The sequence below is a fragment of the Thamnophis elegans genome, chromosome 1, assembly GCF_009769535.1.
Source record: "Thamnophis elegans isolate rThaEle1 chromosome 1, rThaEle1.pri, whole genome shotgun sequence".
In the NCBI taxonomy this organism is placed as follows: domain Eukaryota; kingdom Metazoa; phylum Chordata; class Lepidosauria; order Squamata; family Colubridae; genus Thamnophis; species Thamnophis elegans.
In genome coordinates, this window is record NC_045541.1 from 7,669,717 (window position 1) to 7,741,805 (window position 72,089).

At 41.9% G+C, this 72,089-nt stretch overlaps 1 protein-coding gene across 1 annotated transcript; it reads right to left on the bottom strand.

Moving 5' to 3' along the window:
• Positions 1 to 3,209: 3,209 nt before the first annotated feature.
• Positions 3,210 to 8,259, bottom strand: FZD7 (frizzled class receptor 7). Its single transcript, XM_032222810.1, has one exon. It carries the CDS (start codon positions 7,255 to 7,257, stop codon positions 5,551 to 5,553), a length of 1,707 nt encoding a protein of 568 aa, XP_032078701.1. The 5' UTR covers positions 7,258 to 8,259; the 3' UTR covers positions 3,210 to 5,550.
• Between the last annotated feature and the right edge of the window lie 63,830 nt (positions 8,260 to 72,089).

Below are 72,089 nucleotides of genomic sequence, written 5' to 3' on the forward strand. Positions count from 1 at the left end.
GTCAAAACCGGGTAAGGAGTGCGGGCGGGCGGGTGGGCCAGTCGCCGTTCCCGGAAGTTACTTACTTCCGGGTTCGCCGACCAACCGGTTCGCAGGGACCGCCGCGAGCCGGTTGAAACCCACCCCTGGGCTGTGGTTTCCGTCATCCCGATTTGTGCATCTTGTTCCATCTTTGATGATAGGGGGAGAGATTTTAGCCCCCTCAGAGGGGGCCCGCAATCTGGGCGTCCTCCTGGATACGCGGCTTAGTTTACAAGGGGGGCGTTTTACCAGGTTCGCCTGGTACGTCAGTTGCGCCCCCTTCCTGGATCAGGATGCTCTGTGCACAGTCACTCATGCCCTCGTCCTTTCTCGCCTGGACTACTGTAACGCTCTCTACATGGGGCTGCCCTTGAAGAGCACCCGGAGGCTTCCAGAATGCGGCCGCGCGGGTTATCATGGGGGCACAAAGGTGGTCCCATGTTGTGCCCCTTTTAGGCGGCCTGCACTGGTTGCCGGTTGTCTTCCGGGTACGATTCAAGGTACTAATTATGACCTTTAAAGCGCTCCATGGCTTAGGCCCAGGGTACCTGCGAGACCACCTACTGCCACCGGTAGCCTCCCACCGTCCAGTGCGATCCCACAGAGTTGGCCTCCTCAGGGTGCCGTCGGCCAGACAGTGTCGGCTAGCGACCCCCAGGGGGAGAGCCTTCTCTGTGGGAGCGCCTTCCCTCTGGAATGAGCTGCCCCGGAGCTTCGTATAATCCCCGACCTCCGGTCCTTCCGACGCGCCCTAAAAAGTTGGCTTTTCCAGCAAGCCGGCCTGGCCTGAACAGAATAAAATAAATGATTGATTATTGTTAATTTTAATCAATTTTTTTAATGTTATTGTTAATCTCAATTGGGTTTGTTTTTTGGATACTCTATCTAATTTTTTTTAACTCTTGTAATATGTGTGTTTTTTTTAATGTTGTACGCCGCCCTGAGTCCTTGGGAGAAGGGCAGCATATAAATCCAATAAACCAAACCAAACCAAACCAATCATAGCTATTATATGGCCGTAATAGTAATATGCCACTGTCTCCTTAATGTGCCTTGTAACTCTGAGAAAGGCTGACCTTTCTAATTCCAACATAGCAATCTCATCTTCCAATCTTCTATTGATATGAAGCTGCCTCATCTCCCACCTCTCCAAGTTCCCTTCACTTTCCTTCATTTTTACTCCTAAATCTTGAATTTGGCCCTCCTGTTTCTCCATTTAGGCCCAGATTTCCTTTTGCTGTGAATACAGATGTTTCATTTCTCCCCTCGTGTCTCCCATTTCATTTTTAATGGATTCCTTCCTGTGTATAAAAAAACTCAGGCTATCTGCAGAAGTCCTCTTTCAGGCCAACCGTTCTACAGGGTTGTTGTTATGGGAAAATAGGAGGTGGAAGGAATATTATGGATGCTTGCTGGCTTGTGTTACTTATAAAGTAATAAAGGTGGGATAAAAACCCAAGAAATTAAGATGAATAATATTGTGTCTAAATTGTTTTTGTATCTTCAAGTCAGTGTTGACTCTTGGGATATTTTTTCTCAAAGAGAAAACCACACTTCCCGACACTGGCATGGAAAGCTACTGTATATAAACAGGGAGCAAACCACACATTCACAAGCACTGATATTAGCAATAGCAATAGCAGTTAGACTTATATACCGCTTCATAGGGCTTTCAGCCCCCTCTAAGCGGTTTACAGAGTCAGCATATCGCCCCCACAGTCTGGGTCCTCATTTTACCCACCTCGGAAGGATGGAAGGCTGAGTCAACCTTGAGCCGGTGAGATTAGAACCGCTGAACTGCAGATAGCAGTCAGCTGAAGTGGCCTGCAGTACTGCACCCTAACCACTGCGCCACCTCGGCTCTTACCTAGTCAGGTAATGAAATGTTTGCAAGGAATCAACCAAGAGAGTACCACGGATTCCATAGTTCGACCCTGAGCTACATATATTCTTTTCTATCGGGACAAATAAGGAATAACCATGAAGAGGATAGAAAGCCACTCTGTCATCCAGTTGTGAAGGCCCTTGGATTGATTACAAGCGCAAATGTTTTATTGTGTAACAGAAAATCCCAACAACAGTGAGGAAACCATGCATGTGGTTTCACACGTACAGAGAATGGCAGAGGGGCCTCTGCAGGAGCAAAGTCAAGTCTTATTTTCTGTTATCTTCAACTGTAAGCTGAAACAGGGCCTTTGGGGGGGGGGGAATGAACCACCTAAAATAGGGATCTCCAATGTTGGACACTTTTAAGACTTGCGGACTTCAACTCCCAGAATTCCCCAGCCAGTGTTAGGAAGGCCTCGCCAAGCAGTACCTAAAAGATTTGGGTCTTCCCAAATTCCGAATATAGACTTCCTCCTCGCCCATCCTGGTTTGCCTTGGGAGATGTTGGTCTTGAAAGTCCTTCTTACTTCCAACACCGAAGTCTTTCTGTCTACCTGTTTTGAGGATGGGGCTCAGATAGGACATCTTGTGGTGGGGGGGGGGGTTGAGATGAGAAATGCTATGAATAGTGGCTACTAATTACAATGGTTCTACATTATCCCTATTGCAAGAGGGTGGAATGCTTTTGACTATCAGTTACTGGGAGCAAACCACAAGTAAGAAAAGGCTTTTGTTCTTCTTACTCGCCTGTGGGCTTCTGAGAGGCATTCAATTGGCTGCTTTGGGAACAGGAGACTGGTTAAGATAGGACTTTTTTTAAGAGAGGAGAGCAAAGACACTAAATAAATACTACTAGGACTCCAGAAAATGTTATCTTCGAAGACAATCCTTATTGATTTCATAAGAGCTATTTCTACTTTGCAGTAACAACTATTGCTTAAAACAAATATATTGTAATCCAGCTGTTTAGAATCTGGAATCTTTCCCATCATCTCATGCCATTGGACGAGGCTGCCTAACCATACCGGATCACAGCAGGAGTCCCATCTTGGGAATCCCTTTGGAATCCCTTCAAGTAGACACTTGCAATCAAGCCTGAACATGCTGTGTTGCACTGCCCAGCCTGAGACACATTCATTTAAAAGACTCAATTCAGTCCAGAAAGATTTATTTACAATAAATATGTCTAGGAACGGCTCCTTCACCAAGATTTTTTCCCCTTCAGTGTGATAAAGATTTAACACTTTTTTTTAATGAAATGCAGGGGGGAAACGTCAAATTAAAACACAACTTTTCACAAATTATATTAAAAATCCATTTATTTTTGTATCTTGTACATATACAAGAAATGCGTCTTACACGGGAATTTTGAAAACAAAAAAAAGTTAAGTAAAAACATAAATACATATATATTTTCTTACGAAATGTCAAGATTTACAAAATGTACATTATGCATTTCTAGCTTGTCTTATGCTCATTTTTAAAAATTCCCAAACAAACCAGAATATCAGAACCAGGAAGATCAGATATTACAAATGAATCAATGGAACATTTTTCTTGCTGTTTATTCCCCAGTATTGTACCTGAAATTCTTTTCTCCCTTCCTTGCCAATTCTACATTTCTTAATAGTGGTAATATTTTGTAAAGGTATCCATTCATTAAAAAATATATATTGATGCATTCTGGAGAAGGAAGGGGAAATCCAAGTATGACTTCTTAAAAGCCCCCAGTTCTCCAATTAGTATATTGGGTAAAATTAAATAGAACCCCCTTACATTTCCAAAAAAGCTAGCTTGTGAAATGTAGCATTTCAGAAAGGCTTCTGAAATCAATTTATTTCCAACAGTGGGCTCTTCGAGGAAATGTTATATATAATGATGTTTAACTTCAGACGTATTTAATATAGGCCGGATCATTCAAGAAAGGAATGCGGGGAACCTTGAAAAAATAAACACATAGTTTATGAACAAGACACATTAATTCCAGCATTTCCTTAAGCTGAAAAAGCCTATCTTTATCGGAAAGCAGATTCCACTGAATTCCACAGGACCTTTTCTAGACAGACGTGTTGTAGCACTTTCAACAGAGTGATTGTGTGCTGCCAGGGGCCTAAATGGGTGGCAAGTCGCAATCCTTGAAATCTGAACTGGATGCAGGATAGAATGGGGTCTTTTCCCAGGTACATCAGCATAGGACTTCAGCCTTAATCAAGGCAATCTTTTGTTGAAGAGTTAAGGCTGTATTCCTAAATGCCTCCACTAATGAAGTAGTAGCACTTCCAAGTCCATGTAAACATCTGCAAGAAACTGATTCCCAACGAAGGCCACAATTTTAATAATCTACTGGTTTCAAGGGAATCTAGGAGCATATTGAGGGGGAGCACTGAGATGCCTCCCTGATTGGACCAGGACTGCAAAATATATTTTCCTCCTTTTTCTCTGTTTCTAGGTCCTTCTCTCTGCCCCTTTTACAAATCAAAGGGGGATACAAATGATCAGCCAGGGAAACCAACTCTTAACTTTGTGACTATAAAACCTTACAGATGCTTTAAACGGCTTGTTTGATTATTGGCTGTTTTGTTAGTTGTTCTGAAAAAAAAAAGAGTTGGGGAGGGGAAAGAGAGGCAACCTCAGCTTTTCTCCAGTTACGCTGGGACTCCCTGAAAACCCTTTCCCTTGTGTTCACAAAAAGATGATAAAGAACTGCAGCTCTAGCTGAACCTCAACAAATTCTTTGTTAAGTTTCCCCATAAAAACCAAACCCCTGGCTTGCACTTTGCTGCAGAGAAACCCACTTTTGTTTCTCCTTTGTCTCCTCTAACAAAAGGCAAGGGAGTTAAAGCCATTCTATCAAAAATCAACATGTCACTTCTTTTTCAGACCCGTTTCTTTCCTCCCTTCCCCCCCCCCCCCTGCTCCTCCCTAAAATCTCAGCAAGACTCTCTTGCCAAAGCCCGAATCAGACAGGAAGAAAACTTTTAAAAACTGGAAGCAGAATTTTCCTTACAGCCTAGCCAAGCCCATGCACCAAGGATTCCGAAGTTAAGCTCAACTAAGTGTGAGGTTAACTTGCTCCCAAGGCAAGTTTGCATAGCTGGAAACCATTACGCCTTTACTTGGGAGTAAGTCCCATTGAATCCTGTGGAGTTTAAAACTTCCAAATAGGTTTACAGTTGACTGCACTGCTACAATGTGGAGGAACCCCCCAATTTCCTGTTTTTAAAGGAATGAACATGCACACACAGGCACGAGGGTGCACTCACACCCAGACACACTCTATCCCTTCTCAGAGCTTTCCTGGATAACTTTGGAAAGGCTGTAAACTAAGATTCTGATTTGGGGGAGGGGGGTCTGATTTGGCACCAATCACGCGGTAAAAAAAGGTAGCTTGCTTTTCTGTTTGCCCCAAACTTCCCTTCTCGGCACTATGCCAGATACTCTAAACAGATACTGCAGAACCATTTAGAAAGTGAGAAGGCCAGAGTGAGGGAATAAGCAAATTCTCCTAGGATATTTACTGCCCCGAAACACAGCCTGGAGGCGGAGGAGTCTCTCGGTGAGAAGCAAAGTTAGTCTGAAGGAACAACGGTCCAAGCCCTTGTTCCTTGCCATACAAGGGGAGAGAAGAGGCCAAGGGGAGCCTCATACGGCAGTCTCTCCTTTGCTTCCTGTGCTGAGTCTGTGGTAAAAGCGCCTCCAAGATTGGAGAGTTTTGCCAGTCCAAATCCAGAAGCCAGTTGTGATGCCCACAATCATGGTCATGAGATATTTGATCAAAAAGACAGTGAAGTCGGGGCTCATCGGGGCAACGTTGGTGGGGCAAGCGATGGCATAGCTTTTGCAGTTCTGCAGGAGCCAGGTTTTCTCCCACGTGTCCCGGAAGGCCTGCTCGTAGAAGTAGCAAGCCAACACAATAGTGGCAGGCACAGTGTAGAGGACGCTGAAAATGCCAATCCTCACCATCAGCTTCTCCAGCTTCTCGGTTTTGGTGCCATCGTGTTTCATGATGGTCCGTATACGGAAGAGGGACACGAAGCCAGCCAGGAGGAAGGAGGTGCCAATGAAGAGGTAGACAAAGAGTGGGGCCAAGACAAAGCCCCGCAATGCGTCGACGCTGTAGATGCCCACGTAACAGACTCCACTGAGCACATCCCCATCGACCTGCCCCATGGCTAAGATGGTGATGGTCTTGATGGCAGGCACGGCCCAGGCAGCCAGGTGGAAATACTGGGAATTGGCTTCAATGGCCTCGTGGCCCCACTTCATGCCAGCCGCAAGGAACCAGGTGAGGGAGAGGATCACCCACCAGATGGAGCTGGCCATGCCGAAGAAGTAGAGGATCATGAAGAGGATGGTGCACCCTTCTTTCTTGGTGCCCTGAACCACAGTGCGGTAGCCGTCTTCCGAGAAGCCTTCCACGCAGACCACTTTGTCCTCCAGCAGGAAGCCAGCCACGTAAGCCACGGCCACCATGAAATAGCAGCCGGAGAGGAAGATGATGGGCCGCTCAGGGTAGCTGAAACGTCTCATGTCCACCAGGTAGGTCAGGACCGTGAAGAGGGTGGAAGCACAGCACAGGATTGACCAGATGCCCACCAAGAGGCGGGCAAAGTGAACCTCGGCTTCCTTGAAGTACATCAACCCGTTGGGGAGTTCTGGTTCGCAAGGGGCACCGCAGTCTCTCTCGCCCAAAAAGCGGTAGCCCAGGTACGGGGGGACTTTGAGCTGGCGCGGGCAGGAGAAGCCGGAGTTGGTGGGGCGCTGCGGGTGATAAGTAGGATGGGGCAGGTACGGGGTGGGGAAGACGGTGGCGCTTTCGGGGCTCCCTCCTCCTCCTCCCGAAGTGTCCGAAGTATTCTGGCCCACGCAGATCTCACCTGCGCCGTGCATGGGGAAATTCTCGCAGCGGAGCCGCTCGGGCCACTGGAAGCCGAACTTGTTCATCAGGGCCTCGCAGCCCTGGCGGGCTCGCTCGCAGAGGGATCGGCAGGGCGGGATGGCCTGCTCCAAGACGGTGCAGACGGGCGCGTACATGGAGCAAAGGAAGAAGCGGAGCTCCGGCGAGCACTGGACTTTGACCAGCGGGTAGAACTGGTGGACTTCCAGCCCGGCGTCTTCTTGGTTGGTGTGGCCCAGGAGGTTAGGCAGGATGGTCTGGTTGTAGGCGATGTCCGTGCAGAGAGGGATGGAAATGGGCTGGCAGAAGCCGTGATCCGGGACAGAAATCCCTTTCTCCCCGTGGTAAGACTGAGCGGCGGAGCCCCGGGGAATCCCGCACAGGACGCCCAGGAAAACAGCCAGGCCCAAGGAAGCAGCGGCCGTCCTCGGCGCTCCGGCTCCGCGATCCATGATCGGCGAGGAAAGGAACGACTGGAGAGCAAGCGGAGAGCAAGCGGCTCTCTTTCACAGCCCAGAGCCGCTGGAGTCTCGACGCATCGGCGGCGCCCAGCCCAGAGCCCCCGAGAGGGCCAGCGGCCAAAAAAGCTTGACGCGGCGGCACAAGGCTCTTCCCAAGCAAGGCTTCTCTCGGGTGGAGGAGGTGAAAGAGGCGGGATCGCTCGCCAAACCGGCTCCCTTCGTTGATCGCTCGCCAAGGGCTGAATGGTAATTCCTTGCTAGGCTTGCAAGGCGCAACGCTACTCCCGAGGTTCTCTTCTTCCACCGAGGAGAGAAAGGTCTTTGCAACGGCGTCGGTCGGCCGCCAAGGAATCTTGGGACGGAGGAGGGGTAGGTAGGTTGGGTAGGTGGGTGGGAGGATCGTTCCCAAGTTCGAGCGCAGGAACTGGCTCCACTCCCCAGCTGGCTTGTGTTCAACCCCTCCAAAGTTCGGGAATTCCAGAATTCGGCTTACTGTGGCTTCTCCGTTTTCAGACGGTCTTTAATTGAGGAGTGGGGTGTTGTTGTTGTTTTGTTGTTTCGTTGTTAAATAAATCCAATCACTCCTTTATCTCCTTGACCAGCAATGGGGCTAAATCCTTTGAACAGCAGCGCGGCTAGTCCCAGATCCCGTCGGCGCCCTTAAGCAAGCCAGATGAAATCTCTCTCTCTCTCTCCAGCAGCAACAGGAGAGATTCGATGCCGTTGCAACAAGCAACATCCACCCTGGAAGCAAAAAAAAAAAAAAAAACCGAATAAAAATAAAGGAGAGGAAAAAAAAGACGTTGAATATATAGCTATATATCTATATCTATTCGTGTATGTGTAAATCTGGTATTCCATGGAACTCCACCCCTTCGCCCCATTCACAAACCAAGCAGTGGGCGGGGCCATAGAACTCGAGCTTCTAACCAATCGCACAATCGGTTGCTTCCCTACCTCGCTTGAGGATTGGACAGAAAGATGAAAGGCTCTAAAGGGGAGGGGTGGGGAGGGATGCGGGGCGGGGGGATCCCGTAATGGTGGATTTCTCCTGCAGAAAAAGTTGAAAGAAACTTTCAGGCTCTTGAATGGGAGGCAGAGACACGTAGGCGCGCGGGGAGCGCAGGAGGAGAACCGTGTTAATCTGTGGCAGGCGAGCATTCAGAAGGAATCTGGTGTTTAAAAAAAGAAGAAGAAAAAAGCCGAGAGAGCCAGATCTGGATGCCTGGAATTGCATACAGCTGTGCTGGAAATTAACTTTTTTTTCCTTTTTTACAAAGGGACTTTCCGCAGATGCAACTGCTGTGGCCCCTCCTGAAATAATTTTTTGAAAGCCCGAAAGTTAAAAAAAAAAAAAAAGTCTTTTATTCTGAGTTTTATGCAGTTCTTCTACCTCAACTAACTGAATAAGACCCCCCCCCTCCATGATAAATACTTAAGAGACGGCATTCAAAATAATAGCAAATACTATGAAAATGTAAAAAAAAAAACAGTCATTGAGGTTGTGGAAGATAAACCTGAAAGCACAAAAGAAATATACTTGAGGCTTATCTTTTAAAATATTGTTGATACCAGGTTCAATCCAGCTCTTTTAAATTCAGTTGTTTACTTTTGAGAATATATCTTTTTTGAAATGGTGCAAAAAGATTGACGGTGCTGTACCTGTTGTTTCACCATGAAAACCTCACCACCACCACCACCAGTTATGTGTACAAAAATTGGATTATATACCTTCCATACAGCAGGAAATATTTAAATCCAAATTCACAATCCAAACTGGTTTACGGCTTGGTCTCAATTTCTTTAGCAGGACACCCCAAAAAATTAAAGAAACGGTTTTGAGGAATGCAGCTTGAATTAGAAACATCTATTGAAATTCATTTACGCTGAAGATTTTCCTTTGCTTATAGTAAAGAATATGGAACACTTTTGTTCGTCATTATTTAAATCTGCTGGGGATCTGGAGGTGGAAATTACTTGGAAGGTAGACTTGATTAAGAACTGGCTTCATGGAGCTTGGTCAAATATGCAGTGTAAATGTGAGCAAATTGCCTTGTGAAACATACCGGTATCCCAAGGATTAATCTCTCAGCCCAAGGATTTGGGTTTGCAGCTTTTAGCTTCCCGATCATATGCATGTTTTAGAATAGAATAGAATACAGGCCTCAGGGGATCTTGGAGATCATTTACTCCAACCCCCTGCTCAGGCAGGAAACCCTATACGATTTCTGACAAATGGTTGTCCAAGCTCTTCTTAAGAACCTCCAGTGTTGGAACACCCACAACTTCTGGAGGCAACTAATTCTATTGATTAATTGTTCTGCCAGGAAATTTCTCCTTAGTTTTAGGTTGCTTCTCTCCTGGATTAGTTTCCATCCATTGCTTCTTGTCCTGCCCCCTCAGGTCCTTTGGAGCAAGGGTCTCCAACCTTGGCAACTTTAAGACTTGTAAAGCTAGCTGAGGAATTCTGGGAGTTGAAGTCCACAAGTCTTAAAAGTTGCCACGGTTGGAGACCCCTGTTTTGGAGAATAGTTTGACTCCTGAATTCAATAGGAAGTTCTTCCTAAATTCAGAGATGTGCCATTAATCCCAGGAATTCTGACCCAACCCCAAAATAACCAATAAACAATGAATTAGCATGGCAGAATTCCAGGGCTTCCCATCATCTTTTCCCTTGTTTCATACTATCGGTGGATGAAAAATGTACAGTATTCATTTTTTAAGGGGGAACACCCATATCCACACCACGACTGTATTTAAGTATTTAATAAATTTATAGGCCGCCCAATCCCGAAGGACTCCAGGTGGCTTACAGAAATACATCTCTAAAAGAATAAAAAATAAAAAAAAGAGAATAAACAGATTAAAAGATCACTTCATGCACTCAATCTAGGCGGGGCTGGACCTCATTCATGAGGTCAACAGCCCCAGGCCTGCCAGAATAGCCAGGTTTTGGTAGCCTTTCGGAAGGCCGTGAGAGTGGGAAGGATCCGGATCTCGGGGGGTAGATCGTTCCATAGGGTCGGAGCGGCTACAGAGAAGGCCCTCCCCCGGGGAGCCGCCAGACGACATTGTCTGGTCGACGGCACCTGGAGAAGGCCCACCCTGTGTGATCTTACCATTGGGAGGTATGTGGCAGAAGACTCGCAGATATCCGGGTCCTAGGCCATGTAGGGCTTTAAAGGTAATAACCAGCACCTTGAAGCGCATTCGGAGACCGATAGGAAGCCAGTGCAGCTCGCGGAGGATAGGTGTAACATGGGTGTATCTTGGTACACCCAATATCGCTCGCGCGGCTGCTTTATATAAGAGGCAGAGAACAAAATCTCTCAAAGTGAAGAAGATGCAGTCACTTGAGTCAGTTTTACAAACTGGTTTGGGTTTGTTGTAAAGGCCTACCCTTATTTCTCAGGGCAGAATAGAACAGGTGATCATCCTGGTTCTCTCATAGCATACTGCAAGGTATTTTGTTAAACACGCTGTGCTTCTGGAACATGGAAACAGGGAAGGGGGGGCTATTTATTGCAGCAGCTCTGGAACTGGAAAGAACCTCAGGTTGCCACTTCTATGTTGACTCCTGTTAATGAGAATTAGAAGGTCCACAGGGAGCTTACAGGAAGAACTTGTCTGAGAATAAGAAAGGCAGGGCATTTTCTGCTGAAGCCTCCAGACGAGGAATTCCCTCGCTTGGAAAGTACAGGAAGCTTGGAGTCTTGGTACTCTTTTAACAATTTTATTAAGAGAGAGTTTTTATTTTCATTGTTTTAATTTGAAAGCATTTGGCAGAATGAAAACAAATCGGAGGGTTATACTGCTAAGGACACAAATTCCAGTAGATGATGAGGGTAATGATAGGGATGGGGATGATGGTTGCTGTTTAGACAAATGGTCCTGGCTGGATTTGGTACTTTTGACTATGAAACCTTCCCAAGGACCATGGATAACATCAATATTGTATATTGTCACAATACACATTGTTGCGAGTAATGCATTTTTTTTTGTCCATGATAAATTGAGATTATGGCCATTCCTGTTATGTGCAGGGACCTTTCTAATCTTTTGGTATGGCACCAACTATTCTTGACACCACTTATGACTGCAGGACTGTCGTGACCCGACAAAAGCGCGAACGTCATAAGCGCGCCGACAACACCGCAGCGCTAAAACTGCGATGTCAAAAGCGCGCCGACAACAGCGCGCCGACAGAAGCGCGATTTAATTTAAGGTAAGGTTTAGGGTTAGATTTAGGGTTAGGTTCAGGGTTAGGTTTAGGGTTAGGTTTAGGGTTAGGTTTAGGGTTAGGTTTAGGGTTAGGGTTAGGGTTAGGTTCAGGGTTAGGGTTAGGTTTAGGTTTAGGGTTAGGTTCAGGGTTAGGTTTAGGGTGAGGTTTAGGGTTAGGTTTAGGGTTAAGTTTAGGGTTCCGTTACAGCACACTTCTGTCGGCGCGCTTTTGTCGGCATGCTTTAGGGCTAATTAGTCGCTCATTCGTCGCGCGGTTTTGTCACCGCGCTTTAGTCAGGCACGCTTTTGTTGTGCGCGCATTTGTGGTGGAACCCAGGACTGTAACTTTGTTGTTTGTATCTTTACGATTTATATTGATATTGTTTCCTGATTGCTTATTTGTACCCTATGACTATCATTAAGTGTTGTACCTTATGATTCTTGAAGAAAGTATCTTGTCTTTTTATGTACACTGAGAGCATAAGCAGCAAAGACAAATTTCCTTGTGTGTCCAATCACACTTGGCCAATAAAGAATTCTATCCTATTCATTACTTTCTTTTTTCCACTCTGAAGAACATTATATTTCCTTATTTCTTCGTAGGTTTTCTTACTGACTGTTCTGTCTTCAGCTGCTGCATTATGAATTGTCCATATATCTATTTATTTATTTTTTATAATCAGTCATATTTAGGTTAGTGTTCTGACCCCCCCCCCCCCCGATTGCCATCCAGGAACAAAAGCCAAAAACAAACGTAAATAAGAATACTTTGAATCAGTCCAGACTCTCGTTGGCTGCAAGCCCAAAATAAACAAAGAGATAAGCACTCTGGCAGCAAGTCCTACAAACTTAGGCTAATGCAAAACAAGCTCTCACAGCAAACCAATTCTCCAAGTTGGCTTCTCCTAATCGTGAACGTTGACTTCTGCAAAAGGGCGTGGCACAAGCAGTCTCTTTTATAATCAGGAGAGGATCTTAATAAGCATCAGCTGAGCGTAATCATCTCCTACAATTACACAGTTGTTCTTGCCGCCGAGTAGCCCTTCGATGGCGTGCATCCCGAAACAACTCACAAGTGTTTTCCGGATCACTCCCTCTGATCCAAGGCTCCGGCACCACCTGGTGGCCAACCAGTCTCTCCTCGCCCTGCTCGGAGTCGGCACCCTGTCCAGAGTCCTCCACCTCCTCCAGGGCCGACTCATAAGACCCCTCACTGTCGAAGTCTGGTGGCAGCTCCAACGGCTCCTGCCGGGCCACAACAGGTTACTATGGGCTAAATGTTTATCAGTTTATATTTGGAATATCCATAGAGTTTTTTTGGTTCTCAACTACTTTTCATTATTGTGATTCTGACATTTTGTTGTTGCCAGTGGTTTTTTAAAGATTCAAGTGAATCAAGCGGCCACTTTATTTATCAAAAATTTTGCCTGCACAGTCTTCTTACAATCACATACAAGGTGTTCAACAATCTTCAGTTCTTTGGGAAGAAGGCGGGGCTTAGCAGTGAGAAGATGGAGTTTCAGGCTACTCCTGAAATTCCTCTATACCGAAGGATTTTTGGACGGGTTCTTTGAACTCTAGCTGTCCCGGAGACGACAGTGAAGGTGAGGAGAGACCCAGGACCTCAGAGATACCCGCAAATCTCGGGGGGGGGGGTATTAACTCCTCGTGCCAATTCCTTTCTGGATTAGCTGCGTGCTAACTGAAACTGCAGGTTGCCCCTAAGAATGGTTGAAGTGATGTCATCTGGTAAGCTGACTTTATTATTCAAGAGAGAATGTTCGCGTTAAAAACTTAAGATAACTGAAACCAAAGAACAGGGAAATTCAGCGGCGAATTGGCTTCTTTTAATGGATTTATGGCTGGTGGTTACTTTACTTTTAAAATGCTTCAAGAAACTCCTCGACATCCTCCCCCCTCTGAATCTCCCTAAGTGGATCGTAAAATTTATTTGCTACTAACTAGCCCATCACGATTCGACACTTTTATTACTTTACTACTTGACTTTGTTTACGATTAGATAAGATTGCCAGCCTGTAAGAGACTAAGAAATCTGTGGGGGGGGAAAATTCTGCAATTTTTAACTACGACACATCATGGCGTCCCAAAATACCTCCAAGATTTCATTTCAGACTCTTTTTTCCGCATGCAAAGGACTTTTTGACTCTTATCAAACGCTGGAAAGAAAACTGGATCATCTGATTTCAAAATATGAAGAAAAAACTGAGATCATTGAATGTTTAAATGCTCCTGAAATACAAACGGAAAATGTGAGAAATGGTGTCTGGTCTATCTCAGAGGAAGAAAGGAGGGAGGGAGCTATAAAGAAGACTTATTTAAAAAGACAGAGTGCAGGAGGAATGGAAAATCCACCCTTGAGAATTAAAATTAATTTGGAAAATTTTACAAGCCCAGGACAACATTATTATTTCATCGTTGGCATTCAGAGTCCAAAGGTGCCAAAATATCTTTGTCTGGATTTGATTATGAAAACACTTGGTAAATTTATCCAACGCGTGGCAATTGGCTGGAGAAGATCTTGCTATTGGAGAGACACTGGCTGATAGATGGTAGAATGTAATTTAAAATCTAGCTAAATCTGATTACCTTAATGTGTAATAGATATAGCTGAATAATGACTGATATGGATAGTAATATATATAATTTGGAACTGGCTGATAGACTGAAGAATACAATTGAAAACTAGTTAAACCTAATTGCTTTTTCTTGTAACAGATATAGTTGAATAATAATTGATATTGATAGTAATGTATATAATGTGGAGTTGATATGATAACTAACAATTGGAAGATTATACATAAAGAGTATTAACTATAATGATTACCACTATTAAAAAACTAAATAAAATACATACAATCAAATCTTAATCAACACGGGGAAAATGTTATGATATATGATATAATTAAATATCATGGATGTCCAGCTAAAATAGGATATGAGGATTTGATGATAATAGAGGATTTTACAAATAAGTAAATGAAATGTCAGCATGTGTTATGGATTAATTATGTAATGCATAGCTAAGGATGAGGGATGTTTAAATAATCATAGGTAATTAAAACTGGAGGTATAATGATGTTGATATGGTAAATATTCGAGTTAAGATACTTGAATCAATATGAGTTAATGGAAGAGAAGCACCAAAGCACGTTGTAACCAGTTGATATACTTCTTTTTTTTTTACTCTCATGATAGACACCTGTGTTCTGTTTTGTTTTCCTGATTTGTTTCTTGTCGTTTTCGTCTATTTTTGTATTATTTTTATTTTTTATTTTAATTTTTATTTTTTATCTGTCCTCCTTTTTTTTTTTTTTTGATTCCTTCCTCTCCCACCGGTGTGGGCAGGGATTGTTCAAGATTATTACTTTCATCAATATTTCTAAATAATAATTACAGTTAAATTAAAATGGATATATAATAATGCTTTAGTTAATATGAGCTATGTTGGTTGACTATGGAGGAGATGTACCAAAACCTATCTGTAATTGATTGATACATTTTCTACAGATGTAAAGAAAGATGTGTACCTGTTTTAAAGTAAAATTAAAAAACATTTATTAAAAAAAAAAACAATCTTCAGTTCTTTGCATTAACAGTTTTCTTCCATTATTGTCTTTATTAAACTTTTCCTTCTCCTCCTCCATGTTTGATAGCACCTATGAAATAAATTCTCACCTAAAAGTAATAAAGAGTTATACAAAGAATTGCAGTCTTACACCTACATAATTCTATTTTTCACATGTAATCAGCTGTCATGTTGCAATATATATATATTTAATGGCAGGATTTGACTTGCTTTTAGTTTGATCCTGGAGAGAAAGCAGTCTTGTCTTTTATTTGTAATTGCAAAATGGTGAAGCTAAAGCTTTGTGGTTAAAAACATTTTGTAACCATGCACAGCTTAGTCATATGAAACTATTGAAGGGTTACACTAGTAACCTATCAGTAGCGAGGTCTTCAGTAGGAACCATTGTGTTTAACATCACTGAATCCATGATAGCATTTGTTTTAGCTTAAATAGGATTGAGAGTGTTTGTCATACATATTCAATTGTTTGTATAGAGTGCATATATTACAGATTTATATCTCTCCTAAAACATTTAAATACTTCTAATATTTAATTTTTTGCTTTGAAAGGAAGCCTTGATCGCTTTTGTTTTCTTGAAAGTTCAATAATGCCACAGTCACATAAAGTTTTCATTTAGCTTGTTAATTGTTAGAAAACTTCTGGCTTGATTTGAATATCCTGCACAATGTTAATCTGTTGCAACAAAACCAGCAGAACCTGAAAGACTGAATTAATTACAGCATATGCTTTGCTTGATAAACCCCTAATGAAGTGGACTGTAATCCCTGACAGTTTAGGCCATAAAAATGATTGGCAGTCTTTAGATTGCCACAGAACTGTTGGTTTAGAACATTCTTCCTATTTTAATTAGCTGCACTCCAATAAACGCTCATTAAATTCATATGCCATTTACACTGCGTATTTATTTATCGTAGCTACAAATGCCATTTTTCTCCAGAAATTTAAGGTGATTTATATGGGAGTCTCCCTTCAGTTTATTCCCCCCAGCGGTGTAGATTGGGGCAGCGGTGGGCTTCAAAAATTTCATCAAGGAGTTCTCTGTCTGGTTGTTGGGTGGGTGTGGCCATTGATGGGCATGGCCTAGTCGGCTTCCTGCACCACTGGGGTGGGGGAGGATTTGCCCTCCACAGGCTCCGGAGGTTTTCCTCAAGCCTCCAGTAGGGCGAAAATGGCCTTCCCAGGTTCTGGAGGTCCTCTGGACTTCCCAGGCCCATTTTTCGCCCTCCCCGAAGCACACGCACCCTGCACTTTTGCTGCACTTACCTGCAGCCAAAACAGGTCGCATGGAGGCTCCTGGAAGGGGCAGGGGAGGGTGGGTGGGGCCAGCCAGGATTGGGATTTAGGTGGTTCTCCGAACTACACGGAATCTTAGCTAGAGGTTCTCCTGAACCCCTGCAAACCCTCAGCCCTGGTTTGGGCTGAGACATAACAGGTAACCCAATGCACTTTCAAGATCAAAGGTTGATTTAAGTCTGATGTCCCAGGGGAAGTCAGCAGTCCTACTCCGTCATCAGCTGATGTTCTCACCCAGAAGATGTGTGTCGTCTCCACTCTCCTAGTATTAAGGGACAAAACCAATGAAGTCACATCACTTTTGTCACTCTTTTAAATTAGAACTGATCTTAATGATACTGGTTTCAATTTTGATATCTGTTGGGTTGGTTTGACTAACTTGTTTTCATTACTGGATTTATTGTTTTGAAGTATCTTGAGGGTTTATTAAGTATCAAACGGGGGACTATATTTAATAATAAAATTAAAATGAAATGATATAATAGATGTACTCCGTAATTTATTGTGCACTGCTTTTGTATACCACTTTGATTGCATAAAATTCTTTAAATAAATAAATAGAACCAGTGATACCTTACAACAACTCCGTAAAGTTATTGGAGTAAAAATCCCATGTGAATATGTGAGATTTGGATTTAAAACTTCTTATATTCAACCCATCTACTGTGGAATTTGAATAATTTCTTAATTTGATGCATTTGTAAGATAATGAATAGTTTTTGTATAACATAAATAACACTTCATTTATAAATACAATGCATATTTTAGTTTACCACAATCAATGATTAAAAATATGATCAGGACGCTAGAGCAGTTTCATTAAGGAAACCGAATGGTCTTCAGTTGTTTTTATTACTAGGATTTGTAAGAAATGCTTACCCGTATTGCAATTAGGAACCACGGAAGACTAATTTAAATTCAGAATTAAAACCTTGAAAGAAGGATTTACAGCTTTATTTTTTTTTTAGGAATATAAAAGTTTTTTCCCCTAAACTGGTATTTGCAATAACTGGCAGAGAACATTGTTATGTAGTCTGGTAGATAATCTGAACACATTGGATGGGCATTAAGCCTTTTACAATTCATTTCTTCGATTTTTTAATATTGGACTTCACTTTTGGTATCACCTTCTCACACTTCATTTCTGTTGCCTTCTACAGCCTGAGCGTTTACATCAGGGGTATCAAAAGTTGTGGCTTGTGAGTTAGATGCGTCACGCCCTGGCCACACCCACCCTGTTTTAGCGAAGGGGCGAAAAGTCATGATATGTCACATGACGACAATGTGACACCGCGAGTTTGACACACACACCCCCGATCTACATCCTTTCTACCATGTTTTTGGCCAGCTGCTTTTACATTTTACTTTTTTTCTTCAGTAATTTCTTCTTTCTATCTCCCACCTCACCCCAAATGCTGGAAATATTTCAAATGTGCATTAAATATCTAATGCTGTGTTTCTCAACCTTGGCAACTTGAAGATGTCCGGACTTCAACTCCCAGAATTCCCCAGCCAGCATTTGCTGGCTGGGGAATTCTGGGAGTTGAAGTCCAGACATCTTCAAGTTGCCAAGGTTGAGAAACACTGCACTAGAAACTAGAAGACTTGAGTTCTGCCTTAGGCATGATGCCAACTGGGTAACCTTGTGCCATTCCCCTCTCTCTCAGCCTTAGTAAGAAGATAAGGGCAAAGCTCTTTTGAAAAACCTTGTCCAGGCAGCCACCAAAAGTCAGCAATGACTTGAAAGCACCAAAATAACAAGTAAAATGTTATATAGGCCCTCGTAGGAGGTACATGGTGGAAGCAGTATGCGGGGGAAATAGTTCACTACGTCCAAAATTTCCTTTTTTTTGGTTTTAAACTGGACCATTTCAAATTTCCTTGGACACAGCATTCTGACTTTACAAAGATCCTTAGATGAAATCCGCTTTTGCCGAAAATGGAATGGTGAGTTGGCCAAGTTACTGTTGTCTCCAAAGCCTTGTAAACCCCTTCATGATGTTCCAGGAAGTGCACTGCACACTCAGAGGTGTTGCAACTCCAAAGGAGATAATCCGAGCAGCAGAAAATGACAGCTGGACCTGGATGTGAATTCACTGATGCCAACTAACTTGCCAACACGGCCATCTGGACTCTAGTCTCTGGAGGAATATGCCACATGTGCTTATGTGCATGTAGAAAAAGGGTGAAATAATACGGTTTCTTTTAAGAAACAGTAGGGAATTAAGTTATGTTTTGTAGAGATAGCTCAAAAATGCATGTGGACTAAGAGCATTTTTACCCTAGTAACCACAGTCTCCATAATTTCCTAATCAGCACGGCCTTGTAGATAAACTGACTTCTCTCTTACTCTTCTCAGGGGAGAGGTTAGGCCAGAATTGCAAAACATGAGTGAAGAAACACCAGGATTGAATGAAAGAACTGAACCATTGCCTGGTTCTTAGCCTAACTTACTCATTGGCTTGTGAACACAAAACGGGAAGAGAAAAATCATGTCTTCTATGTTGAACAATGTGAAAAGAAAGATAAGATATACTTCTAAAAATGTTTAAATAGGGGTGGTTTTTTTAGCGTTCCACTATCCTGAATGGCACTAAACATCTTGTAAAGTGGAATACTGTTATCTCCTGTATGTAAACTTTGAAATGATAGGTTTCTGGATATGTAGTTCTTTAATCCTATTTAAATCAAGTATCTTTCATTAGGGGAAAAGAAAGCCAGGATCCAACAGAAACTCTCGGGTGATAATTTTGGATGATCTTCCTCAGGATTTCCAGTCATGAGTGGTTTTTAAAATTATAAAGACTTTTTTTTAATTATTATTATCGTGTTTCCCTTCCATACAAAGTCTTGCAGACAATTGCTGCATTCCGTATTTATCAGTCTTTATTAGTGGTACTTAAGATGGAAACCTTTCTCCCTCCCCAGAGTTATCTGAAATTCCCCTTAGTTTACATTTAACTAAACCTCACGCTTGATATCTTGACCAACATTTATTTCATAGAGTCACGTCCTTCAGGCAAGGTGACATTAAAACAAAAGTCAAAGCAAACACTTGTGACTCTCTTAATACTCCCCTAGATTGCTTGAAACATGTCGGCTTTTGGCTCCCCTATCAGGGCCCAAGAGCACATGGGTGAAATGCTTGAGATCACACCCTTATTGTTCTTTGAGGAAAGGAGTAAACATTCTTCATTGTCTGAATACTGAAGCAAATGTGTGCCGGGCAACTTCATAGGCAAAAAAGGAGATAAGCTTGCCTTGCTCTCTCTCCAAAGGACAGGCAGGATAAACAAAAGGATAAAACACCCTGCTTTGGGGGATTCACTCGCACAGAGAGAGGGAGTTCAATAAAAACAGGCTCCTTAAGCAACAGGAGAAGCAGAATCCATAAGAATTGTCAGGAAGACAGATGGGCTAAGAAACACCTCTTTTCTTTTTCAGAATGCCAGAAACAAGGCAATTGGACATTTATTTATTCATCTACTAGCTGATAACCCGACATTGCCCGGGTATTTATTGATCCTAATCCTGCATTAGACAGGAAAAGCCCCGATTTCAGTGACAAATTAGTTAAAAATGTTATCCCTGTGCCCCAAGAAGTGTCAAGAAAAGTGATACCACCTTAATTTGTAATGTTGGGTTTTCCCCCTTACCAGATTCCGGATTCCCCTTGTGGAGTACTGTGAAGCCATTACCATGGCGACTCCACTGCGCTGCACAGTAGAAGCCATTTTATGGCAGTACGGTAGAAGCCATTATAAGGCACAACAGGCTGTATCATAGCAGAACACTCCTCCCCAAGGGATATTAGGGGTGTCTTACCCCCATAGTATTTGTTTCCAACGGGTAAGTAATCATTTTGTCATATAATATAAATCCCCATTTTCCTTCTTACTTCTGTTCCAACCTGAACTGCAACTCAGTTTTACTTCAACTTCTTCCACCACACATGCAGAATAATTTAGATGATAGCAGGGTGAACAGTGTAGGACACAAATTATCAGCTGATACCTTTCCATCAAGCATCTTTTGCTTGTTAAGGTCACCTAAGCCTGTTTCCTGGCACAGCCAGCTCCAAGAACTTGCTTATTTTTGAGCAAGAGAATTCCAGTTAGGTCTGCTTAAAAAGGGAAAGATGAACAATTGGTCCTATGTAAATGGATTTTGTGTTGCTCAGTGCACACAACAAAAGAATACAATATCCATTAAACGCAAACATCATTTCTACAGGAGTAGCTTTGGCAAAGATCTTCTAAAAGGGTTTTTTTCCCCCTTAAAATGTTAGTGTAAATCACAAGATTGCATAAACCATTACCTATTCTTTGCAGACATAGCCTAAAAAATTTGTGTGCAACCAAAAGGTTTGGTTGCCCATCTCATAAAAAGAGACTCTGGGTGCAAAGGGAAGGAAGCAGATATTAGTTGCAATGGAGATGCCAATGCAACTCAATGCAGTCCTGATGGCATAACCACATTTTCCAGGCCTTAATCTAGAAAACTAATGGAGATGGAGCCAATCTCATTTTTTCCACGACAGAAAAGATTTATCTCTTGGATCCTTTGTAGTGTAGCTCCCTGGCAGACAGGACCTGTACATGCCTCTTCTGCTGGGTCTGATGCAGTGGTGGGTTTCAAAAATTGTTCGAACCTACTCTGTGGGTGTGGCCTCCTTTGTGGGAGTGGCTTGCTGCCCATGTGACCGGATGGGAGTGGCTTGCTGCCCATGTGACCGGATGGGAGTGGCTTGCTGCCCATGTGACTGGATGGGAGTGGCTTGCTGCCCATGTGACCGGATATGAAGATGCCGACGACACTTGTCAGAACCACCTTAAATTACCTCACACACAGCACTGGCACGCATAAGAATAGGACGTAAACTTGTTTTTTAAAAGGCATCTTTGGTTTGCGTTAAAACAACTTCAACACACGCCATGTTCTGATTGCACCACAAACGCAGTAGTCATCCTTGCCTTTCACAGAGGCACTGAGTTTTATAAATAGGAGCATGATAGTGTAGAATAATCATATCCAAGGACCAGTGGTGGGTTTCAAAAAAATTTGGAAGCTCTTCTGTAGGTGTGGCCTGCTTTCCGGGTCCACTGGTGGAACCTCTTCTAACCAGTTCGGTAGATTTGACGAACCGGTTCTACCGAATAGGTGCGAACTGGTAGGAACCCACCTCTGGTCTGATGGAACGAGCAGATGAAATGAGGAGAGGCAGTCCCTCAAGTAACTTGGCTCCATGCCATGAAGGGCTTTAAAGGTCAAAACCAACACTTTGAATTGGACTTGGAAGGCAAACTGGCAACCGATGCACCTCACAGAGCAGAGATCTAGTCTTAATCAAGAGATGATCGGGACGTGAGTGACCATGAACAGAGCCTCCCAATCTTGGAACAGGGGCAACTGGCACACAACCTGAAGCTCTGCAAAGGTCCTCCTAACCACTAGGGCCATCTGCTCTTCCAGTAGGACTTGTGAGCCTAGAAGGATCCTCAAGTTGCATATCAGATCTGTTTGGCGCAGTACAAGAACCACCAAAGATTGCATAGAACCAGCAGTCCTCAAAACACAGAGCCCCTTGGTTATGCCAAGGTTCGGCTGAAGCTTTTTTTTGTTCTCTATCCAGTTCTTAGCAGCTTCCAGGCACCGGGATAAGACATCAACAGAATTGCTAAATTTGCCAGAGGCAGAGATGTATAGTTGACTATCATCAGTGTACTGATGATTCTTTACCCCATGATGATGAATGATCCAGAAGCTTCATCTAAAATGTTGACTATGAGGGGAGAGAGAAACAGTAGGGGCTGAGGGCAGAATCTCTTGCCCCAGTTAACGCTGAATGATATGAATCCCCAAGGAAAGGAATCAAACCGGCACAGCAAAGAGCCAATTTCCAGAAATCCAGAAGGATACCATTGGTTGATAGTATTGAAAGCTGCTAAGAAGTCAAACAGAGCAAGAGTTCTACATGGGGCAGCCCTTGAAGAGTATTCGGAGACTTCAACTCGTCCAGAATGCAGCCGCACGAGCGATTGTGGGTGCACCTCGGTACACCCACGTTACACCTATCCTCCGCGAGCTGCACTGGCTTCCAATCGGTCTCCGGATACGCTTCAAGGTGCTAGTTTTTACTTATAAAGCCCTTCATGGTATTGGACCTGGGTACTTGAGAGACCGCCTGCTGCCAATTACCTCCCAAAGACCCATTGGATCGCACAGGGTCGGCCTCCTCTGGGTTCCGTCCACCAGCCAATGCCACCTGGCTACTACCCGGGGGAGGGCCTTCTCTGTGGCAGCTCCGGCCCTTTGGAACGAACTCCCCGTGGAGATTCGGACCCTCACCTCTCTCCAGGCCTTCCGGAAAGCCGTCAAAACCTGGCTGTGCCGGCAGGCCTGGGGTTGATGAGTTCCCCTCCCCTCTCAACTTGTATGGTTGTATGATTCTTGTTTATTTTAATCACGTGTATTGTCTTTTATGTTCCCTTTTTCCCCCTTTGAGTTGTTCGCTGCCCTGAGTCCCTCCCGGAGAAGGGCGGCATACAAATAAACTAAATCTTAATCTTAAGAGCAAGGATAGAGGCACAACCCTTATGGAAGCCTTGCCAGAGATCATCCAAAAGTTCCCTTTTTGACTGTTTTGCATCTACGGTAGTCCTAATTTTGCTTTTATTGGGTATCACACCAATCCAAAACATCTCTCCTCTTTCTATTGTCAGAAAATTACACAGAGAACCTGTGTAGGAGGTTCCAATTGCAGAACTTCACCTGCAACATGCAGAGAATAATCAGGAGAGGACTCAAGTTTCTGGGCACTTCATTCTATGTTTCCAAACCCATTTAGAAGCCTTTTTTTTAAAAAAAAAAAAAAATTCCAAAACAAACATACAAATCCTCCTTCGTTACATACTGTAGAAAGTGTATCAGTTGGTTACAAAAGGCTTTTGTGCATCTCTTCCACCGTCATCAAATATAATTCATATTAATTCTAATATCTTAACTCGGATATTTATTATATTACCATCATCATACCTCCACTTTTATTTGACTATGATTATTTAATCATAAAATATACCAAGATTTAATACATAACCACATACTGGCATTTCATTTACTTATTTATAAAATCCTCCATTAACATTAAATCATCATATCCTGTTCTAGCTAAACATCCATAATATTTAATACCAAAATTTTCTAATCCTCCATGTATATAATTTATTATCGTTATCCTTTACTTAACTATATCCTATATCATAACATTTTCCCCCTATTGGTTAAAACTTAGCTGTGTCTTTATAAGCCATTTTTCCTGTAAATGTGTTTTTTATTTTCCATTTTCATTTTCGTACAGTCACATATATACTGTGCATAATCGGGGTCATATAACATTAAACAATAAACACAGCCATTCCTCTTGTCAACAAAACCCCCCAAAATAAAGACCCAATGTACCTCTTTGACCCTCCATACACCCTTTCTTTCGCCCCCCTCCAACTTTCCATCTTCCCTCCATCCTTCCCCTCTATCCTACTTCCCCTCCCCCTCTACGACTCCCCTCTCCCGGTACACTCCCTCCCTTCCTTCTCCCCCTCCCTCCAGTCCTCTCTCCCACCCTCGCTACCCCTCTTTCTCCTATCCCTCTACTCCTCCCTTCGGTGTATTTCTACTATCTATTAATATATTCAGCTTGTCCTATTTTTACAGTGGAATTAAAGAGCAACAGTATACAAGTGCAGTCACGTTACTTTAAAATCTAACACATATTATATATCCCCCCTCCCCCTCCTCCCCCCTAACACCCCATTTATAAACCATTTTTAAGGACACGATTCCCAATCAAAATGTTTGGTGGTCACACGTGGCAATTTCAGAAAGTGTTATTGGTGGTCTCTCTCATTGAAAAGCTGCCAATCTGTCCGATTGCTAAATGGCTGCCACGCAAAACACAATTCCACAAATAAAGCTGGTAGATTGGTTTGCATAAAGGAAAAGGAACTATGACACACAGTTAGGGGTAGAGGGAGCATGCACAATAGTCAGCTATAGTTTGAGTTGCTTTTGATTATAGCCCTCTTCTGGGATTGCGCCAGAGGTGGGTTCCTACCAGTTCGCACCAGTTCGGTAGAACCGGTTCGTGAAATCTACCGAACCAGTTAGAAGAGGTTCCACCAGTGGACCCGGAAAGCAGGCCACACCTACAGAAGAGGTTCCAAACTTTTTTGAAACCCACCACTGACAGACAGACAGACAGACACACACACACAGACAGACTCATACAGAGAGAAAGAGAAAGAAAGGAAGAAATAAATAAAGAAAAAAAGAAGAAAAAGTGAGAGATGAAAGGAAAAAGGAAAAAGGGACAGAGAGACAAAAGGAAGGAGAGAGAGAGAGAGAGAGAGAGAGGGAGGGAAAACACATGGCCGGCAAGCCACTCCCACCAGGTCACATGGCCGGCAAGCCACTCCCACAAAGGAGGCCACACCCACAGAGTAGGTTCGAAAATTTTTTGAAACCCACCACTGGATTGCGCTAAACACTTGCAGAAAAACAGAGCAAGTTTTGAAAGATGGCTAAATTAATCAAGCCACTCATCTATCAACACTTACTCCCCCCCCCTTCCATTGGGAAAAATACGGTTGTGACTGAGAAAAGCCCATATAGTTTAATATACATATTAAAATAAAAAATAATAAAAGATTAAAAATTAACCTCCAGATGTGAATCAGGGCCATCCTAAGACCTTTTACAGTATTTCGAAATGGGTTCTGCCAAACCACACGGAATCCTAGCTGAAATTATCTTTCTCTGCCTAAAAGAAGGACTGAATCTGTAAGAAGGCTGTAGGTTAATCCATACCTGGAACATTTCTTCTTATTACTGTATGTTTCCCATGAATAACAATTCATAACAATGAAAAACCCTTGATTCTTCTGACATTCCCTCTGCATTTTTCCTCAGAGCAATAGCAATAGCAGTTAGACTTATATACCGCTTCGTAGGGCTTTCAGCCCTCTCTAAGCGGTTTACAGAGAGTCAGCATATTGCCCCCAACAACAATCCGGGTCCTCATTTTACCCACCTGGGAAGGATGGAAGGCTGAGTCAACCCTGAGCCGGTGAGATTTGAACAGCCGAACTGCAGAACTGCAGTCAGCTGAAGTAGCCTGCAGTGCTGCATTTAACCACTGCGCCACCTCGGCTCCCTGTGTGGCTTATATCCCCAGTCAGTGGGGATAATTTTAAATATTTTAGGTGACACTGACTTCACTTTCAAAGATAAGTCTTGGAATCTGCCCTAAATAACGCCCTGTGTGCAGGGATAAGTTTCTTACATGGCTTAGTTTCCTTCTTAAAGTTATAAGGAATTTTTTTTGGGGGGGGGGGGTGGAATCAAAAAAGGGAAGAAGGTTTGCATTATTTTTTAACTCTACACAAAAGTCCAGGTCACTATTATACCACGATTGTGGGGAAATAGCTGAGGTTTGTAGGAGAGGCATCTGAGAGAGAGAAGAGTAAACTCTACATCTGATGGAAGCAGCTAAACATAGCTGCTCCCGAGTTACCAGTCGCGTTATCTGTTCAGATGATCATCTATCAGACATCTGACAGACACCTTACTCTTCGGGTAAGAAGGTAAGGAGAGAAGTTTTGTCGAGCAAATGCCTTTCTGATCTTTGCAGCTTCTGTGTCTGCGAAGAGAGAGGGGGGCCAGCTGAAGGCAGAACTGTTCCGTGCTGGAAATCTCCAGCTGCTTTGCAGCTCAAAGTAAGTGTCCCTCCCACTCAGATCAAAGATTGAATTACTTGATTTCAAAACGAGCAGAATTCGTATGCGAGAGCATTAATTGTTTATTTAAATCCAAGCTTCTTTTTTACAAGATCCTCTTCCGTTATTTTTCTTACATGGCTTAGTTTCCTCCTTAAAGTTATAAGGAATTTTTGTGGGGGGGAATCAAAAAAGGGAAGAAGGTTTGCATTATTTTTTAACTCTACACAAAAGTCCAGGTCACTATTATACCACCATTGTGGGGAAATAGCTGAGGTTTGTAGGAGAGGCATCTGAGAGAGAGAGAAGACTGAACTCTACATCTTTGTTCAAAATAACTTGGTAATGCTATATTTTGGCAGCGTATAACTTGTTCATATTATAATTGCATGGGCTGTGGGGACGGAGAATCTGAGATTGTTATTTCTTCCTTTTGGATATTGTTTTCTCACTTAACAGATCCTGGTCTGGAAGTTTTCTCTGGCACTGGAAGAAATAGTTCATCAATGCTTGATTAAAATGCATGGGTAATTCAAGGAGGGACATATAATCTTAGCTCTGAAAGGAAAAGAGCTGTTACTCACCATGGCATTTTCAGGTGCCTTTGAAAGTGTGTTTAAAGAAATTCCTGAGCTGTGTTTACAAAATCTCCCCTCAATCCTCCTTCACCCCCTTCTCCCCCTCCCCAGAGTGCTCAACAAATGCTTGCATTTTCATGGATACCCATAGTTTCAGTGTATGGGGGAAGGGAAGGGCAGATTTCAAACTCTTAATAAAAAGAAAAAAAAAACAATAGCTTTAAATTACTCGTATTTCCAGTTTCTGAGACAACTTATGGAAAGTGCTATACAAAACAATATTTGTTTCGGAACTAACCAGGTGAGCTTCATTATTGAACTCCCCTGTTGATGTAAAATAAACTCAAGGTTGAGACTGCCCTTAAAATATGGGTGTTGATTTGTGTTGATTGATTGATTAAGTCCTGTAAATCAGCGGTCCCCAGTTTGGTCCCTGCCAGATATTTTAGACTACAAGTCCAATCATCTCAATTATAAATCCAACTCATTACCTTCGGCTTCACTTTCTGTTCTTCTACCGATAACATGGCCACAGAGTAGGAGAAGATTTTTGTTTCAATGGACACCGTTTTCATCCTCATCAAAAACATGGATCAGCATATACAAGGAAGTCATCTTATTTACTTTAATATTTTACATGATGTTCTGCCCCCCTCATTAGCTCTCTAGATGGTTTACTCTACAGCTTTTCATATAATTTTCTTGGAGGAAAAGAATTCCTAAAAGAAATCTTTAAATATCTTTCAAATACGCAGAAGGATTGGGCAAAACAAAGGGTTTTAAGCTCTCTCCTGAATGATGAGAAAGAAGGTTGTTGACATTTAGTAGCCAATTCGAACCATTTTAATGGCAGTTCATTGTATGTTTCAAAGGAGTATTTAAAGGCAGGTAATTAATTATGCTGGCTCATTATCATAATTTGCTCCTCATGGTCTATTTACCAAAGCAGTCCTCCCAGAGGGATATTGTTATTGTTGTCATTATCTCATAGGGTGATATTCTATGGATTCCAAGCTGGGAATGCTGGTTTAGGCAATTACTTTAGCTTCACATGTTATCAGACAAAGGGATTGACAAGAGCCTGGGCTCAAAACTGAGAGTGACTAATATCTTATTAGCACTGGTAAATGTGAATTTAGCCCTGCCCAGGAAAATGAAAAGGAAAGATGAGGGGGCATTGGAATGAGAAATTCAAAAAGACTTCAGTCTTTTTTCCTGTAAGAAATCAAGGTATAGGTTTTTTTTTGATCCTGGGATCCTAGGAGCCGAGGTGGCGCAGTGGTTAAATGCAGCACTGCAGGCTACTTCAGCTGACTGCAGTTCTGCAGTTCGGCGGTTCAAATCTCACCGGCTCAGGGTTGACTCAGCCTTCCATCCTTCCGAGGTGGGTAAAATGAGGACCCGGATTGTTGGGGCGATATGCTGACTCTGTAAACCGCTTAGAGAGGGCTGAAAGCCCTATGAAGTGGTATATAAGTCTAACTGCTATTGCTACGTGCTAAGTGAGTGCCATAGAATGCCTGGAAGAGTTCAGTTTATTTCCCTGATGGGGAGCTAGCAAGCAGAACCTGCCAGCTTCCCTTCCGCCATGCTAATCATTTGGTAGGAATTAGGGCCTCCTTGTAGAATGACATGCTTTTACATCTCGTGTTCTCCTCCATATTCCCACCTCTGCATTTGTCTGAGAGTAGGTTATGTCTGAGCCTAGTTGTGAAAGAGCAGAGGTTTGTTCTGATAGCATGTAGTAGGAGCCACAACTCTGTAAATAGCTTGTGTGATGTATATAATTGGGAATTTCTACTTCTGAGCACTTTTGAAAGAAAAAAAAACTTTCTATTCTGGGATACTTGCCTAAGGAGAAAAGACTTTTTGGAAACGAAAGCTTTTTTTGTGTGTGTGTTGGGGGGGGAGAGAACAATAATTGGAAACATATGTGAAACTGTGTGTTGCTTCAGAAAAAAATGTGCGAGGAGAGCCAGCAATATTGCTGTGAAAACACTTTATTGTATCCCAAGTAGATTTCAACTGCAATTAAAATTCCTAATACTAGCTAAAACAGAAATAGCTTTTTTATTCTTTGGTAAACCTGCTAACACACACACACACACACACACACACAAACACAACTGAAAAATTAAGATTGGAATTCAGTTTTCGACTTTCCCTTCATTGTGCCTCTCCACCAGGAATGGTTCAGACTGCAAATCCTTGGCATGGTTGTGTTGATCACAGCCAAACAGCCTTTCCCAATGTGGCCTCTTCTAGTGTATGGAACAACAAATATAATGTTGAGCTCAGCTGGACAAATAGTTTAAGAACATAAACATCAAATGATTTATACAAAATCATGGCCAAAGTGTATCTAATGATATATGAACACAGTCAGCCTGCCTTCCTCCTTCTCTTTTGCTACAAAGCTGAATCTGTCCATTAATATTTTCTTAACCAAAAGAACAGAAGGCTTCACTTTGACTTGAAGTTCAGATCCCTTCTTGGTCAGTCCTGGGTCACTTGACATAACTTACATTGCTCAGTTATTATCAGGATGGAAAAAAATTGTACTAGCTGGGGTATAAATATAATTCTCATTCATAGATTCATAAACACATGGACTATGAGAACTGATTGGGACTTCAGCAATAAAATGCTCAGCTGTTACGGTTTTTTTTATTTTATTTTACATCATGTCTTTACTTGTATTTATCTTATGGCAAACATCCTGAGTCGTCTATGTGAGATGGGCAGCTATCTGCCCATCTTGCATAAAATAAATATGTGATTGATAAATGAATGAATGAATGAATAAATAAATGCCACATCAGGATATGTGATGTTCTAATTTTATTTGCCAAGATATATTGAAAGCTGCCCTTCTGAAGCCTGTCAGATTAATCTGGAATCACAAAAATGTTTCATGTACCACAGCTTTACGAAATGGTGCACAGAAGATTAAGATTAAGATTTAGTTTATTTGTATGCCGCCCTTCTCCGGGAGGGACTCAGGGCGGCGAACAACTCAAAAGGGGAAAAGGGGATACAAACACAATACATGTAATTAAAATACACGAAAATCACACAGCCATACCAGTCGAGAGGGGAGGGGAACTCATCAACCCCAGGCCTGCCGGCACGGCCAGGTTTTGACAGCTTTCCGGAAGGCCTGGAGAGAGGTGAGGGTCCGAATCTCCGCGGGGAGTTCATTCCAAAGGGCCGGAGCTGCTACAGAGAAGGCCCTCCCCCGGGTAGTAGCCAGATGGCATTGGCTGGTAGCGGAACCCGGAGGAGGCCAACCCTGTGCGATCTAACGGGTCTATGGGAAGTAATTGGCAGCAGGTGGTCTCTCAAGTACCCAGGTCCAATACCATGAAGGGCTTTATAAGTTACGAGGCATTCCCAGTTTCTTTTCAGGGATTCGGGAAGTTGTCTGGCAGAAATCTGAAAGCAAAACACCAGGGGTATTCATGGAGTGTGTTGTCAAAAAGTGGAAATGGCAGCCCCCAGGGTTGCCACTGAAGGTTCACCCCCTTTTTATTTACATCACAGATATAAAAAAAACAGATGAAGCTCAAATGCAACCTCAGGGTTGCCATCTTAAATGAAAAGAGCCGAGGTGGCGCAGTGGTTAGGGTGCAGTACCGCAGGCCACTTCAGCTGACTGTTATCTGCAGTTCAGCGGTTCAAATCTCACCGGCTGAAGGTTGACTCAGCCTTCCATCCTTCCGAGGTGGGTGAAATGAGGACCCAGACTGTGGGGGCGATATGCTGACTCTGTAAACCGCTTAGAGAGGGCTGAAAGCCCTATGAAGCGGTATATAAGCCTAACTGCTATTGCTATTGCTAAAATTGTTGACGTGATTTACAATGTGACAGGCAAATTCGGTTTGTTAAAATGCAATAGGTTTACATTTGGATGCTGTAAGGGGGGGAATCAACAAGTTCATCCTCATGCTTATCGGTGGGCTGTGGGAAGAGGAGATTCAAGTCAAGATAAAAACGATGGCTGCAGTTTCACTTGTAAGATTCCAGGAGCTGTGCTCTTGTCAAATATATTCCAGAATAACATTCTGGGCACCCAAAGAACAACTAAATAAATGGACACACTGTGAGGTAGGATAAGAACTACCATCCTTACTGGCATTGTACTCAGTATTATGGCAGAGGAAAGAATCTTTCTTGGATAGTAATATCACAGATGGAAGTACCATGAAGAAAAATAGACTTTTAAGAAATATCCTCTTGGATATGGTATGGATTTACTTAGAGCAGGGCTCCCCAACCCCCTGGACCAGGCCATGGCCTCTTTGGAGCCATGTAAGTGGCTGGCTGGCACACGTACGCCCACACACGCAGCTCAACGTGTGTGAGTGTTGGGATGGCGCGCACACGTACAGCCCAGTGGTGGCTTTCAACATTTTTTAGAACCTCTTCTGTAGGTGTGGCCTGCTTTATGGGAGTGGCTTGGTGGCCATGTGACTGGGTGGGAGTGGCTTGGTGGCCATGTGACTGGGTGGGAGTGGCTTGCCAGCCATGTGACTGGGTGGGCATGGCCAACTTGTAAAATGTGGTGAAACTCACTTAACAACGCTCTTGCTTAGCAACCAAAATTTTTGGCTCAGACACTCTGGCATTTGAAGCACGCAAGTCTTAAAGCTGTCAAGTTACAAGCCCCTCGCACCCCTAACCCTTTAGAAAAAAAAACCCCAGGGGTGTTCAAACTTGACAGCTTTAAGACTTGTGGACTTCAACTCCCAGAATTCCTCCTCCAGTCATGTTGGCTCAGGAACTCTAGCATTTGAAGCACGCAAGTCTTAAAGCTGTCAAGTTACAAGACCCTCGCACCCCTCACCCTTTAGGAAAAAAACTCCCAGGGGTGTTCAACCTTGACAGCTTTAAGACTTGTGGACTTCAACTCCCAGAATTCCTCCTCTCGCTCTTCATCTTGATGATGGGCGGACAGGCGGGAGGAGGGAGCTGGAACCAGTTATAAACGGCATTGTAGATTTGTGGAACCTCTTCTGTAGAAGAGGTTAGAACTGGCAGGAACCCACCTCTGGTACAGCCCAACTTGCATAGTGGTGGGCACATATGCATAAATGCAAAGGCTCCATTTTCAGGTTTAAAAAATCCCATTTGTAAAATGGAACAGATATGCAATATAATAGAGTCCAGGAGTTTCCAGTTCCTCCATTTATAATAGCCGAAGAGTTGGTATTTTCCTCGTGTCTCATCCTCCCACCTCCCTCCTTAAAATTTCTGGCACATATATTATTTTCATGCTTTTTAAATAGCTTTTCTGTCTTTAGTTCTAGTTTATTTGTTCTTTTTTTGGTGGTAGCCAAGAGAAGAGAAATAAAACTGAAATGTCAGAGATGTATCCATGTCAAATTGGAGAAGAATGTAGTCAGGAAAGGATTTCATGGTAGGAAATGTGAAACGACCACTCTCCTTCCTTCCTTCCTTCCTTGCTTCCTGATAGGTGAGCTCCGAAGAGCCATATGGTCAGAAATTTTAAAAGGACAGATCTAAAAGAATATCAGGACTAAACAGAAGGGAAGGGGAAATGGGCTGGTAATCTGAACCAAGATCTGGGAGGTGAAAACTGGTCAGGGTGGGATAAATTGCTATAGCCAACTCTTTCACTCAATGTTGTTTAATGCACCTCTTTTTCAAATAGGCTGGGAAGGAGGCTCAGTTTCTCCCAGATGTTTGAAATAGTTCTCACAGAATTGTAATCAAAAACTTGTCCGGCTGGGAGTGAATTGGAAGTGCAGGACTTCAATAATATCAAGTAGAATGCTGAAAAGGGAATGATATTTTAATTGACAGGATTTCTGGAGCGTATTTATCTCACAACATCTTTCTACTACTGTTCAAACGTGGCCAACTTCAATCTTATTTAGGGACAAGCAATGAGAGTCCTTTTTTAAAAAAAAATTCATAAATTTTTATTTTAAACACATAAGCACATCAACAAAAACAAACACATAACTTAAAAACAACATAGGAACAATAAGTTCCATCGTATATCATACCACAGTTCCGAATCGGTTTCTTTGCAGTTAGTGTTTTCCCTACTATACATTTCTATCTTTCATTCATAATCTCCTTATTCGTTATCCATTTTTATGAACATTTCTTTATTTATTTAAACTTAGCTACTTATGACCAAATATTATTTACCTATATTATGCTTTATATGTTTACTGTCATTTATTCCCTTACATACAGTTATAGATATATATTCACATAATTATTCTTTTTCTTTGCCATTCTTATATTATTATTATTCCATTTGAAAGGTTATAAGGTATAGTTTAAAATGCTTTATTTACCATCCTTCACACCTGCTAAGACACCACCTTGTTTTCTCTGTCTTTTCTTTTCTCCCTCCCTTCCAATGAGAGTCCTTTTAAGGGTGAACTCCAGTCCCATCAGACGTACTGAAGCATAGCAATAGCAATAGCAGTTAGACTTATATACCGCTTCATAGGGCTTTCAGCCCTCTCTAAGCGGTTTACAGAGAGTCAGCATATCGCCCCCAACAACAATCTGTGTCCTCATTTCACCCACCTCGGAAGGATGGAAGGCTGAGTCAACCCTGAGCCGGTGAGATTTGAACAGCCGAACTGCAGAACTGCAGTCAGCTGAAGTAGCCTGCAGTGCTGCATTTAACCACTGCGCCACCTCGGCTCCTCGGCATGACAGGGATGGAACCCAACAAAACCTGGAAGGTCATAGATTGTCCAAGAGTACAGGTAATCTTGAACTTATGACTATAATTCAACCCACAATTTTGGTTGTAAGTCATGACAGTCATAATGCGAGTTATATCGCCATGCCTGATTTTATGGCCTTTTCCATGGTGGTCATGAAGTGAATATGGCCTTTGTAAATAAATAGTAAATATTGGTTTCTGGCAAAAATGTCATAAATTGTGGTTGTGTGATAATATGCAGGATGCTGCCAATGACCACAAATGCCGAGTGTCATGTGACCATAAGGAGCAGAAACATTGCAATTTTGACTCTGGATCATCGGTACCTTTTTCAGGGTCCGTTGTAATTTTGAAAAGACACTAAACAATCGGTCATAAGTCAAGGACTGCCTGTAACTAATATGCTGCAGAAGAGATACACAGCCCTCCCAGTTAAAAAAAATAATACTCGCAAAATTTTCACAAAGAGAACAACATCTTTACAAATATTGGACCATCACATACACACACACCGGTCCGGGTGGAATCTGCACCCATCCTTTTGGCCTTTCAAAAGGCCTTCAAGACATGGTTGTGCCAATTAGCCTGAATCCCCAATGAGGATGTGGCGTTTTGGAGGTGGCTAATGGAATAGATAACACCCCATCTCCTTCCTGTGTGCACTTTGCTCCCTTCCTCTTCATCCTGTTGAGTTTTATTTTAATTGAATTTTAAATGTATGAGCCTTATTTATTGTTTTAATATTCCGTAGTAGATTTTAATTGAATGTCTGCAAGCTGCCTAGGAGTTGCCTCTGGGAAGATGGGCAACATCCAGGTTTGATGAATAAATAAATACAGGTATAATGTGTACTGTATATTATAACCTCCATTGAACGCTGTAGATTTGACGATTTCTCTAAATCTCTAAGCAGATTTAGACTCGATCTGATCTATATTATGCCTGGGACACTTTTGGGAAAATTATTGAAGAGCTAGTTATGGTCTAAATCAGGGGTCCACACAACCCCCAGGCCGTGTCCTACAGAGCTGGGCTGCAGAAGTAGTGGGCGAGCACACGCAGGCACATGCATCCCCACGTGTGTGAGCAGTGGGCAAGTGCATGTACCTTCTGCTCGTGCAAATGGAGCTGTGTGTACAGAACCATCCCCTCTTTCCCCCTACCCCACCCGCAGCTAATCCGCCATGCTGGAAAGGTTAGGGAAGTCTGGTCTTCCAATGGAGTGATTTCTTCCCAAGTAAGCAGCATCTGTTTCACCTTTTGCCTGAAATCCTATGCCCGTGTGGCTACAGCTCGAGAACATCTGCACAATGTTTTGTAATTGCGTGGACATGACTGCCATGTTGACTTCTTAAAATCTTCTTTGTGCACACTTCTGCCAGGGATGAGCTTAATGAATCCACTGGCAGTGAGTTACTTCTGAGTAAACATTCGGAGCATTGCGTTCTTGGCCTTCTCTACTTTATTCTTAAGAAGATCTGGTGTCAGTGCTGAAGTTCCATAATCTCCAGCCAAAGGACATTGGCTTGCATCTCTCTCTCTATATAGAACAATTTAAAGATTTCTCATTTAGCAAGCTTTTTCATCTTAGAGCAGTGATGGCAAACCTTTTTTCCCTTGGGTGCCAAAAAGTGCACACCCATAATTAAATTCCCCCACCACGTGACCTCCACACGCATGGGTGCACGACCTCACACCCCGCGCCCCCTGTTTTGGCCTAGCAGTCCTCTTTGAAGCCTCCAGAGGGCGGAAACAGCCTGTTTTCACCCTTCCCAGGTTCCAGAGGCTTTCTTGGATCCTGGAGAAGGCAAAAATGGTCTCCCCTGCACACCCCAGGCACTCCAGAGGCTGGAAACAGTCCATTTCCCGACTTCCGGTGGGCCCGGTAGGCCTGTTTTTCGCCCTCTCCAGCTCCAGAGGCTTCACCTGCCCTCACCTGCCTGTCCGCTGGTGGGCTCCGCGTCGATGGGGCGGCTACTGGGAGCGGCCGCGCCTCTCGCCCGACCGGCGGTGCCGGGAACGTCGGCGGGCTCCCCAACTGCCACGGCGCTGGAACAATCTTAACCAATACATTTTTATGTTTGTTTATTAGTCATATGCGTAGAATTTCTCCTTATTTTCGGTTCAGTGTTTTAGTGTTCACTGTTTTTAGAATAGTGTAATTTTAATTTTGCTAACAATTTGAATGTAGGCCCCTCTTGATCTTGAGGCCCTAGGCTGAAGCCTAGTTAGCCTATAGGAAAATCCGGCCCTGACTGCAGTGTCCTGGGTTATCATGGGATGCTCTTTTGTTACCTTCTGACCAGCAAAGTCAACGGGGAAGCCAGATTCATTTAACAGCAGTTTGACCCATTTAACGACTACAGTGATTCACTTAACAGCCATGGCAAGGAAAGTCATAAAATGGGGCGAATTCCACTTAATAAATCAGAAATCAGAAATGTTTGGCTCAAATGTAGTCATAAGCCAAGGATTACCTGTGTTGAAAGCAATGCTTCATTTAGAATCCAGAGGACCTAGGATTCGGCACAGTTTAGAAGTCACACTTTCTCACTGAGACTTTCTTTCTTTTGTAGTACCACGTACTTGAGGTGCTATTGTAGTTGCTCTTTCACTGATAAAGTCACTCTGCACACAATGCCCTTTATTGTACTATCGGTAACAAGCAACACACTCTCTGTTTTATACACAGTAAGCCAGCTGGTAGCTCTGCAGGGGATCATACAGAAGCAGACATGACTCCCCTCGGTGTTAACAATACAGCAGATGGAATTATTACTGCCTCTATAGGTGTAGCACCGGGGCAATTCAGTTGTTGAATGTCTATTCATCACAAACCTGAAGCACACTAACAGTCCAATGCGTTCCAGCCAGTATTTAGAAATGAAAACATGGGCTGCCCTCTTAGACCAATCCTGCCCGTGTATTTTGCATGCTAAAACCTGTTTAGCTTCAGTCAACGAAAGTTAATTAAACTCGCTCCCGTGCCTAATATAAGTAACATATAATATTATAATTTTGCCATGGGGTGCTTTACTGTATGCTCTGTTGGAATCGAGATATGTTTATTGACACAGTATTAACAACAATATACTAAGGAAATTCCCATATGAAAATGGAGATGAGGTTAATCTGGCATTGTTATTGACAAATCGGCTGACTTCAAGTAGTAACTATTTTCAGATTGATTGGTCATTTTTGTCTTCTGCTCAGAAACCTCACAGATAGCAGGGTTAGAAATAACTGTTTTATAGTTACCAGAATCTCCTTTTTGAAGATAAAGGGCAACATTTGTTCTCCAAATGCCTGATAACATCACTTTTTCTCTATAATTTCTAAAAAGTAATGCGTAGAGGCTTACCCGGACACCAAGAAGTAAAGGTTACAGTTTTGGATGCTATTTATCTGTCTCTGAAGATTTCAGGTCAGGAATAGGTTTTCTTTGGGGACCTAATTTCTGTCCACCTCAAATTACAGTACATTTTCCCAATCTCATATTCATAATCTCCTGGTGGAATACTGATTGCCTTGGTGATTTTGTTCTGCTATTTTTCCTTTTGTTCCACCAAGTTGAATCATAATGTCTTCTTGAATTAATACCTCCTGCTTATTTTGTTTATTTCCAGTACTTTGAGCACTAGTTTAAGAATAGAATAGAGAAGAGAAGAGGGCAGAGCTGGAAGGGACCATGGAGGTCTTCTAGTCCATCCCCTTGCCTAAGCAGGAAAACCTATACTGTTTCAGACAAATGGCTATCTAACATCTTCTTAAAGACTTCCAGTGTTGGGGCATTCACAACTTCTGGAGGCAAGCTGTTCCACTGATTAATTGTTCTAACTGCCGGGAAATTTCTCCTTAGTTCCAAATTGCTTCTCTCCTTGATTAGTTTCCATCCATTGCTTCTTGCCCTGCCCTCAGGTGCTTTGGAGAATAGCTCGACTCCCTCTTCTGTGTGGCAATCCTTGAGATATTGGAACACTGCTAGCATGTCGCTCCTAGTCCTTCTTTTTATATAGGCAATCTATTTCATGAATTAAGAGCCCGTGTTCTTTGTGTTCTTCGTGGTTCTTTCCCCCAAATAAATGAATTAATAGGACATATACTGTATTATATGTACAGTCCCCATTCCTGCTCCAGTCACAATTTGCTAACTGAAGTCCTTCTGATCAATTTTGTAGACAGCCTGCTATCCTATGCCCCTTGGAAGACCCAAATGAGGGGCAACCCATTTTGTGTCTGCATTTGCCACCAAGAAAATGCACCCTGGGGTCTCAGAAACCAAACATTATGTATCAACACAATTTTCATTGTCAGGGTTTACATGTATATTTCTTTCACTTCTTTCCATTGTATTGTAGGAAGTGATCACCCAGCCCTCTCACAGAAAAATGAAATATCCTAGGAAATATTGAAAAGGCAGAACGTTTCTCTGGATGTGAAAAGAAAGAAACATGTTTTAAAAGACAGAATAGCTGCCTGTAGCTTCCTGCCCATCCCCACTTGGTCAATGGGCCATTAAGAAGGACAAGCTAGTCCACTTTACATAATAAAGACTTCTCCACTTCAGCTACAGGGGGGATGGGATTAAAGCATGATAACATTGGCCCCTTTACTCAATTGACCACATGGCATCTGAGAACTCAACCAAACCTGGATTCAAAACACAGCCCAGAGAGTTGCCCCTGCATGGCCCCATGGGAGTCTGACAACCAATCAGAATACATTTCTTACACAGGAACAGGAAACAGAGAGGTGGGACTAAACAGGTTATAAAAAGCCTAGCAAGCCCCTCCCTCAGCCCTTCTCTTCTTCTCCACCAACATTGAAGCACGTGATCACCTTTTCTGTTCAGGGCTCAAGCCATGTGGCCCTGTCCAAGAATAAACCATCTTCCCAAGCAGCCTCCATGTCTCCAGTGTCTTTTTCCCCACTTGGAGCCGAACCCAGAAGGACATTTTTTTCATCAGTATAGAGTAGAAGGATGGATAATAACAAACCCTTAATCTAGTTGCAATGCAGCACACTATTTTGATATTTGCTACTCACAATAACAATAGTAATGCAAAAAAAAAAAACCCTGTCTTCTGCTAGGGATAATGAGAGTAGTAGTTCAGCTAATATGATGGATGGCAGCTTGATCCAGTACTAGCGCAATATAGTATCTAATTACCTTTCTCTAATTTGGAGCTTGAAATGTTTTTTTCATTAGGAATAAGCAGCAGTTCTTCAGCCAATGATAATATTTTTTAAATGGGAGGAGTGGGAGGTCCTCTGGGCATTTGGTTTCCAAAAATTGTGGGGGCCCTAACTGGTAATGTCATGGCATTGCCGGGGAACAAAGATAACATTTTCAGCCTAATGTAGGAAGTAAGAGTTGGAAGGATTTTGAAATAACATGCATACCTTTATCGTTATCAAGTCACCAGCCCTCATTCTTCTTAAGATTTCAAAACCCTAGAAAATGTTGGTGCCATTTTTGTAATGTGTGCAGATTTGAAAAGACTATCTCAATAATTTAACCTTCTGCATGGGCTTAATCAATTCGCCTTTAACAGTCGCCCCCTTCCCCAAGGAATAATGTCCCAAAATTTTAAAGTTAATATTAAAGAGTTTTCAAAGAACCTGGCCTCACATTTACCACTAAAGACATGCAACTCTACCAGAAAGATACTTATTGAACCCAGCGCTGATGATGATTTTAAAGTTTAGATGCCAACATATCAGTTAAAAAATTGAGAATGTTCCACCTTTATTGTTTTTTACAGAGGAGGTTATCTTTGCTTCCTATAAAACAACAATATTTTTAATATGTCTGCAGCTATTTTTGACAGATGCCATTAGACAAAGAGAACTATCTTTTTTCTTTCCCACTGGTGTGGGCATGTGTTGTTTAAGTAACAAAATAAAATAAAAAAATTAAAAAAAAAGTTAATAAAAAAGAATTAAGTTAGATACAGTTAAGTTTTGATTATTAGGGGGAAAATGTTATGATATAGGATATAGTCAAATAAAGGAGGGATAATGATGACAACATGCCTCTGTGTGTGTGTGTATGTATGTATGTGTGTGTGTATAATATAAGGAAACTAGATGAAAGTTGCTAACAACGATTTGGAAAGGAGGATTCGAAAAGTTTGTTATTAAATATTATGGATGTTTAGCTAGAATAGGGCACAAGGATTCAGTGTTATTGGAGGATTTTAGAAATATTAAATGAAGTGCCAGTATGTGCTTATGTATTAAATCTTGATATATTTTATGATGAAGGACGTTTAAATAATTATAGTCAAAAATGGAGGTATTAGGATAACATGTATAAATATTTGAGTCAAAATACTGAGTTAATATGAATTATGCTTGATGACTGTGGAAGAGATGCACGAAAACCTTTTGTAACCAACTGATACACTCTCTACAGTATGTAAAGAAGGAAGGTTTTGTGTGTTGTGTTTGTTTTGAAAATAAAAATAAATTCTATTTAAAAGAGAGAACTATCTCTTCTTCTTCCCCAGCAGCTGTTGCACCTGAAGAAGTAATTAGAAAAGGAGGCCAGAACGCTAATTTGCTACATGCAAGCCTTTCCTGAAAAGGTATCACCATCACAAAGGGAAAGAATAGAACTCTTAATCCAAGCAAAGGGGGAAACTGTCCAGAATTTTTCACTCCATTTGCTGGCAGCTCAAGGGGTGACCTTTAACCTCTTCCCACCAGCCTCTTAAAAGAAGAAACAAGATTCAGATGAGGAAAAGAGAACATTGTCGGTGTGCAAAAGGTTGAACATGTTCTTACAAAAGTGGTAATTATCCCAATGCCCAAGCTTTTACATTTCTTTCAGTACCTTTAATGGGAAACAACCAAATTAATTTGTTGTTTAATTTGCCCTTTAATTACTCCGTATATTTATGCTTGGGAAAAAAATTCACTAAAGGAATGAAATGGGAAAGAGAAGGACCCAAGAGTCTAAAAGAAATGATGCGCCAAGCAGAATATCCGAGCTTATCATTAATATATGCAGTTGGATAATAGGAACGTTAAGACATCTTTTCAGTCCCAATTAATAAGAGTGGATTTTTAAAAAAATTGGTACTGACTGCAAACATTTTACATTTGTAAAGAATTGCTTGGAATAGTGCAAATTCTCCATGCACAGACAATTTAGATTTTCACAGAAAAGGAGTGTAACCCACTCAGCCTGGAGTTCAGAGATCATCTCCAAAAGTCTTTGTTTCCAGCTTTGACCAAACTCTTAGAAGACAAAATCTGTATATGTGTGATCCAGATAATCTAGGTTAGCGGACCTCGACTGAGCAGAAAAAGGCCATTCAAATTAGTGTATTTTATTTTATTTTGCATTCTTCTCATATACGCAGTAGACGAAGTGAGCCTGGAGTGACAGGAGCTAGTTCCTCATGATTCCTAAACATGGTGGGAACATCCTGGTTGTAGGGCAGCATTCAAGATTGTGGGAATCCTACCGTTGATACAGCATTATTTGACACCTCTCCTCCTTCTTCAAGGGCTGCAAAAAAATTGGCACAATCACATCCAAAATTTAAACACTCAGCCCCAACCCCCGCATGCATGCACACACATACATTTTTCTCGGAAGTATTGTAAAGTAGTCTGTAATCAACATTGTTAAAATAATTACTTTAAATTAGGATTAGAAGATATGGATTGTCTCCATATTCTTAATTTATTTTTATCTCACTAGTACAGGAGTCAACAAACTGCAGCTCTGGAGCCACATGTGGCTCTTTCTTCCCTCTGCTGAGGCTCCGTCACTGGTCGGCGCCACAATTTTGAGAGGAGCTTCCGGTGGAGGAGAGGGGGGAAGAAGCACAGTGCGCCAGGAGAAGACTCTATGGCAAGGGGAGGGTTTTCCAGTTGTCTCCACAATTGATAGGGGTTTTGGTTATGACAGGTAGAGGAAAAAGTATGCCGCGCTAGGAGGAGACTCTATGGTGAGGGAACTGAACTTCCGGTCAGCTCCAGAATTGAACAGGGGGCTTCCGGTTACGACCTTTGTGACTCCTGGTATTTTCTTTTCTATGGGAAACAGGTCCAAATGGCTCTTTGAGTGTTTAAGTTTGCCGACCCCTGCACTAGTACAATGACTTTTTTCTGGCTGTAGTTTCTTGCATTACATCTCATGAATGGCCAACTGTTGTGGGAAGTCATCACCCAGCCCTCTCCCACAAAAATGAAATATCCTAGGAAATATTGAAAAGGCAGAATATTTCTCTGGATGTGAAAAGAAAGAAACATGTTTTAAAAGACAGAATAGTTGTCTGTAGCTTTCTGCCCATCCCTAGTTAATGGGCCATTAAGACTAGCCAGGCTAGCCCACTTTACATAATAAAGACTTCACCAGCAGCTACAGAAAGGCATGATAATATACTCAACTGACCACAAGGCATCTGAGAACTCATCACAGCCTAGAGAGTAGCCCCCTGCATGGCACCATGGGAGTCTGACAACCAATCAGAATACATTTCTTACACAGGAACAGGAAACAGAGAGGTGGGACAAAACAGGGTATAAAAAGCCTAGCAAGCCCCTCCCTCATCCCTTCTCTTCTTCTCCACCAACATTGAAGCATGTGATCCACCTTTTCTGTTCAGGGCTCAAGCCATGTGGTCCTGTCCACCAATAAACCATCTTTCCAAGCAGCCTCCATGTCTCCAGTGTCTTTTTCCCCACTTGGAGCTGAACCCAGAAGGACATTTCTTTCAACACTGTAATAAGTAAGCATGGCTCTTTCTTAAGAAAGCACCTACAAACAAGCTTTCTAAGAGTCAAAACTACATACTTTATGAGTGCCATTGTAATGCCAACAGTTAAGTAATAAATGATTTCTATTGTAATCATTAGACCAGAATCAGGGAAACCCATGTTCAGTTTCAAGTCACACACTCAAAATCTTAGAGCCCTCTTACTTCTCAGTCTAATTTGCCAGGCTTGGAGATACCCAAGAAGATAAAGTGTGTGCTGGGGGGGAACCACAATTAACATACTCAACTCTTTGGAAGATGCATAAAGATGATAAAAATGAAAATTACCATAACAGCAACATTTCAACCACTGGGTACTAACTAAACCAAATCAAGCTGATGTAACACTCTCTTATCTTTCATCCAGTAACATGATGATGGAAGATCCTTGTGCTTGCTTCCCCCTCTCCCCAAAAAAATGTTTTTGTGTTTAGACATGAATGTGGGATCACAGGAAAGATGGTAGGAGTCTTGAAATAATAATTTCCAGAATGTCTTTCTGTTATTTTGAGCTGAATTGTCATTAAAGAGATATATACATATACAAGTATAACACGCATACATAATTGTTGTGGCCCAGCAGGAGCCGTTGGAGCTGCCACCAGACTCCGACAGCGAGGGGCCCTATGAGTCGGCTCTGGAGGATGTGGAGGACCCTGGACAGGGTTCCGACTCCGAGCAGGGTGCAGAGAGACTGGTTGGCTACCAGGTGGCGCCTGAGCCTTCGACCAGTGGGGAGGAGACAAGGGAGCGTGAGCCTGAGGTCAGCAGTGAGTTGTTTCTGGATGCCTGGAATCGAAGAGCTAATAGGCGTCAGGGACAGTTATGCAAGTACAGGAGGTAATTGTGCTCAGCTGGTGGTTATTAGGCTCCTCTCCAGACTATAAAAAAGACTGCTTGTGCATATGCCCCTTTTGCAGAAGTCAACACATTGACTTAAGAGAACTGTTGTAACTAACTTGGCAGGCTGGATTGCTGCCAAGGTTTGTCTGAGTTGCTGCCAAGGTCCTTATCTGTTTGTTTGCTTGGCTTTCAGCCACCAAGATGTTGGTTTCTTGCTATTAAAGTACTAGTTAAGCTTGTCTCGGCTTTCGTTACTGGATGGAGGAGGGGGTCAGAACACATAATCATACTGTATATACATACTGGGGACTTGGTCTGACTTTGATGCATTTTATTACTTTTTAATTAAGCTGAAACATTTAGGAAAAATTTGTGGTAGAAATTAAAATATGTTCTTTCAATTTTGGGAATTGGGGTTACTAGGCAAGAAAAGATTTCCAGGACCTTGAACTCCCCCCCCCCCAAAAGAGCTGATCTAACTTTTACTGGATACTGAATTTAGGATAGAAGTCAAATATACCAAGAAAATATATGTTTTTGTAAAAAGATGAGTGATACAGGAGAAGGGCATAATTGCATATATTCAATTCTAGCTACCTCATTATTTACAGTAAATAGTTATTTTTAAGTTTTAAAAGTTTCAAGGAGAGTCAACTAATTATTGAAGGATCTTTAAACTGAATTGGATATCCTAAAGTAGACCAGACCAAATAAACAATAATTAAACTGATCAAGTAACATCCAATTAATGCAATTGTATGTGATTCTGATTAAAAGACTCACGGAGACTATAAGGCCCTACATTAAAATGTTTATTCTTTTTAATTCAGTCAGATGTGGGTCTTTATATATATCAACAGTGTTTAAATATTCTACTGCAGTTTTAAATCAATGCCTTAGAGGATCAAATGCAGAACTGTGTTATGTCTACAATGGTTATGCAATAAAAAGTTTTAAATTTAAATGTATTCTGTGTGAAGAACCTATTAAGAACAAACACAACTGTTTTCAATGGCTGAAGCCATTGTCAGTGCGCTACAAGTCACTTTTGCTCATTTTATCAAATTGTTTCAATATTTTTCCAATCTTGTGGCACTTCACATATTTTGTATTGATGAAAGAAATGTCCTTCTGGGTTCGGCTCCAAGTGGGGGAAAAGACACTGGAGACATGGAGGCTGCTTGGAAAGATGGTTTATTGGTGGACAGGGCCACATGGCTTGAGCCCTGAACAGAAAAGGTGATCACATGCTTCGATGTTGGTGGAGAAGAAGAGAAGGGCTGAGGGAGGGGCTTGCTAGGCTTTTTATAACCTGTTCAGTCCCACCTCTCTGTTTCCTGTTCCTGTGTAAGAAATGTATTCTGATTGGTTGTCAGACTCCCATGGTGCTATGCAGGGGGCTACTCTCTAGGCTGTGTTTTGAATCCAGGTTTGGTTGAGTTCTCAGATGCCATGTGGTCAGTTGGGGCCAATATTATCATGCTTTGCTCCCATCCCCCCCTGTAGCTGAAGTGGAGAAGTCTTTATTATGTAAAGTGGACTAGCCTGGCCTTCTTAATGGCCCATTAACAAAGTGGGGATGGGCAGGAAGCTGCAGGCAGCTATTCTGTCTTTTAAAACATGTTTCCTTCTTTTCACATCCAGAGAAATATTCTGCCTTTTCAATATTTCCTAGGATATTTCATTTTTCTGGGAGAGGGCTGGATGATAACTTCCTACAGCATTTTATTATCTCAAGAGCAATGGGAAGATAACATGTTTTTATCACAATTTGAAAAACTCTACATGCAGATTATGAAGGGAGGAACTGGAAAAAGGAATTATCTAAAACTATGATCGCATATTGTTCTTTTGCACATAAGTATTAAAGGAAAACTTGCCATCTGGTATCTTTTCTTGAGAAATTCATATTAAGCTTCCATATCGCTGTCTTGATGTGAAGCTGGATGATTAACCACTAGAGAACCATCACCAACAAAGAAATCATTAAGTTAAACAATGCAGTTTTAAATTTGGATCATTGTTAATAATGGTGACAAACTTCAGTTCAAATATAAGAATATATTATCATATATTCATATATATGAATATGAACATATCAATTTGACTTTTCTGTCTTCTTGTAAACCAACTAAACACCATAGTTGGTAGTATTTGAATTAGGAATATCCAGCACAGTGGTGGGTTTAAAAAATTGTTCGAACCTACTCTGTGGGTGTGGCCTCCTTTGTGGGAGTGGCTTGCCACCCACGTGACCGGATGGGAGTGGCTTGCCGCCCATGTGACCGGATATGAAGATGCCGACGACACTTGTCAGAACCACCTTAAATTACATCACACACAGCACTGGCATGCATAAGAATAGGATGTAAACTTGTTTTTTAAAAGGCATCTTTGGTTTGCGTTAAAACAACTTCAACACACACAATGTTCTGATTGCACCACAAACGCAGTCGTCATCCTTACCTTTCACAGAGGCACTGAGTTTTATAAATAGGAGCATGACAGTGTAGAATAATCATATCCAAGGACCAGTGATGGGTTTCAAAAAATTTTGGAACCTCTTCTGTAGGTGTGGCCTGCTTTCCGGGTCCACTGGTGGAACCTCTTCTAACCGGTTCGGTAGATTTGACGAACCGGTTCTACCGAATAGCTGCGAACTGGTAGGAACCCACCTCTGATCCAGCATCTGCGAAAGATTTTCCATCTCAACTGGAATGCATTGATGTAATATTGTATTTCCATCTATTTCTGAGTGGGTGCTGTATCTCGGGATACTGAGTGTCCTACATCACAAAACATTGGAGCAAGAGACTGCAGCATCATAGAAGATTCCAGAAGAACTGAGCTGAACTTCACCTAAGGGATAATTTCTAATTATCTATCTAGTAGTAGAATTCTTAGAAGACCATCTAGATTGCATGATATGCTTATGTATTTACCCTATAGGTGGGTCTTCCGTTTGTGAATATATTTCATGTTTAGAAAAGTGATATTGTCTAATGTTAAAGAAGTTGGTTTATTATGTTTTTTTTTTATCTAACAAAGGGAGAGATACGGTGTAGTACTGCGCATTTCAGGAGACAATGCAGCTGTCAGGAAAAGGAAGGAGGACCGAGGTGAGGAAAGGAAAATAAAATTAAAAACCATGTTTAAAACTTGTATATAATAAAGGGTTAGAAATTATAACTTTTAAGAATTGCAACGGTCTGTTGAGAACCATTTAAATAAATCATAACGCTGACAATAAAAACATTATGGTTATTCTATAGAGGTTTTTTTTTTAAAAAAAAAAAATCTGTTTGTCTCTACAAATCAAGATTGACTGTTTTTGTATGAGAACTCTGTAAGAAATGAAATGTGGAACCCCTTTTCAGCCAGAGTTCAGGCATGGAATGAAAATGTTAGTAGTCTCTTATATATGACATTATACCAATAGCAATAGCAATAGCAGTTAGACTTATATACCGCTTCATAGGGCTTTCAGCCCTCTCTAAGTGGTTTATAGAGTCAGCATATCGCCCCCACAGTTTGGATCCTCATTTCACCCACCTCGGAAGGATGGAAGGCTGAGTCAACCTTGAGCCAGTGAGATTAGAACCGCTGAACTGCAGATAACAGTCAGCTGAAGTGGCCTGCAGTACTGCCACCCTAACCACTGCGCCACCTAGACTTAAATGTGGGGAGTGCAGTTTACTAGTTTTGCTGGATCTTTCATGGTATCCTTTTGGACGACCCATAAGGGTTGGGAATCGGGACATAGTTCTTCATGGTTCAAGTTCCTTCCCACGTAAGTGATTCCAGTCAGTGTTTAGTGGGGAGTACAAACCAGGTTCTTGGTACTCCAACTTGAGGTCCATCAAGGCTCAAACCTGTCCCCCATTTTATAAAAATATACATGACACTAGTGAAAAAGTCATCGAAGAACATTAATATGCATCTCTATCTCAATGTGTCATGGTGATGTGTTGACATTTTTTTTAATCCAGTGCCAAGAGTTGAAGGGTCTGGATGAGGAAAAACAGGTTGCCGCTCAACTCTAGCAAGATAGAGTCGCTGTGGTTTTGGACTGACTCTGGAGCAGTGCCAACTTTAACTCTAGATAGATTGTGCTATTACACTCTCAGCTTCTGTGGAACAGCAGGTGTAGGCTTTAGTCAGGAGGACCTTTGCAACCGTTCCTAGATCATAAGAGAGACCGCCTGCTGCCAATTACCTCCCAAAGACCCGTCAGATCTCACAGGGTCGGCCTCCTCCGGGTTCCGTCCACCAGCCAATGCCATCTGGCTACTACCAGGGGGAGGGCCTTCTCTGTGGCAGCTCCGGCCCTTTGGAATGAACTCCCCGCGGAGATCCAGACCCTCACCTCTCTCCAGGCCTTCCGGAAAGCCGTCAAAACCTGGCTGTGCCGGCAGGCCTGGGGTTGATGAATTCCCCTCCCCTCTCGACTGATATGGCTGTGTGATTTTCGTGTATTTTAATTATGTGTACTGTTGTTTATGTTCCCTTTCCCCTTTGAGTTGTTCGCCGCCCTGAGTCCCTCCTGGAGAAGGGCGGCATACAAATAAACCAAATACAATACAATAAAATACATAAGGCACTGACTGCAGCCGTTCATGATCTTGTCACATCATGACTGGACTACTGTAATGTGCTCCAATGGGATTGCTCTTAAAGACCACCCAGACACTGCAACTAATGCAAAATATTAAACAGGAGACCTTGGTATTCTCACATTACACCATTCTTGTGGAAGCTGAAGTTGGTTGTTGGTTTGTTTTCTGGTTCAATTCATGGTGCTGGTGATCACCTGTAAAATACATAAGGCGGGACCCTGTTATGTATAAAACCATCTGCCTATTTAGACCATGTCTGTAGCAAGTGACTCCCATCCTGTTATGATGGATGAGGAAAAAATGAATATTTTGTGTAGGAGATCCCATCCTGTTGGACAATCTCCTACGAGGTAGAAGAACCATGCACTCATTCCAGGTGTTTGAGGAAGCTTTTAAAGTGTGGCTTTGTGTGTTTGGGGATTATAGCAAGACACTGACCGCTTGGTATTCTGATTTTATGATGTTATTATCATAATTACTATGAATTTTGAGTTACTACTAATTATTGTTATTGTTCTATAATTTTGACAATTGTTGATTTATTATAATTTGTTTTTTTAATTAATTTTTTTTAATTTTTAATTTAAAACAAATACAACATCCTTCTTTACATGCTATAGAAAGTGTATCAGTTGGTTACAAATAGACTTTTGCGCATCTCTTCCACAGTCAACAAACATAGTTCATGTTAACTCGAGCATTTTAACTCAAATATTCATACATGTCACCATCATCATATATCCATTTTCATTTGACTATAATTATTATTAAAATAATAATAATAATAATAATAATAATTTTTGTTTCTTAAACAATACATGCCCACACCAGTGGGAAAAGAAAAAATCAAAAAAAAAAAAACCAACAAAAAAAAACAACAAAGAAGACAAAAAGAACAAAAAACAAGGCAGGGAAAAGGAAAAAAGAAAAAGAAAAGAAAAACAAAAAAAGGAAAAAAAACACAGGTATATATTATTAAAAAAAGTATATCAGCTGGTTACAACATGTTTTGGTGCATCTCTTCCATTAATTCATATTAATTCGAATGCTGGCTGGGGAATTCTGGGAGTTGAAGTCTGGACATCTTCAAGTTGCCAAGGTTGAGAAACACTGCAATGTAATCAGGGTTAACCGGAGAGGCAGTTTCTGTAACCAGGTCAACCAAGATGAGGCTAGAAACAACACCAGAATGTTTCCTTCCTGCCTTCCTTACAGGATTAGCCCTGTAAAGTGGGGGAAAAAACAAAAGGAGATTTCTTCCAACAACCGGTTCTCTGAACTGCTTAGAAAGTTACCAACCGGTTCTCCCAAATAGATGCGAACTGGCTGAATCCCACCACTGTTCTAAAGTTGACCAAGGCTGTAAGGAGAAGCACAATGCAGCAGGAAGGTCTCTCCCCCCCCCCCCCCGCCTACAATACTTCACCAAAAAGTGTCTCCTTCCTGTATGTCAGCTGTTAGCCAAACTCCTTGGGAATGAGTGCCTAAAAAATGCTTGCCTAAAGCCAGGAACAAGTTCTGATCTATGGTTAAATCTGCTGATCTAGCCACCTGTCAACATTATCTCCCTCCCTGCCCCAATTAAGAAGAATGATATTAAATGAGATTTTTAAATATATATATATATATTTTTAAAGTATGACACCAGTTTTTTTGCTCTAGTGTGAGTGTAGGGCAAATAGACAGGGACATTCGCTAATTTATTTCCTTAACAGGTTGCACATTATAAATGAAAGCATCACCCTTTGGTGGCAACCTGGAAGAGTGGCTGCAGAGCAGTGGTGGGTTTCAAAAATTGTTCGAACCTACTCTGTGGGTGTGGCCTCCTTTGTGGGAGTGGCTTGCCACCCATGTGACCGGATGGGAGTGGCTTGCCACCCATGTGACCGGATATGAAGATGCCGACGACACTTGTCAGAACCACCTTAAATTACGTCACCCACAGCACTGGCATGCATAAGAATAGGATGTCAACTTGTTTTTTAAAAGGCATCTTTGGTTTGTGTTAAAACAACTTCAACACACACAATGTTATGATTGTTCTGATTGCACCACAAACACAGCAGTCATCCTTACCTTTCACAGAGGCACTGAGCTTTCTAAATATGAGCATGATAGTGTAGAATAATCATATCCAAGGACCAGTGGTGGGTTTCAAAAAATTTTGGAACCTCTTCTGTAGGCGTGGCCTGCTTTCCGGGTCCACTGGTGGAACCTCTTCTAACCGGTTCGGTAGATTTGACGAACCGGTTCTACCGAATAGGTGCGAACTGGTAGGAACCCACCTCTGCTACAGAGGCAAGATAGGGATTACTAGTTGAGGCATGCATATTGCATGCCGGTCTATTTTTATGGCTTCTCAAGAATGAATAGTTTGTGTTTTTTTAGCTCAGAGATGGGGATGACCTTGACCCTTCTTGAGCCAACAGCAACTGTAAAACTTCCTGTCTGTAAAATCGGTTAGGGCTTGCCATCCATTACCCTGGAGGGAAGTCAGGAGACTGCAGAAACTGGAGATAAGACCATAGAAATAGGGATGGGACCAGCCGTGGGACTAGAACATTTTACGCCAGTCAAGTTTTCTGTTGATTTCATGATGGGGAACACTTTGACTCAATAATGGAGAAAGATGTTAAATGATTAAACTAGCATTAAGCAACATCAGCTCAGCTTGTGAAAGGTAATGAGGTTTTCGGGCTGTAATGACAGAACTTGCTTTCAGCTGCAAACTATGATAAAATCCTACTTCACACCCTTCTAATGACAAAGGATCGTAAAGGGTTTTGTTTTACCTTTTGAGACACTTCTTAGTCAAGGGTCAGATTCCCCCAACAACCAATTAAGAGGACTACTGGAGATCTGCATGGCTATTGGGTGCATCAAATACCAAAGCATAGATGTTCCCCACCACTCAGGAAAAAATCAACAACCAGAGAAGCCTATGACACAATGCTCACCGTACCCGCTACCTTTACATGGTGTGTCGATGAATGATTTAGATATTACGCACATATTTGGATGTTTCTCTCATATGTGGCAATTCTGGCAGTACTCAAAATACATCTACCCAGTCTCCCTAGCTAAAAATGATGGTCTCCATGGCTTTCTTAATACTGTTGTTTCGCAGTCCTGATCTGACTTTACTTTAGTGGGTTAAGATTGCAAGCCTTTAAAATAAAAATAGGAAAGCTTTGAAGAACTCTGAAAATCTGACACAAGGAATCTTTGCGATGTATTTCCAGAGTTCTTGGTTTTGACTATCTTTGCTTGTGTGTGTGTGTGTGTGTGTGTGTGTGTGTGTGTGTGTGTGTTTTTGTCAGCTGCCACTCGTATTTTGTATTGATTTTATCCTGTGGCTGCTAAGGCAAAAACTTCAGGTTTATACTCTGCTTAGAGATCAGAGGCCAATTTATCTCTGGGCAAATTGAGATCTTCTGTTCCTTAGCTACACTAGAGAATGTTCAACATGCATACACAATCATTTGTATCATTCACTGAAAAGAGTTTTGTGTGTGTGTGTGTGTGTGTGTGTGTGTGTGTGTGTGCTCGCGTGCATACATTTTTCTCTCTTAAGTTCAGGTCTTCTGTGATCCTGGATATTTTGGAAATCCCGTTCTTCTAAAAGTCAAATAATAAAATAATGTATACCATCAAACGTTATTATATCAAATCATGCAATTTGTACATGCAGAAAGATAGCAACGGGAGGGGATTACTTTGAAAAAAGGGAAAGCAAAACTCTTCTCTGTTGTTTAACATTAGCCCTTGCTCAGGCCCTTGCCTTTGGGTAATTCAACCCTTAGTTCCTTGTGACAGGTTGTGTGTGTGCATGTGTGTCTCTCTCTCTCTGCCTCTCTTAATGTATTCCTCCCTCTAAACCCACCTTGCATGGGAAAAGGCCGTAGCAACAAAAAGCAGACTGTTCCTCGTTCATGAATATTAATCAGTAAAACTCCCCCTGGGTTTTGAAAAGGGAGGCTCAGACCATCCCTTCCTCGCATCCCAATTGTGCAGGAGCCGAGAAGAAAACCTAAAAGTCCTGGGAAAACTGACACAGAGGCTGCCCTGACTAGAAGCCTTCCCAGCGGGGACAAGGAAAAACCCCAAGGTCAGGGGCCAGAGAAAGAGGCAGAATCAGCTATTGTCTCTGCTGTGTGTCACTGAAAGCTAAAGCTTTATGGAACCTTGTGAGCTGCATTTTTGGCTATTTAACCTTGAAAACAAAAGGCTTTATTTATTCACACTCACTCACTCTCTCACACACAAACACATTCACACACACAAACACCGCCCCCCCCTTCATTGAGGGCTTCTTTCCCCCCCCCACCTCAAGTTGACAGCAGTGACATATGAAGGCAACCTCTTCCAGAAGGCTAAAAGGCCTATTAGACCACATAAGATTCCGCAGGAAGAATGCCTGCTTTTCAAGATCCTCTCTGATGTAGATCTATTAGATCAGATCCCTGATCTGTAATTGGACAACAGCTGTAATTCTGCCCTCCAGGAAAAATATGTTGGCTTAGTTCTGCAAACCAAATCACTCAGAACCTTTCAGAAATGTCCTCTTCCTTAATTCTGGTCCCTTTCATTTTTCTGAGCCCTAAGTTTTGAGGGGTTTTTTTTTTTGGGGGGGGGGGGGGAACGACAAAATAGAATAATTTGTTTGTTTAAAGTAGGCAATTATACCAGACTAAAGTTCATGTTTGTGTGTGTTTTGCATCTATGTGTGTGTGTGTATGTGTCTGGGGCTTTATGTCAACGTTGATTCTTGACAACTCCCTGGACTAGTTCCTACAATTTTCAAGGCAAGAGTTTGGAAGCGGTTTGCTCTTGCTAGGACTGATAGATTGGCCCGAGATCACCCAGCTGGCTAAGGCAGGACTGGAACTCACCATCTCCCATTTCTAGCCTGGTATTTTAAGCATTATACCAAACTGGCTCTCAAAGATCATTCAGAAGTAAAATGAATTCACGTGAAAAAGCCCCCTTGAACAGTTTCTCTGCTCCAAAAAGCTATAACAAAAAACAGCAAAGCGTGAACATAATATGCCATTTGCCTCTGGCTTCTGTGGGCAAATCTGAAAGAGAAAAGGAGGCGCCATGATAGCTTCTGCCTATTCCTGATGCTTATAATGAACAACTAGAAAGAAATCAAATTATCCAGAAATCAATTTATCCAGAAAGAACAATGAACTGTGAGAGGGATATTGGAGTCCTAGTGGACAACCATTTAAATATGAGCCAGCAGTGTGCAGCAGCTGCCAAAAAAGCTAACACAGTTCTAGGCTACATAAACAGAAGGATAGACTCAAGATTACGTGAAGTGTTAATACCACTTTATAAGGCCTTGGTAAGGCCACACTTGGAATACTGCATTCAGTTTTGGTCGCCACGATGTAGAAAAGATGTGGAGACTCTAGAAAGAGTGCAGAGAAGAGCAACAAAGATGATTAGGGGACTGGAGACTAAAACATATGAGAAACTGGGTATGTTTATTTTAAGAAAAAGAAGGACTAGGGGAGACATTATAGCAGTGTTCCAATATCTCAGGGGTTGCCACAAAGAAGAAGGAGTCAAACTATTCTCCAAAGCACCTGAGGGCACAACAAGAAGCAATGGGTGGAAACCAATCAAGGAGAGAAGCAACTTAGAACTGAGGAGAAATTTCCTGACAGTTAGAACAATTAATCAGTGGAACAGCTTGCCTCCAGAAGTTGTGAATGTCCCAACACTGGAAGTCTTTAAGAAGATGTTGGATAGCCATTTGTCTGAAGTGATATAGGGTTTCCTGCCTAGGCAGGGGGTTGGACTAGAAGACCTCCAAGGTCCCTTCCAACTCTGCTATTGCATTGTATCGTAATTGCAAACACACAAAGAAACAAACACGGGTGATTTGTTCCCAAATAAGAAGCAGTAGTACAAATAGAAAAGAGTCTTACTTTCTACAAGGATCTGTTAAATTCCCTGCAAGTTCACCTTCAATTCACTTGAATTGAATAGGTTAACAAAGCTGGAAAGTGGGAAGAAGACAGCAATCAAAACCATCAGGTTTTTTTGGCCTGGAAAAAGGCAACATGTATACTGTCTCCCTTTTTCGAAGGGCCCTGAGTGGAAGGAGATTTAAACCAACTAAAGCATTCCTTCACACGGGGCAATTAACAGGTGGAAAGATGGACAGCAAACTGGATGACTTTGATTGGATAAATTCAGAGTGGGTGGGCTTATTGGGGGCAATTGGTCTTGAAAAGTCAATGTTCCTGTGGATTGGGGCAGAAACCTCAAAAGAGTATTTACCGAAGGACCAGGGGAAAGGAGTCAGTCTATACCAGAAGTCTTCAAACTTGGCAACTTTAAGACTTGTGGACTTCAACTCCCAGAATTCTCCAGACAGCTCTGCTGGAGTTTGAAGACTTCTGGTCTATAACCTCTGCTTGCAAGTTCTCCAGATGCACCTGGTGGACTATTAGGAAAAGCACTGATCTAAGGTGTGTCACGCAATAGGGCTCTTCATACATTCTCCTCATTCATTCAATATCTGAAATAGTTGCGTGTTGCTATTCTTGAGACATCCCGTGTCTCGAGGAAAAGAAATAACCCTTTCCTTTAACAGCATATCCATATCGGATTTAAGAGACCGATCTGTTACCCATTGCTGAACCCACACAGATTACCCACTGATATGTTCTTCCGCATCCTCCGAACTCTCCCCTACTTAATTTTGTTTGTATTAAGAGTATTTAATTTTTTAAAAAGAATAAACGGGAAGTTAGATACTGCAAAGCAATGATTCTAGTTTAACCTGTATTTCTAATAATGCATTGACATAATGCAGTGGTGGGTTTCAAAAATTGTTCGGACCTACTCTGTGGGTGTGGCCTCCTTTGTGGGAGTGGCTTGCCGCCCATGTGACCGGATGGGAGTGGCTTGCCGCCCATGTGACCGGATATGAAGATGCCGATGACACTTGTCAGAACCACCTTAAATTACTTCACACACAGCACTGGCATGCATAAGAATAGGATGTAAACTTGTTTTTTAAAAGGCATCTTTGCGTTAAAACAACTTCAACACACGCAATGTTCTGATTGCACCACAAACGCAGTAGTCATCCTTACCTTTCCCAGAGGCACTGAGTTTTATAAATATGAGCATGATAGTGTAGAATAATCATATCCAAGGACCAGTGGTGGGTTTCAAAATTTTTTGGAACCTCTCCTGTAGGTGTGGCCTGCTTTCCGGGTCCACTGGTGGAATCTCTTCTAACCGGTTCGGTAGAATTGACGAACCGGTTCTACCGAATAGGTGCGAACTGGTAGGAACCCACATCTGATTGACATAATGACATAGTGACATAAAGGGTGATAGAGAAACCTGGAGATATTTTGAGCAAAGGGCTGCAGCCTAGGGCTTCATTAGCCTGGCAGCTGATGAGACTTATCATGGCAACCCAAACCCAAATTCCAGCTGTGCTCCTTGGCCCAAACTGTTGGGGCTCTTTGTCCTGATATATGACATTCCAGTTCTATTGGCCCTGAAATGCTCAGCCCTGCCAACCACATGCCAGTGAAAAGGTGAAACAAGTTGAGCAAATCCATGATATCACAGAGGATGTGAAATCTGAACCACGCCTGACTGAGACATTGAAACCCCCCCTAAGGAAATAGGACTCCACGTTCAAGATACCCCAGCTCAGGAAAAGAAAACTGAGAGACCTGTGTATTAACAGGATCTGTGCACTGTCCTGGCATCCCAAATCAGCAGAAAGTATTCAGAACTGGCAGGCTGAAATGGAATATCTGGTCAGAAGGATGGAATGCCAGACCTTCGTGTACTATATTCTCAGCATCCCTCCCATGTTTTAATTTTTTTTTTTAAAGTCTATTTTAGTCACATGCAGTGTTGCCTTCCCTGTTTCTTTCACCAGGGCCTCTGCACTGGGATTTCCAAGGACAAAAAAAAAACAAAACACAAGTTTGTTGTCCTTGGAAGATTTGTTACTTCTGGCAAACTTTCTGGAGCAAATAGCCTCTCTCAAGTTCCTGTAGGGAGCTTTAGAGAATGCCAATTCTGCTGAAAGAAGAGAGAGAGAGAAAGCTGCCATCTTTCTCTGCTCTTTCCATGAACGTCAGCTATTGGGGAATTTCTGTTTCTAGAGTCTGGGTGAGGCAGGTGAAACTGATGACTGCCAGTTTGATCTAGTGGTACCAAGGACCAAGGTAGAAAGCGGGAGACTGTGAGTTCTAGTCTTGCCTTAGGCTGGGTGAACTTGGGCCAGTCACTCTCCCTCATCCCACCTGACAAGGTTTTGTTCCGGAGAAAACTAGGAGGAGGAAGGGTTATTAGGTATGTTAGCTGCCTTGAGTTACTTATATAGTAATAAAGTGGAAGAAAAATCTAACAAATAAATAAAGGTAAATAAAATAATTTAGGACTAGCAGATGTGGGAAGTTATCATCCAGCCCTCTCCCAGAAAAATGAAATATCCTAGGAAATATTGAAAAGGCAGAATATTTCTCTGGATATGAAAAGAAACATGCTTTAAAAGACAGAATAGTTGCCTGTAGCTTCCTGCCCATCCCCACTTTGTCAATAGGCCATTGAGAAGGCCAAGCTAGTCCACTTTACATAATAAAGACTTCTCCACTGCAGCCCCAGGGGGGGATGGGAGTAAAGACATGATAATGTTGGAACTTTACTCAGCTGAGCACATGGCATCTGAGAGCTCATCTATACCTGGATTCAAAACACAGCCTAGAGAGTAGCCCCTGCATGGCCCCAAGGGAGTCTGACAACCAATCAGAATACAATCAGAACAGGAAACAGAGAGGTGGGACTGAACAGGTTATAAAAAGCCTAGCAAGCCCCTCCCTCAGCCCTTCTCTTCTTCTCCACCAACATTGAAGCATGTGATCACCTTTTCTGTTCAGGGCTCAAGCCGTGTGGCCCTGTCCACCAATAAAACCATCTTTCCAAGCAGCCTCCATGTCTCCAGTGTCTTTTTCCCCACTTGGAGCTGAACCCAGAAGGACATTTCTTTCATCACAGACAAGCAGGATCTGAAGGGGAAATGATTGCTTGGAGCAGTGCATGTGGACACACAATGATGCACCAGGCAGCACTACTGAAATAGAACCCATCTCTTCCTGGGATTGTGCCCAACAGGTGCAAAATACACACCTACACATGCCATAAACCACTTTTTCCCACATATGTGTTAGCCTCCTTTCTTTGTCTTTCCTAGTACTGATCAATTGGGATATTATTGGTCTGTAAATGCATTTATTTCCTCCCTTCTACCCAGTCCAGCAAGAGGGTCTTGGGAATGTCTCAGGACCTGGGAAACTGTCCTAACAACTCCTGAATTTTATCAAGGTGGGCAGGAAAACAGAAACAAAAACAAATTGCACTTTCCCTTTGGCTTGCCTTTTCACTTCCAAGCACGCATCCAGGGAAAAGGCTTTTACTATGCAAATCTTGGGCCTCATTTGTACAGTTTTTAGAGGTGATCTTTCCACAAAAAATCTATTAAGGGGGGGAAAAGAAACAATTTAAATTAGAAAGAGGATCTCCAAGTAGAGAAAAGAAAGTAATGGGCCAATCTGGTCTGTTCACATTTAAATTCCACCTAAGAGGGGATAGGATTACTGCTTTGCTTAAGAAGAACATTCAGCTTGACCCAAATTGGCTTCTGCTCCGTAATGGGACCTTTGTTTCGTACTATTCCTACATCTTCCACATTGTATCCAGAGAATCCCCTGGGTGGGTCTCTTCAACAGATTGAAGCCTTTTTCACAAGAAGAATTACTTAGATATAACCCAAAGGTTGTCATCAGTTGTGCTAAAAAATGCAGTAACATTGACAAGCAGTCCTTCAGTTTATAAGCAAGTTGTAATATCCCAGGGCATAAATAAGTATCCCTGAGTATCCCCCAAGCTGTTTTTGACTGTTTTTGAACTCTAGTCTCTTCTGAAACTCTTGTTTCGCTTCCCTATTTTGATATATAACCCTCTGCTACTGCATCTAATTTCCCCAATTCTCCCTTAGCATGACATAAGATGTCTCTGGCTAGGATTAGCCACAGCGGAATCATTTGTAAGTCAATGAGGTGCCCTTCTTAATGCAAGTTTTTAAAGCCTGCTACTTTATCTGATTAGCCAAAAAAACTTTGCAAAATGGCCCTGAATGGAAACATTCACCTGTGAGATCTTGTTCTGAATGGAATAAACTAAATATAAAGTATTAAAAGGGCCTCCTTCTGAAAAAAAAACTCGAGAAGAGGCTCTTTTTGAGAGACAGCTACAGATGGTAGTCTTGGGGCAAGGATGTCTGAAAGGCAGCGTGGGTGATAATCAGCACAGGGCAATCCAAAAATTCAAAGGCTCAGTCAAACCAATTGTTAAATAATTTAACAGCACACACTTACCATCAGCCATAGAATCCCTGGGATTGAGACTGATTCTAAGCTCTATTCCACTGAATTCAGTGTATCTGTAAATTTACATTCAAAAGTTTTTAATTTTTTAAAAATAATATTTTATTTCCATTTTCATTTTCATAACACACACTCACATGTATACTATACATAGCCAATATCATATAGTATTAAATAATAATTACATCAGTTCCTCTTGTCAACAATGCCCCCCCAAAATAGGAACCCATTATAGCTCTTCTGCTCTCCATACTCTGCCTCTTTCCTACCTCCTTTCTTCCCTCCATCATCCTTTTCTACTCTACTTCCCCTCCCTTTCTACTACTCCTCTCTCTACAATCCACTCCTCCTTATCCTTCTCATCTTCCCCCCTTACCCTCTCTCCTATCCTTCTCTGCCCATCTTTCTTCTTTCCCACTCCTCCTCTCTTTGGTGTATTTCCGCTACATGTCAATATGCTTAGCCTATCCTATTTTTAAAGAAAAAGTAGTAATAATAATAGTAATGAGAATATAAAATAAAGAAAAAAAAAGAAACAGTATACATGTGGAGTCTAATTACATTGAAATCTAACACATCTCATCTAACCTGATATATCCCTCCCCCACCCACCCTCCCCCCTGACCCCCCCACAACCTACCCTCCCCCGACTTCCCAGAACCCGTACACGGTATAAATTTTTAACAAACACAGTCTAAGATATATTGAGAAAAAAAAGAATAAGAAATTAATAACATCTTTACATTGAACTTAGTTCCTCCTTGCTAAACTAACTTTAAACAATTAAAATCATTCCTTTAATCATAGGCTATCTGGAATTTCTTAGTCCCGTATTTATTTTGTATATAATCAATCCATTTTTTCCAGTCTCGTTTATATCTCTCATTTGAGTGGTCTTTAAGATATGCAGATATTTTAGCCATCTCGGCTAAATTTGTGACTTTCAATGTCCATTCTTGAATTGTAGGCAAGTCTTCCTTCTTCCAGTATTGCGCCACCAACAGTCTTGCTGCCGTTATTAAATGCAAAATCGTTAATCTCTACCGCTGTACAATCAGTAATTATACCTAACAAAAATAACTGACGGGGCAAGGATGTCTGAAAGGCAGCGTGGGTGATAATCAACACAGGGCAATCCAAAAATTCAAAGGCTCAGTCAAACCAATTGTTAAATAATTTAACAGCACACACTTATCATCAGCCACAGAATCCCTGGGATTGAGACTGATTCTAAGCTCTAGTCCACTGAATTCAGTGCATCTGTAAATTTACATTCAAAAGTTTTTAATTTTGTGTGTGGCGTATAACTATAACACATAAGGTGCTTTCCAATTCTGTTTAGCTCGAGTAGCAAATATTTATCTATTTCTGAATTCTCATTCATTCATTATAATTTTTATAAATAACTCAAAGTGGTGACCATAGTGAACATTCCTTTCCTCCTCCTATTTTCCCCAAAACAACCCTATGAGGTGAGTTTGATTGAGATTGGGAGAGGGGAATGTCACTCAGCTGGCTTTCATGCCTAAGAGAGGACTAGAACTCCTCCTGATTCTAGCAAGGCACCTTTTAAATTTTGTTTCTGAAAAAATAAAGCAGATGAAAATAGAAAGGACAACTCTATAAAACCATTATGCAAGCAAGGGAAGCCCTCGTATATAGTCCAGGCAACTGGAGATACGAAGCTGCAGCCTTTTATATTTAAATGGAAAAAATGGTAAAGGTAAGGGTTCCCCTTCCACATTTCTACTAGTCGTTCCCGGATCTAGGGGGCAATGCTCATCTCCGTTTCAAAGCCGAAGAGCCAGCGCTGACCGAAGACGTCTCCATGGTCATGTGGCCGGCATGACTAAACGCCGAAGGCGTACGGAACGCTATTACCTTCCCACCAAAGGTGGTCCCTATTTTTTCTACTTGCATTTTTTACATGCTTTTGAACTGCTAGGCTGGCAGAAGCTGGGACAAGTAACGGGGGCTCACTCCGTTATGCGGCGCTAGGGATTCGAACTGCTGAACTGCTGATCTTCTGATCGACAAGCCCAGTGTCTTAGCCACTGAGCCACCATGTCCCTTTTAAATGGAAAACTGGCTTCTAATTCAGTAAAAACTTTTTTTTTAAATGTATCTGTCCGGGAACACATTTCTTCCCTACCTGTGCTGAGGCTATGCAGAGTAAAGAGATGCTTTTTAAAATGCAAAATTCTCTGACATGTCTTTGTGTATTTTGTCTAAACGTCAGTAAACTGACATTTGTCTCTTCAGTGGTATGGAAAACAAAATTGCTTGGCAGTGCAGCATCTAGAACAAATTATTTGGGAAGTGAGCAGATATGCAAACATTGAGATGCTTTTACTACTCCTTTACTAAGAGAGAGAGGAGTGAAATTTAGAGGTCTTGCTAGATTGTGAGCTGGGTTTCCTGTCTTGCTTGAAAGGATAATTTCATTGTGCAAGACAGAATTCTCTTCCTCATATCCTTTCCGCAGTGGTCTTCATGTGGCTACAGCTTTGCTTATCTGTTGACAGGCTAGCAAAATAATGCTTAGGATCCTCCAACACGGATTAGATCCCTGCGTGAAAAAAGAAATTCCAGATTTCAAGCTGGCTGAGGAACATGAGGCATTTTTGCTGATGCCTGCTGGATAATTGAGAAAGCCAAAAAAATACCAAAAATATGTGTTTCACTGATTATGGAAAAGTCTTCAATTGATCAGATCAAGCTGTGGAATGTGCTCAGATAAATCCCAGAAAGTATCATTGTTCTCATAAGAAATCTATATACAGGTCAGGAAGACACAGTACAGACAGAATATTGTGACCCGGACTGGCTCCAGGTTGGCAAAGGAGTGTGATAAGACTCCATTCTTAACTCTTATTTGTTCAATCTATATGCTATAGTATACTAAGGGAAGCTGGATTGGAAGATGAGGGTACAGGTCAGTGGTGGGATTCAAATAATTTAACAACCAGTTCTCTGCCCTAATGTCCAGCTGGGTAGGCGGGGCTCAGTGGTCATGTGATCATGTGGGTGTGGCCAAGTCAATGTCACTCAGGTCGATGGGCACTTCGCCTTAGTTGTTACAATGGTAATAAGGGTTAACAGGAGAGGCAATTTCTGTAAGCAGGGCAATAAAGATTAGGCTAGAAACAACACCAGAATGTTTCCTTCCTGCCTTCCTTACAGGATTAGCCCTGTAAAGTGGGAAAAAACCAAAGATTTCTTCCAACTACCGGTTCTCCGAACTGCTTAGAACATTACCAACCGGTTCTCCCGAATAGGTGCGAACTGGCTGAATCCCACCCCTGGTACAGGTAGTCCTTGAGTTACAACCACTCGTTTAGCAACAAATTAAAGTTATGTTGGTGCTGAATGAAAAGAACTTACAAGCAATCTTCAAAGTTGCAGATATTGACTACGATATCTTTGCAATCCCATGATTGTGTTTCAGGTATTTGGAAACCAGTTTGCAATTACAATGGTTGCAGTGTGTCTGGGGTCACATGAATGCCTTGTGTGACATGAGCAAAGCCAATGGGGAAGCTGGTAGGAGATTGCAAGTTGCTCCCACAAGTCGCTATTGCTCTTCCTGCTTTTTCTCCCAAGCAATTCCTGGGCAAAATGGGAACCTCATACTTTGCAGCACCCACCTGCCCATAATCTATACTACACACCTGTGGCACCAGCACACACCCACCCATACTCCAAAGCACTCACATAGTTGTCATGTGCCCCTCCGTAGTTCTTGGGTACCAGTCTATTTGGCTAGGACATGGTTTCAGAGCCTCTTCCAGGGGTGGGTTCCTGCCAGTTCTAACCTCTTCTATAGAAGAGGTTCCACAAATCTACAGTGCTGTTTAGAACCGGTTCCAGCTTCCTCCCCCTGACCGTCTGCACGTCATCAAGATGAAGAGCGAGAGGAGGAATTCCGGGAGTTGAAGTCCACAAGTCTTAAAACTGTCAAGTTTGAACACCCCTGTTTTTTTTCTAAAGGGTTAGGGGTGCAAGGGTCTTGTAACTTGACAGCTTTAAGACTTGCACACTTCAATGCCAGAGTTCCTGAGCCCACATGACTGGAGGAGGAATTCTGGGAGTTGAAGTCCACAAGTCTTAAAGCTGTCAAGTTTGAACACCCGTGGGTTTTTTTTTCTAAAGGGTTATGGGTGCAAGGGTCTTGTAACTTGACAGCTTTAAGACTTGCATGCTTCAAATGCCAGAGTTTCTGAGCCAACATTTTGGTTGCTAAGCAAGAGCGTTAAGTGAGATTCACCACATTTTACAAGTTGGCCACGCCTACCCAGTCACATGGCTGGCAAGGCACTCCCACAAAGCAGGCCACACCTACAGAAGAGGTTCTAAAAAAATTTGAAACCCACCACTGGCCTCTTCCCATGTCACAGTCACATGAGGTCCTCATTGAATGACATGCAGTCCTTGTTTAAAGACAACAATAGGGACTACCAGGATTGCCATCACTAAACTATGTGATCATGTGACATAATAGTACATTGTTTAGTAACATAAATTCTGGTCCCAGTTGTTATCATATCCAAACACTTCCTGTAGTTTTAAAATTGGAGGGAGAGAACATTAATAACCTGCCCTACTCTAATGGGGCTACCCTGGCAGTCAAAAATGCAGAGAATCTGCAAGCTATAGCAATAAAAAGTATGATTCCCATTCCCAATACATTTGGATGTGTTCAGACATTCTAGATAATTTCTCTGGTATCACGTACCAAAAATACATCATGTTATAAAAATCATAATCACAATGTAAGCAGGATAGGAAGACTATTGCTGCTTTTGAATTTCAATGTTGGAGCATTATCTTACTTTGGAAAGATTGTGGCAAGACCCAGGTTTCTGGAAAAGGGTCTACTGCTGGAAAAAGTGGAAGGAAGTACAAGAAGAGGACAGTGAGTAGTAAGGTGGGTGGACATAATTACAGTGGCAATGAATGCACAGTTGGAAGACCTGAATGACCAGGTGAGGAACAGAGCATCATGAAGAAAAACTATTTAAATGATCGTTAGGATCTGAAAATGATTTGATGATCTAGAACAATGTTTCTCAACCTTGGCAACTTGAAGATGTCTGGACTTCAACTCCCAGAATTCCCCAGCCAGCGAATGCTGGCTGGGGAACTCTGGGAGTTGAAGTCCAGACATCTTCAAGTTGCCAAGGTTGAGAAACACTGATCTAGAATAATTGCAGAAGGCATTTGCTGGCTGGGAGTTGAAGTCCAGACATCTTCAAGTTGCCAAGGTTGAGAAACACTGATCTAGAATAATTGCAGAAGGCATTTGCTGGCTGGGAGTTGAAGTCCAGACATCTTCAAGTTGCCAAGGTTGAGAAACACTGATCTAGAATAATTGCAGAAGTCCTTTTTGGGAGCATGTAAAAATCAGGTGAATAACTGAGTCAGTCTTTCTTAATTTATTTGCCCTCCAAATGCATAGATTTCAACTGTTGAGTTTGTCAAAATGGCCATCTGGAAAACATCCAGGTTGGAAAAACATGAACATGAAAAAGCATTCAGTAGAGGCAAAGAAAGGGCTGTTTTATTATTGTTGTAGGACGTCTTTAGCATCTTTTGGCTCTCATAAAAGAGAATGGGACCTAGGCAGTTAACAAAAGCCTTAATTGAATAGCTGTGATTTGATAGAGTTGAGCAGCAGGCATAGAATGCTTTCCCTATGCTGGATGTTTGAGGGTGTTTTAAGATGCAAATCAGGGCGCTTTGCATTTTAAAAGGAGACCCATTCCCCTTAAATGAGTACAATTATTTTAGAATCAGGACTTCTTCAACATGAGAAAAAAGCCAAAACCTTTCCGGAAATTAAAAAGCAAATGATGCTCACAGTGTACCAATTCAATCTGTTGTTTCTGCATATTCTTTGTAGTTGGGTGAAGGTATCAATAGAGCAGTTTTAAAAAGTTGTTGAGAATCACCCCAAACCTTTATTTGTTCGGCTGCTGGGCATTATAGTTAGTAGAATTCAAATTGCAAATTCAAGGATCTGGGAAAGCGCTAGATTTTGTAAACAAAGCAAGGATCCTAGTTTGCAATCCTGGCTTATTCTGGACATAATTATCTATGAGTCAGAGGTGGGTTCCTACCAGTTCGCACCTGTTCGGTAGAACCGGTTCGTCAAATCTACCGATCCGGTTAGAAGAAGTTCCACCAGTGGACCCGGAAAGCAGGCCGCACCTACAGAAGAGGTTCCAAAATTTTTTGAAACCCACCACTGGTCCTTGGATATGATTATTCTACACTATCATGCTAATATTTATAAAACTCGGTGCCTCTGTGAAAGGTAAGGATGACTACTGCGTTTGTGGTGCAATCAGAACATTGCGTGTGTTGAAGTTGTTTTAACGCAAACCAAAGATGCCTTTTAAAAAACAAGTTTACATCCTATTCTTATGCATGCCAGTGCTGTGTGAGAGGTAATTTAAGGTGGTTCGACAAGTGTCGTCGGCATCTTCATATCCGGTCACATGGGTGGCAAGCCACTCCCATCCGGTTACATGGGCGGCAAGCCACTCCCATCCAGTCATATGGGTGGCAAGCCACTCCCACAAAGGAGGCCACACCCACAGAGTAGGTTCGAACAATTTTTGAAACCCACCACTGCTATGAGTCCCAGCTCAGATAAGTATTAAGCATTCCGCTCCTAGTGAGTGGTTAGCAATTTGTGCTAACTGGTCGAGCCAAATTAGTGCACCTCAACTGCATTTATTATTACACACAGCTTAATAATGGGATGGATACATCAGATAAAATTGGAGATAAGTGAAGTTTTCTTATTGCACATCAGTCACCTTAATTTTTGCTTTCTTAAGTTGAGTGTATTGCCTGCAGCACTTACTAAATCTGAGTTACATATTTCAGGGAAGGTACGTATCTTGAAGGTGGATCTATTAATTAGCAGGGTGCTTTCTGCCACAGAGATGGTGGATTTATTTCCTGTGCATCAACCATAAGTAGACAGTGAGTGACAGATTATGCATTAATCCCCCAAATTGGCCATTTTGATTTAGTGGTGATGAAAAAAACGTATTAGCATTTCTTTGCTCAGAAGTGGGTTGACCCCAAATTAAAAAAAAAAACTTGAAAAAAATTAGAAACACTAGAGCCAAGGTGGCGCAGTGGTTAAATGCAGCACCGCAGGCTACTTCAGCTGACTGCAGTTCTGTAGTTCGGCTGTTCAAATCTCACCGGCTCAGGGTTGACTCAGCCTTCCATCCTTCCGAGGTGGGTAAAATGAGGACCCGGATTGTTGTTGGGGGCAATATGCTGACTCTGTAAACCGCTTAGAGAGGGCTGAAAGCCCTATGAAGCGGTATATAAGTCTAACTGCTATTGCTATTGCTATGTACATTCCATGTTGGTTTTCCTGGCAACAATATAGAAATGATTTTCCATTTTTTAAAAAAGTTCCTCAGCCTAGTCTGCAGCCTGGGAATTTCCTTGTGGTTTCCATCCAAGGTCAAATTCAGCTTAGATTTTTTAAGATCAGCCAAGATCAGCTAAGTAGTGTTACCCACTTATTCAATAACTGAAGGAGATTAGCCTGTAATTAACTAATTTGGGATTGAGGGAAAAGTCCTATAAATCTTATTAATAAATCATTGTTTAAAGATGGTTATAAAGTTATAATATTGTGTGGGCATGGAGAGGAGAGGTGAGATAATTAGTAAATAACCTTTAGTGAGAGCCGAGGTGGCGCAGTGGTTAGGGTGCAGTACTGCAGGCCACTTCAGCTGACTGTTATCTGCAGTTCAGCGGTTCTAATCTCACCGGCTCAAGGTTGACTCAGCCTTCCATCCTTCCGAGGTGGGTAAAATGAGGACCCGGATTGTTGTTGGGGGCGATATGCTGACTCTGTAAACCGCTTAGAGAGGGCTGAAAGCCCTATGAAGCGGTATATAAGTCTAACTGCTATTGCTATTGCTAAAATTGCTGAGACCAACATTTGCAGTGACTGGAAGAGAGAGGATTAATTTCACTCCAGTTGCAACTGCTACCTATTAATGCTGAGCACTGACAAGCCACCCTACAGTGGGTGTCTGCCAGACGTTTGGAGAAGTATGTTGAGTGGCTGACACCCTGCACCCTGTGCTTGGTTGAGAAAGATCAAGAAAGGAGGAAAACATTTTCTTATTGAGAACTTTAGAAAGTATATGTCTAGAACTGGGGTAGAACCATTGGGTAACTGGGGAGCAGAATTCACAAGAGAGGATTGTTGTTTCTGTCCTATTATCCTGTTGAAAGAAATGTCCTTCTGGGTTCGGCTCCAAGTGGGGAAAAAGACACTGGAGACATGGAGGCTGCTTGGAAAGATGGTTTTAATGGTGGACAGGACCACATGGCTTGAGCCCTGAACAGAAAAGGTGATCACATGCTTCAATGTTGATGGAGAAGAAGAGAAGGGCTGAAGGAGGGGCTCGCTAGGCTTTTTATAACCTGTTCAGTCCCACCTCTCTGTTTCCTGTTCCTGTGTAAGAAATGTATTCTGATTGGTTGTCAGACTCCCATGGTGCCATGCAGGGGGCTACTCTCTAGGCTGTGATGAGTTCTCAGTTGCCTTGTGGTCAGTTGAGTAATATCCCTTCCCCCTACAGCTGCAGTGAGGAGAAGTCTTTATTATGTAAAGTGGGCTAGCCTGGCCATCTTAATGGCCCATTAGCTGGGGATGGGCAGAAAGCTATAGGCAACTATTCTGTCTTTTAAAACATGCTTCTTTTCACATCCAGAGAAATATTCTGCCTTTTCAATATTTCCTAGGATATTTCATTTTTCTGGGAGAGGGCTGGGTGATAACTTCCCACAATCCCTTTCCTTTCCCTAGATAGAAAGGGATACTTGAGTCTTGTGATGAACAAACATCTGCTTGTTTACCCCTTTCTATGTTGGGTGGGAAGCTGAAAACGAATCAGGGAAGGTCATGAGATTCAACAGGCACCCGAAGCTGCTCTCATTCGCACACTCGTAAGGCCAAACGGATGTAATGTTATCAATCGGGAGATTTTCCCCCCAAAGCAAATACATACCAATTTCATGGGAAGGTGACAATTTCTGCAGGCCTGTGATGATCCTACTCATCATCAGTCCTAATTGGCACGAAGATAGCAAAGTCTGGTCTTCATTTTTTTTTTTAAAATCCAGATAGGTTTTTCCACTGGATGCGATTGCTTATTTATCTTGATTTTTTTTTGTTTCAAATCTGGCTTAAATAAGAGCAGCATCCTTTGTTGTTGTTTTTTATATTTCCTCCTTTATCTTCTGTATTGGGAAAAAATCGTTTGAATCCTGCTCAGTTTCTCCCTAGCCTCGCCTCATCCCAATAGGGAAATTAACCGCATTGCAAAAAGTTAATCTTCCATCGCTTCAGGCCTATTTTTTGTTCTTTTTTGTAAAAAAAAAAAAAAAAAGAACTGGGCAATCCTGTGCTTTGGATCTCAAGCAATAACATACATACTTTGCAGCACATGGGTAAACATAGCTGCTAGGTTGATTCCCAAGAGCATACAGCTAATCCTCCACAAAGTTTGGGGAGAAATGTTAGGTTGTCGGAATTCTAGATATGTAGATATACAGTATATGCTTCCCCATGAACTCCGAAACACCTTTTTGCCTTCAAATTCAAAGCACAGCATGGCTCTAAACCTTAAAAAAAAAAAAACACTAGCAAAACCTGTTTTCTCAGAATTCAGCCCTGCAGACAATGAGATGCATGATGTGACAAGAACACAAGTGTGTATCCTGAGTGCAGTGACTTTAATGTGCTTCTCTAGCCAGCCTTAAATGCCAAATTAATCTTGTTCTGCGATAAGCCTACAGGAGCAATAAAGAAAAGAGAGATCTCTAGAAAATTCCACAACCAGATAAATAATTGGACAGATCTCTAAAAAGTCCAGACAATGGAATAAAGGGAGTTATTTATATATTTCCTAATCTTGACCAAATGTTTCAGTAAAAATCAATTTTAAGATAACCTACGTTTCAATCATTTAAGCAAAATGTAACAAATTTTTAAGTTTTTTTAAGGAGGAGTCATAAGCAGCAAAATCTTTTTTCAGAAATCAGTATTATCCCTTCCTTAAGGAACTTCCAAGACACACTTCATGACATGCCTTTAAAAGGCATAGTTGACACGAACTTTAAGAAAGTGGGAGCATAGGTAATGCAGGTGAAACTCGAAAAATCAGAATATGGTGCAAAAGTTCATTTATTTCAGTAATGCAACTTAAAAGGTGAAACTAATATATGAGATAGACTCATTACATGCAAAGCAAGATAGTTCAAGCCTGATTTGTCATAATTGTGATAATTATGGCTTACAGCTCATGAAAACCCTAAATCCACAATCTCAGAAAATTAGAATATTGTGAAAAGGTGCAATATTCTAGGCTCAAAGTGTCCCACTCTAATCAGCTAATTAAGCCATAACACCTGCAAAGGGTTCCTGAGCCTTTAAATGGTCTCTCAGTCTGGTTCAGTAGGAATCACAATCATGGGAAAGATTGCTGACCTGACAGTTGTGCAGAAAACCATCATTGACACCCTTCATAAGGGGGGGAAAGCCTCAAAAGGTAATTGCAAAAGAAGTTGGATGTTCCCAAAGTCCTGTATCAAAGCACATTAATAGAAAGTTATGTGGAAGGGAAAAGTGTGGAAGAAAAAGGTGCACAAGCAGCAGGGATGACCGCAGCCTGGAGAGGATTGTCAGGAAAAGGCCATTCAAAAGTGTTGGGGACTTTCACAAGGAGTGGACTGAGGCTGGAGTCAGTGCATCAACAGCCACCACACACAGACGGATCCTGGACATGGGCTTCAAATGTCGTATTCCTCTTGTCAAGCCGCTCCTGAACAACAAACAACGTCAGAAGTGTCTTACCTGGGCTAAAGAAAAACAGACCTGGTCTGTTGCTCAGTGGTCCAAAGTCCTCTTTTCTGATGCGAGCAACTTTTGCATCTCATTTGGAAACCAAGGACTGATAATCAATGGGCATCAGCCGCCCTGAGTCTCTTCTGAGAGTGGGCGGCATACAAAATTTAATAAATAAATAAATAAATAAATCAGTTATGGGAACAAACCTAGCAACATATCTGAATTCTTAAATCTAAAGTTCCATCTTAACCACTTGGTGATTAAAAAAGGGGGCTGCTGGATGAAGAGACCCAAATCCAACTAGTATAATGTAGGATAGGGAAATCTAACCCATTCTCTTTAACATTCCTCTCTCACATGAAAGAACTAGAAGAGGTGGAAAAGAGTCAAAGGAATTTTCCAAGCTCACATTTCACCCCTCCTCTCAAAATAGTTTAAACCAGGCTTCCCCAACCTGGTGCTTTCCAGAAGTGTTGAGTTTCAATTCCTCTCATTCTTACATGGCATTGTGGTTAGGGAGTTGACATTCCCTAACCACAATGAGAACAATGAAGAATAAAGCACTACCCTCCAGTAGAGCTTTTCAGGAGGATGAGTAAGCGATGGAAAGAAAATGGACACCTCTTAACAAGAGAAGGAGCATTTCCCCTTGAGCAGGGGGCTGATTCACAGCAGACCGGGACCTGGCACTATCAAGCCACTGTTCTTTCTGTCAACCTGCTCCTCCAAAAATATCTAACCTCATACAAGAAGCTACAGAAGATCTCTCTTATTTGGAGAAACTGCAAGATGGATTGGGGGAGCCTTGTTTCCGCAGCCTTCCCACCCCTCAACTAAAATCAGCTTTGTAAAAACCATTTTTGCCATTCTTGGCATTGGAGTATCGGTACCATCCTTTATTCCCATGATATGTGTTTGTGTGTGCGTGTGTATACAGTAGATAGATAGATAGATAGATAGATAGATAGATAGATAGATAGATAGATAGATAGATAGATAGATAGAGATACAGAAACAGAAACAGAAACAGAAACAGAAACAGATAGAGATAGAGATAGAGATAGAGATAGAGATAGAGATAGAGATAGAGATATAGCTTAGATATAGACATAGACATATATAGATAAGATATAGATATATGATAGATAGATAGATAGATAGATAGATAGATAGATAGATAGATAGATAGATAGATAGATAGATAGATAGATAGATATAGATGTAGCTTAATATAGATTAGATGTAGATGTAGATGTAGCTATAGATATATAGATATAGATTGGGGCTTACCAGGGGTTGTAAAAATCTAATAGATACCTTTCACCCTGGCTTCGGCTGATAACAGATAAGAGCCTGTGGCCTAATGGCTAAGATCTCTGCCTGGTGTGCCTAGTATGCCATATAGCCCAGGTTCAAATCCCAGTAAGGGTATGGCTAGCTGATGAGAGCTAATAGCTTGAAATAGATCTATACTAGTCTCCCTTTATTTATTTATCAGCACAAATAAAAAAAACACATAGATATAGATTATATCTATACATCTACATCTATATCTACATCTACCTACCTACCTACCTACCTACCTACCTACCTACCTATCTATCTATCTATCTATCTATCTATCTATCTATCTATCTATCTATCTATCTATCTATCTATCTATGTTTTATTTGTGTTGATAAATAAATAAAGGTATATATTTAAATAAACTTTAAATATCTATCTATCTATCTATCTATCTATCTATCTATCTATCTATCTATCTATCTATATATCTAATGCCAGGCCTCTGGAGTAATGTTACCACAATCAACACCATTAGGGGCATATTCTTGAGCAGGAGAATAAAGGAGTGAGCAAAATAAAGCAACAAGCTAATGCATCCCCATGCATTGGCTCTCATTCATCCTTTTTTGCATATGTAACAGTAGTATACTTTCAGAGGGAAATATTCCTGCCCAACCCGAATTAAAAGACACCTTTAGTCCAGTCTACCCCTACTGATGCTCCTTCCAGATGACAACCCAGCACCCAGAATAGGGTGACTGTTCCTAACATATCTGGGAGTTGAAGTCTACACAACTGAAGGGAGTTTGTTTCAGCAGTTTAGTGGGGCCCAAATGAACACCAGGAAGCATTTTTATCAACTTATCAGGGATGGGAGAAGCCTCCTGGGGCATTGATATAAATTTCTTTTTCATCTCTTGGGAATTTCAGGTTTCCAAATTGCTTAACGTCTGTGTTTTGTGACTGCCATGTTAAAGCATGTCACTGAAGCCTTGCAAATAAGGACAGGCAAGAAACTAAAGAGCTAAAATAAGTGTTACTTGGGAAGCAAAGATTATTATTACATAATCAGAAGTAATCTGGGTTAAGGATGACATAAATTCTTACCTTCTTTAAGGCACTTGTGGACAAACAGCCTTTCTATTTCCCATTCCTTCTTAATATCGGACTATTCTGAAGAAAGTCTGTTCTGTATCTTCTCTTTGTATGAACATTGTCTTCACCACCCAGGCAAAGTGAGTAAAAGTGAGAGTGTTTGGAATAAATTAGCACTGAATGAGTATTAGCAAAGTCAAAGCTCTGAGTTTGTAACTTTGGCAAGAGCCCAGAACAGGGATACGGAGTGAGATTTTGCACAACTGGACACCATTGTCCTCATTTGATCACAAGAGCTCATCTGACGCAAAACCAAGTCTTTACTTTCATAACCTCCTTTCTTAACTAGTTAACCAATTAGCACTTATCTGTCAAGTAATTTATGCACTACAAACATTTGTTCCAGCATCTGTCAGGCTGCCAGTCTTTTTCCTCTTCACCTTTGCTGGGAAGGGACCCGAGTAGGAGGGGAGGAAACCAGAGGAATTTACCCATTCCTTGTTCCATCAAAAATAAGTTACTGGCCTCATGCCTGTGGGAAGTTGTCACCCAGCCCTCTCCCAGAAAAATGAAATATCCTAGGAAATATTGAAAAGGCAGAATGTTTCTCTGGATGTGAAAAGAAAGAAACATGCTTTAAAAGACAGAATAGTTGCCTGTAGCTTCCTGCCCATCCATACTTTGTCAATAG

Coding starts and splice junctions, on each gene's coding strand:
- FZD7 (XM_032222810.1), bottom strand. CDS start 7,257: ATGGATCGCGGAGCCGGAGCGCCGAGGACGGCCGCTGCTTCCTTGGGC.